Source organism: Salmo salar, chromosome 02 (assembly GCF_965601325.2).
Source record: "Salmo salar chromosome 02, fSalSal1, whole genome shotgun sequence".
Lineage (NCBI taxonomy): Eukaryota > Metazoa > Chordata > Actinopteri > Salmoniformes > Salmonidae > Salmo > Salmo salar.
This window is the reverse complement of record NC_138292.1, coordinates 54,996,241-55,068,329: the sequence shown is the minus strand read 5'-3', so window position 1 is coordinate 55,068,329 and position 72,089 is coordinate 54,996,241. Positions and strand designations below refer to the sequence as shown.

At 45.2% G+C, this 72,089-nt stretch overlaps 1 protein-coding gene across 2 annotated transcripts; it reads right to left on the bottom strand.

Annotated features, from left to right (window-relative positions):
- Positions 1-34,640: 34,640 nt before the first annotated feature.
- Positions 34,641-53,189, bottom strand: LOC106585623 (axin-2). 2 transcript variants are annotated; one of them, XM_014172050.3, is made up of 10 exons: positions 52,637-53,189; positions 50,199-51,121; positions 47,255-47,395; positions 44,772-44,874; positions 42,693-42,833; positions 41,515-41,930; positions 40,757-41,185; positions 40,427-40,522; positions 39,439-39,606; positions 34,641-36,405 (listed from the first exon to the last, which is right to left on the bottom strand). In XM_014172050.3, exons 2-10 carry the CDS (start codon positions 51,020-51,022, stop codon positions 36,279-36,281), a joined length of 2,445 nt encoding a protein of 814 aa, XP_014027525.1. In that variant the 5' UTR covers positions 51,023-51,121; positions 52,637-53,189; the 3' UTR covers positions 34,641-36,278. The 2 variants fall into 2 exon arrangements, with proteins under 2 accessions (XP_014027525.1, XP_014027521.1); XM_014172046.3 differs by lacking the exon at positions 52,637-53,189 and adding an exon at positions 52,082-52,615.
- Positions 53,190-72,089: the final 18,900 nt, after the last annotated feature.

Here is a 72,089-nt window from a genome sequence, read left to right as displayed (position 1 = left end):
GGTCTTACACTCAGCTGTGGAGAGCGTGATCACACAGTCATCCGGAACAGCTGATGCTCTCATGCATGTTTCAGTGTTACTTGCCACGAAGCGAGCATAGAAGTTATTTAGCTCGTCTGGTAGGCTCGTGTCACTGGGCAGCTCTCGGCTGTGCTTCCCTTTGTAGTTTGTAATAGTTTGCAAGCCCTGCCACATCCAACGAGTGTCGGAGCCAGCGTAGTACGATTTGAACTTAGTCCTGTATTGACGCTTTGCTTGTTTGATGGTTTGTCGGAGGGCATAGCGGAATTTTTTATAAGCTTCCGGGTTAGAGTCCCGCTACTTGAAAGCAGCAGCTCTAGCCTTTAGCTCAGTGCGGATGTCGCCTGTAATCCATGGCTTCTGCTTGGGGTATGTACGTACAGTCACTGTGGGGACAACGTCCTCGATCCACTTATTGATAAAGCCAGTGACTGATGTGGTGTATTCCTCAATGCCATTGGAAGAATCTCAGAACATATTCCAGTCTGTGCTAGCAAAACAGTCCTGTAGTTTAGCATCTGCTTCATCTGACCACTTTTTATAGACAGTTACTGGTTTCTTAAATATTTGCTTGTAAGCAGGAATCAGGAGGATAGAGTTATGGTCAGATTTGCCAAATGGATGGCGAGGGAGAGCTTTGTACGCGTCTCTGTGTGTGGAGTAAAGGTGGTCTAGAATTGTTTTGCCCTCTGGTTGCACATTTAACATGCTGATAGAAATTAGGTAAGACTGATTTGAGTTTCCCTGCATGAAAGTCCCCGGCCACTAGGAGCGCCGGCTCTGGATGAGCGTTTTCCTCTTTGCTTATAGTAGAATACAGCTCATTGAGTGCGGTCTTAGTGCCAGCATTGGTCTGTGGTGGTATGTAGACAGCTACGAAAAAAACTGAAACTCTGTAGGTAGATAGTGTGGTCTACAGCTTATCATGACATACTCTACCTCAGGCGAGCAAAACCCTGAGACTTCCTTAGATATCATGAACCAGCTATTGCTTACAAATATGCATAGGCTCCCGCCCCGTGTCTTACTAGAGGCCAATGGTCTGTCCTGCTGATAGAGTGCATAGCTACGACTCGGTGAAACATAAGATATTACAGTTTTTAATGTCCCCTTGGTAGGATATACGTGCTTTCAGTTTATCCCATTTATTTTCTTGAGATTGAACGTTAGCTAGCAGAACGGAAGGCAAGGGCAGACTAGCCACTCGTCGCCTGATCCTCACAAGGCATCCTGATCTCTTTCCGTGAAACCTACGTTTCCTTTTCCGACGAATCACGGGGATCTGGGCCTGGTCGGGTGTCTGTAGTATATCTCTCGCGTCCGACTCATTGAAGAAGAACTCGTCCAATTTGAGGTGAATAATCGCTGTTCCGATGTCCAGAAGCTCTTTTCAATCATAAGAGACGGTAGCAGCAACATTATGTACAAAACAAGTTACGAATGCAAAAAAACTAATAAAATAGGATGGTTGGTTAAGAGCCGATAAGACGGCAGCCCTACCCTCTGACGCCATCTTTAGATGCGTCCCATGCTGTATAATGCTTACATACTGTAGTCCACACGAGCTACACTAATCTACTGCTGGTGTTGCCTATATACTGTAGTCCACACGGACACATTTAATCTAGGTACCATATGTGGATATTTAATCCAGCTCTCCATAGATCAGAGCTCACATATGCCCTTCTGTATATGTGCTGTGTGTCTAACCGTCTAGCTGTGTGTCTAACACCATGCCCAAACCGGACGCGCATGTGCGTCCGCATGCGCCATCGTGTGCAAATTGATTTTGTCCCTCCACACCAAACGCGATCACCATACGCAGGTTGAAATATCAAAACAAACTCTGAACCAATTATATTATTTCGTCGAGCTGTGTTTCTAACCGTCTAGCTGTGTGTCTAACCGTCTATGCTAGGTATTTATGACCATGGATTCTCTCTTCTTGCCTGGGGGAGAAAAGCACGCTCTGTACCTTGTCACTCCCGTTGGCCTTGGTGCTATTCTAAAGCTCTGTCGTTAACGAGCTGACGCTCTACATTTTCCTATACGGACCCGAGCTCTGTTTATGTCCTCTCCTACACAGGGATGGACATTCAACAGTGAACATCACAGAGACACATAGCAGTTTCCCTTGGTTCTGAGTGTCTGAATGGACCTTGTGTAAGTACTGTCTCAGAACAGACTCTCATTCAGAGATGGGGTGGTTGGATTCCTCCCACACCTAGTAAGGTAAACCTGTTGATACGGATTAGATTTAAAAACTGAGTTGGGATCTAGAAGAGCTTTTCCTTGGGAATAGTTAAGATCTCGCTGTGGAATGCCCGCTTGGAGTTGTGATGTACGCCATGAAGAGATTTCTCCTGCACAACGTTTTAAAGGAAGAGGTAGAGTACTATGCAGTGTTTTTGTACAAGTGCAGTAACACACATACACAGTTAAATACAACCACACAAAGAAAACAGGACCATATCTATTATCTCTCCCCCTCACCTTAATCCCCAAAATACCTCCATTGCCCTTCCTATCTCTCCACCCTCTTCCCTCCCTTCATTTCCCGGGCCCTCTATCCCTCTATCTCTGGTTGCCCTCTTCTCTGCCCCAGCTCCAGTTAATGAAGTCTGTGCTCTTGTGTAATCTCCCCGTGATCAGGCCCTCTCACCTCCCTGTGCTGACTCAGGTGTCTCCCAACAGAGGGCCATTGTTCCCCTCATCCTTCACTGAGGCCGACTGGCACACACCTGTACCCAACAAAGGAACCCTTATTCTCCTACCTAACTAGGGCTTTACCAGGATACTAACACACTCCAAATAGCTAAAGAGCTCACTGAATCACCTATGTATCTCTTCATTGAGAGAGAGAGAGAAATAGAGAGAGCGGGAGAGAGAAAGAGAGAGAGAACGAGAGAGAAAGAGAGAGAACGAGAACAAGAGAGAGAAAGAGAAAGCGAGAGAGAGCGAGAAAGAGAGAGCGGGGGGGGGGGGGGGGGGGGGGGGGATGTTAAATGTTGGAGATAACATGCCCGAGTTGTTGTTTGCACAAGCTGGAGTGATCTATGATTACGTTGGACAGCAGATCAGGGGGGGTTGCTGGGGGAGGGAAAGAAGCAGCAGAGGGACGGAGAGGCGCAGACGGGCACAGCCGAGAAACAGTTGCTTGGCAAAACCAGGATGTCTGGAAGTGTGTGTGTTGGTGGGTTTCCGTACAGAAGCATGGCTGAAATTGGGGCCGGTGCGCGTGTGAGTACAGCTCCTCCCATCGCGGATGACTTACGTTGTGGCTCATGCTTTATAAAACAAAATACATCACTGATCCCTACCATTATTCCCTGCCTAAAAGCAAAAGAGCACACGTAACACACCTGCTGTAGTACATGTTTAGGGAAATGCCCAAACGATCCATTTCCTTGTTAAATGTGTTGTGTTGAAACCCAGTCTCGCTTGCCTTGGAGCCTCAATGCAGATGACAAAAGTCGGGGAAGCTCTCAAAGGTCTCTGTTTGCAGAGATTTCTGAGATGACACTGGCATCACCTGTAGCCGGGGGCCGGGGGGAGGGCCAGGTTCTGCTGACAGACGGCTGCAACGTATCATTAAGGTGTCGGGTGTTGGGGAGTGTGGCGTCCTCTGGCAGGATGCTGTGTTTACTGCACACCACGGGGTGAAACTCTCCCACAACAACATCAACAGGGAGGGCTCATCTCAATGGGAGACGACTAGGTCACGGAGAACGGAGAAGCTGCAGCAACACACAAATGTATGCACCCGCGTACACGTTCACGTATGCGCACACACACACACAAGTGCACAAACGCGTGCGCACATGCACGCACGCCCACACACCCTCCTCCCTTCCCTCAGGCAAGGGCTTACTTTATCCTGGCAAGCGGAGTAGTGTGATTGTACAGAGATATTTCCTGCTTATTTCCTCCTGATTCTGGGAATCTTTCAACCAGGATTAAAAAAAAGAATTTTGCAACCCTAGACAAATAGCAGTTCCTAGTTGGGATGTTCCAGGGAGTAGGTGAGTATGCAAGGAGTTCTACCAATGTTTTTGGAGGAGAGTGATGGTGTGGTTTTGGAGGATACAGTCAACTACGGCCAGACAAACTCAGGAAGTGGATACTTTTGTTACTATTCCCAAAATTCAGAGTGATTCAGGGTGAAACAAAGAATAGACAGAGAGACTCTTGGTAGTCTGAACACTTCATTTCCCACATCCACCACCCCCGATATCATAAACTCTACCCTTCAGCGGGCCACTGTAAAAGTTGGTGCAGAGAAGAAGTATTTTTTAAATAATCTAAGTGGGTTATGTGCCACACCACCAGTGGAACATGGCAGGAAGGGGAAGAGAAAGGGGGTAAGGAAAGGAGGAGGAGGCCTTTTGTCATTTCACATGTGACAGGAGAGAAGCGAGGGATGGAAATAGAACAATGGAAGAAATGCAACGCTTCTGAAGAGGCCCTCAAAGACTTCCAACTCAGAGACTGATAAAAGCTCCTCTCCTACTTCATATAACCCCCCCCCCCCACACACACACACACCTCTGTAGAGAATATCTTCAAGCTTCGCCGCACATACACACAAACTGAAACATCAGTTCTACCAGGGTGTGTGACAATGGTGACACTTTCGAGCTAAGAACACATCTCAGAAACAGAGTCGCGTCACAGTAGATGCCAGTCACACCTTGATGAAAGTTGAATAAACAACAACGTAAACAGCACGGTAAACGCACAGTCAAACCCAGGTCACAACGACTCAACGTAAAGACACACAAAAACAACGCACAATACTATCATATAGGCATAAGAAAAGGCCACGACTGTTGTGTTGATATGAGAGAGATGGCTTGTGGGTTGTTGCATTGATATGCTATTATGCCAAATGGACAGCATAGCACTGCGGTAACAAAAAAAACCTTTGTGACACTCTGTTCCTCTGTTGCTCCCTCTCTCTCCTCTGCTATTGCATGAATTAGGTCTATTGACATATGCCATGGGATTGTAATTAGATTCACCTTAACGTGAACTTGATATGTATAATAATACAGTGCAATCAGGCAACCACAGAGCACACCCTTCTTGTTCAGTTGACTTACCCCTGGCAATCGTGCAGGCCTTAACGTCAACCCTTGATACACCCAAGGTAGAAGTAGGGTAGGATATCAGCTTACACTAATCACAGCGCAGCCTTAACCATCAGGGGGAAAAGACGCAGAACTGAGCTGAGATCAGTGTCTCGGCATAACTACTCAATGAATATCAGAAGCAGTGCTGTGAAATAGATATCAAATAAGTAAATACCCTGTATGCACACCACCACACACTCTCTTGCTTCATGTCAGGTAATGCTGGTAGATGTTGTGGCAAACACTAGACGGATGAAGCCTCAACATGAAGTACTCAAAACAAGTCAATTTTTATACAGTGCTACCATCGCTAAGCTATTTTAGTGACAGTCATGGAGGAGTGATGGAGTGTTTCCCCTCCCTCAATACATGTCACAATATGACTTCAAAATGAGAGGTTGTCATTGTAGAAATCTAATCTCAACCAAGATTTGAACATGTGTGCAGCGCCTGTCCGTGTGTGTTCAACTATTTTTGGTCAAGATATTTGTGTAATTACTTGTTGGCCCACTCCAGGAACTTGGTTGAATGTGTTTGCACCTCGTTATTTGTCATGACACCTCTTGGATGAAGAATTTTCTGCCTCTCTTCTGGTCCCTCTTTCTCACCGGCTATGGTGCTACGGAGGAAGCCGCCATGGGAAGCTAATTAAGGTTGCGCAGGCTTGGTATGGGGCGGGGGGCTGCTGGCTGGCAAACCCATGGCGGCTCCCTCCATGTGACATGATTGATTCGGACTGTCACTGCGCTCAGCTGGGCATCAGCGCACGGTGACAAATAAATAATTACATCGTCTTGCGCTAACCCAAACACCACCACCATCACCCAGCGCCATTGTTAGCCAGACATCAAAGCACAATGGAGATACATTAGCATTTTAATCAGAGGGCTAGGCAGAGGCTGGCGCACGGGCACCCGGTGGAGGGGTACTCACTTTCATCTGGGGGCGCCCCCTCTTACACACCCCACCCTCACCCTAAAACGGCACAAAGGGCCGTGTCGGGGGGTTACGTCGTGACCTGTTGGTGGAACATTAACAAGACCCATCTGCAGTCAGAACTTCAATTAGCACTTCAGACTTTGGCCCCGTTTCGTCCACAAGTACCTCTCTTTTTCATCTTTACCGGTGGCGGCGTTTGTTCGGGGGCAGCAGAAGGTCCCGGAATACAGAGCTGGCTAGCTACCTCCTCTTGCCTTGTGTACAGGGCCTCCCTTGGACATGCAGATAATTAGGCCTATATTTCTGGTGAGAGGACAAAGATGATGCTAATTCTATTCATCATAGAGGTTCTCGACTAATTATGAACAGAGCCTTTCTCGTTCTCCCTCTGTCTCTCTCTCCAAGTGAACAATTGCACATCCGAGTGGTTAAAAGGAACGGGATTGGAGTTGGGAATCAAACGGGATTAGCCTGTATTCTTGTGTCCCTCAAACCTCTCCGGGATAATTCCTCTAATGAAGTACCTGGAATAATGTTTTGTGCCTCTTTTTGATGGAGAGAGAGTGGACTCAGGGAAGTAACTGGAGCCCTGCAAACAGAAACCAGACAAACAGAATACACTTTGTCACCGAGGTGAAATCCCCAAACCCTTCACCACACTAAACAGTGACACTTTAAAATGCTTCACAGTTATCTAACGTACCTAAAAACACTGGTCAGAGTGTTGTACTAAGACACTACTATGCTGCTATTACTACTTAGGGGTTGTGCAAGTGTAGGAGTGGGAATGAGCAAGTGTAGGAGTGGGAATGAGCAAGTGTAGGAGTGGGAATGAGCAAGTGTAGGAGTGGGAATGAGCAAGTGTAGGAGTGGGAATGAGTAGTAGTAGGCATCCGAGTATCAAAAAGTGTCTGCTTCTCATCAGCCTTTCCAGGGTGGCACGTAACTTTTCCACCCAATTGCCCTGCCTGTGGCAGGTGCCGCTGTCCGTAGCTCTCTTTCATCGAAGAAAGCGAGGGAAGGAGGAAGGGAGAGAGCCCCAAGGCCTCCTTTCAACACCCTTTCGCGACCCCCCTCCCTTCCACCCAAGCCCCCATACCATTGCCCCTCAATCCCCCTGATCCTCAGGTTCCAGCCCCTGCTGCTTGTCAGTCTGACTCACACTGCCTTACTGCAAAGAGCCAGTTCCACACCACAGCCATGAGAGTCAATACGGATCTGAGATTCTCTGCTGCCCAAAACCTGACGACCTAAATGTCACTGTCGCCGCAACATACCAGGTGGCACATGCACAGTTCAGAGGATGCCTGTCAGGGACATGCTGTTCGGTTGACTCATGTTTGCATTGTTTAAACACACACCTCAATTATTGATCTGACCACAAACGCTAGTGCTCAAAGGCCAGCACTGTGATACTGAACGGTCGACAATATCGACACTTCAGAGGATTATCACATTGGAAATGACCGGAAAAGGAAGCGAGTGTGATCTGTGACTGTTTTGAGTGTCAAAAAACGATGAACTGTCACCGAAACAATACAAAATGGGGTTAGCGATAGCGACGCTAACGCTAGCTCGAGAGTCTAATCTGCATGATCATCATCATCACACTAGCGATCAAATAGGGAGAGGGGCTAAATAATAGATCACAGTGGGGCCTGTCACCGCTGTTGTTTTGATGTACTCAGCAGCACCATGATGAGACAGAGGATGTGCCTCGCAGTTTAACTCTGCATCTTCTGTTTGTCTACCGTGGAATTTAGGCACGTTCGCCCCCGCATGTTTGGCCCCGGCATGTTTGGGCCCCGCATGTCCTCGGCTGCACACGACCTGAATTCAAAGAGGAGATGGATCCTTCTCCTTCTTCCCTGTCCAACAGATAGACGAGATAGATAAAGTACATTTATCGGGGCGATTTAGTAAAGGTCGATGTAGAGCAGAGGTTACGTTGTCTCACCCCAGCTCCTCCTCGAAAGACGACTATGAAAGGGATTGATGTGCGCCGCAAAATGAAAGAGACAAAGACGTGAGGAGAAAGAAAAGAGGGGAGAAAGGGTGCTGATTATGATGATGGAGAATAAAGGGAACAGAGGCGAGGAGAGAAAAACAAACTTGAGTCATCATCGCTAATCGGGTTATGGTTACTTTCATGTGTCACTGGCGAACACAGTGTACTTCTATCACTGGTGACTTTTAGCAAACACTCGATGGCAAAGGATTACGTTTGTCAGAGGGGGGCCCTTTGAAAGCGATATGCTAATTTAGCCATGAGTGCAAAGAACAGCATCAAATATGTGCCAGTGAATAGCCAAGGGACTTTCAAGTCTTTAATATCCTTCAGAAGTATTTTATCTCCGCACCACAACCTGCGTTTGCAGCACAAACAGGAAAGAGACAGTCGAGGCTTCAAAGCAAAGCGCCAGCAGTTCGCGGGTTTAATTTCAGATCAGGCTTAATAAAGGTTATCGTCCGGTACACTAATGAAACAAAAGCCAGCATCACATAAGTGAGGGTGTGCTAGCATGTTTTCAATTCGTTTTCTTCTTCCTTCTCCTTCATCCACGAGTCGTTAGATTTTTTGGCGGCGTTTTAAGTTCCGCATCAAAGCGACTGGAAACAATATGCGACCCATCTGACTCTAACTCTCTTCTTGGTCTCTTTCCTTGCTCTCTTTCACTCTCCCGCAGTCTGCGTTCGGGAATCAGAGCGGGGTGGTGCTCGTTTGATAGCTTGATAGTGATTTGTTTTGATCGTCGACTCCTTTGTCCCTCTCTTTGGGTCTGAAACAATGGGGGATTAGAACGAGACAGGGTGCAAGAATAAAAAAAGAACAAATGTTTTCTTTCTCGCTTTCCTTTTAAGTTTCTTATTTTTGTCCAAACCGTTACAAAGAAGATTGTAGTTTTGAAACTGCAGTAAAAGTGCAGTAACTGCAGTTGACTGTGGTATTTTGGACTCAGTAATTGCAGAATAACTGCAGTATACTACAGTTGAATTGCAATTATACTGCACTCTAACTGCAGTTACACTGCAAAATTACTGCCATAAAAAGTGTTATTTTGGACGCAGTATTTGCAGCATACTGTAAATATACTGCATACTGAACTCTGATGGCAATCTTTTTTCAGAAGGGAATCTTGCAAAATCGTGAGCCTCAAATTGTCTCGCTATGCTCTCAAAAACTGCAAAACTATTGTTTCCTCTAATTAGTCTTAAAAAAACAAATCTGAATGATTTTGAGCTCACAACAGGCAAAAACAGGCCACCATGCCAACATAAAACAGACGAAATGTGTTCCTGTGGACTTCTGATAGTACCCCAACTAAAGAACCGGGGTTAGGATAGATGTGATTTTAAACGTGGCAGTAACTGCTAAAGAACAGGGGACCATATTAGAGACTCACTCTCTCGCTTTACCATCCCACATCAAGGCAAGAAGAGAAACGGGGAAGGAGAGAGAAAGAGAGCGAGAGAGGAGACTATCAGAGGAGGGCCCTGTCTGAAGATGAAAGCGTTGGAAAAATCAAAGCGGCCCCCTACTCATTATACTTTGGTGGGATGCCTTCATCCACACTCCCCACCATCACTGCCCATGGGGTGCCACACTAGGAGTGGATGGGGGGGGGGGGGGGGGTGAAGGTGAAATATACTGCCCCAAAAAATAAAGGGAACACTTAAACAACACATCCTAGATCTGAATGAAATAATTAATCTTATTAAATACTATTTTCTTTACTTAGTTGAATGTGCTGACAACAAAATCACACAAAAATAATCAATGGAAATCCAATTTATCAACCCATGGAGGTCTGGATTTGGAGTCACACTCAAAATTAAAGTGGAAAACCACACTACAGGCTGATCCAACTTTGATGTAATGTCCTTAAAACAAGTCAAAATGAGGCTCAGTAGTGTGTGTGGCCTCCACGTGCCTGTATGATCTCCCTACACCGCCTGGGCATGCTCCTGATGAAGTGGCGGATGGTCTTCTGAGGGATCTCCCAGAACTGGACTAAAGCATCCGCCAACTCCTGGACAGTCTGTGGTGCAACATGGCGTTGGTGGATGGAGCGAGACATGATGTCCCAGATGTGCTCAATTGGATTCAGGTCTGGGGAACGGGCGGGCCAGTCCATAGCATCAATGCCTTCCTCTTGCAGGAACTGCTGACACACTCCAGCCACATGAAGTCTAGCATTGTCTTGCATTAGGAGGAACCCAGGGCCAACCACACCAGCATATGGTCTCACAAGGGGTCTGAGGATCTCATCTCCGTACCTAATGGCAGTCAGGCTACCTCTGGCGAGCACATGGAGGGCTGTGCGGCCCCCCAAAGAAATGCCACCCCACACCATGACTGACCCACCGCCAAACCGGTCATGCTGGAGGATGTTGCAGGCAGCAGAACGTTCTCCACGGCGTCTCCAGACTCTGTCACGTCTGTCACGTGCTCAGTGTGAACCTGCTTTCATCTGTGAAGAGCACAGGGCGCCAGTGGCGAATTTGCCAATCTTGGTGTTCTCTGGCAAATGCCAAACGTCCTGCACGGTGTTGGGCTGTAAGCACAACCCCCACCTGTGGACGTCGGGCCCTCATACCACCCTCATGGAGTCTGTTTCTGACCGTTTGAGCAGACACATGCACATTTGTGGCCTGCTGGAGGTCATTTTGGCAGTGCTTCTCCTGCTCCTCCTTGCACAAAGGCGGAGGTAGCGGTCCTGCTGCTGGGTTGTTGCCCTCCTACGGCCTCCTCCACGTCTCCTGATGTACTGGCCTGTCTCCTGGTAGCGCCTCCATGCTCTGGACACTATGCTGACAGACACAGCAAACCTTCTTGCCACAGCTCGCATTGATGTGCCATCCTGGATGAGCTGCACTACCTGAGCCACTTGTGTGGGTTGTAGACTCCGTCTCATGCTACCACTAGAGTGAAAGCACCGCCAGCATTCAAAAGTGACCAAAACATCAGCCAGGAAGCATAGGAACTGAGAAGTGGTCTGTGGTCCCCACCTGCAGAACCACTCCTTTATTGGGGGTGTCTTGCTAATTGCCTATAATTTCCACCTGTTGTCTATTCCATTTGCACAACAGCATGTGAAATGTATTGTCAATCAGTGTTGCTTCCTAAGTGGACAGTTTGATTTCACAGAAGTGTGATTGACTTGGAGTTACATTGTGTTGTTTAAGTGTTCCCTTTATTTTTTTGAGCAGTGTTCTTCGTGTGCACATTTCTTCGAAACAAACTAATGGCCAAACGTTGGGTTTTTACAGGAGGAAAAAAAAATAAAAAAATCACACATGCTAAACCTATGGTCAAATAAAGTGGACGAGGGTATTAGCAGAGGGATGGTTAAAGTGTAGGTAGATCTATGTTACTTAAATCTAGCTGTTACCTGACCTCCATTGTCTATGTGTACCCCCAGATATTTAGAGTAATAGCTTGGATTCCAGGCTCACTCATTTGATCCACTAGGGGAGTACACCTGGTCTGCAGGCCTTGGGGGTGTAGCAAAGCCTTGAAACCACTGACTTGTGAGCAAAGCCACTGGCATTGAGGACTGTAGGCTGAAGGGAGAACTGAGGACGAAGCAGCATTGCACCCTGCCTGATATGAAAGCCCCAGACACAGACAGCTCTGTCTGTATGACCAGCAAAACTCTGAGAGAGATAAGACCCGCAAAGAAAAGAAAAGGATCCATAGAGGAGGAAAAGAGGGAGTCTGAGGTCAGCTATTTCAATAAGAAGAAGGACAAACTATCTGATAAAGACATGACTCCATGTGTATGCAACACATCTCCTCATTTCTAGGGGGCCTTGTCCGGGACAGTCATCCACCATCCTTCTCTCATCTCCCCTTCCCCGCCTTGTCCCCTCCCCTCCCTCTGTTGTTCGTTTTATCTCTGTGAAAAAATAATGAAAGCGAGCGCTCGCGACTGTGTCTCCATTGATGTTAGAATACACAACCAGCAGATTCAAAAACGCAGTCTGGGATCAAAGCGAAAAGGGTTCTCGTTCCAATAAAATTATAAGCGCGGAGGAGTCTGGGGCGCAGAGCTAATTTGCTAAGACTGTGAGGCAAAAAGTCGTTAAAGAATGGCCCATAAGTAGGCATTAAATGAAAATGCCTGCGATTCCTCAGGATTAGCATAATAACCTTTTCTTGCCAGGCCAGCTAATAATATTCATTTAAAATAAATACATGGGAAAACGAATCTGTTTGAAAAGAGGGCGACTGCACATATTTATTGAAGGGGGCCGTCGAAATGAAAGAATGAGAATCTCGGAGAGCACTTGAAGGAATGTGGACTTGCCGGCCTTTGAAGTTCTGGAGACTGGGAAAATTAAAGTCTTTACAATTTTTTGGGGAGGAAGAGTCAGGTCCTAAAATCACACCCTATTTAGTGCACTACTTTTGGCAAGTAGTGCACTATATAGGGGATAGGGTGCCGTTTTGATTGTTGCCTTAGGCTCAGTGGGCCTATGGGCAAGTCATTGATAAATGATGTAATTAGTGAGTTGACACAAATGTGGTCATTTATTGTGGAATACTGTTCTAATAGATGAATGAACTTTGGCTATTTACCACGACTAATGAGGGAAGCAGTCACTGTATTTCATTCATTTCAAAACAAATCAAATCAATTGTGATGGGTTCTTGTGATTCATGCGCTACTTAAAAGACCAACGAAATGCATAAAAAAGGTGGTTTTACACATAAAATATCATTATTAAATAATCATAGAATGCAATTAAATGTTTTAACAGTACACCATCATTGTAATGTCAAAATAAAAACTCAAAGCTCACAACCCACACCATGTCATTTCAACATGGATAATTGGGTAATATTTGACTGAGACATTTTTCAACGAGATTTCCACCTTTAGTCACCCACTCAAAAAGACAGCAAGAAGTTTGTTGAATTCCCAATGTGTTATCACTGCGCTTTCAACCATTCAAAAGCACAAAGTTCAAATGGGAATACAATGTCAGATATTTTGTATTTAAACAACTTAATTTCTTATCACTGTGCTTCATCTAATAGCGCAACAAAATGACCTCGATTGCAGTTGAGATTACATTAAAAGTACATGGTGCAAGTGATCAATGCTGTTCGCGATTCTGTGCAGATTATTATAGCAATACGGAAGATCTCCACAGACCTGCGACTTTTGCATGCTGTCTTGAACATGCACGCTTTCTATGATTACATAAGAAGACATTTATAGTTACAGTTACTTCAATATGTGGCCATGGATTTGTTACTCATTTTAAGGTGGAATAAATACAGTTATATTCATTTGTAAGATAGCCTTAATGTTAAGCTACTGTATTACAAAAGAAATGTAATTGTGTTTGGTTGACAATGCAACCAAATATCAACATTTAAAGAAGAGCTATCTAATGCTTAGATAGTTTCATCTGAGCCACTGGCTTAGTCCTATTCTTTATCTTTTATTTTTGGTTGAGTTGGAGACGTGAAGCCAACATATAATTTGTTCACTTGTCGACAAGTTATTAGGGTATTTACTGTATTGTAAAAGTGATATTGAATTGTGTTTGGTTGTCAACACAACCAAATATCAACATTTGAAGGAGATGTAGCTTTTGTGCCACTGACTTAGTCTGGCTTTAATTCCAGTTTGTCTACAGATGAATAAGTGATATTGGATTCATGTCTCCATCTAAATCAAATCAACCTTTTAAAATGCACTTTCAGTCAAGTTTGATTTGATTTAGTCCTATTCTTTAACTTAGATTTTTGGTTGAGATGGAAACGAGAATCCAACATACTAATTAATACATCTGAATTCAACCAAAGCTTGAAACCCTAGGCCTATATGTATTGTCTAGTTTTTGTTGAACCCTGGGTTGAATTGAAACAATAGCTTTTGATGACTTCGCATAGGCCTAAATAGTATCATTGATGATAAATGACTTATTAAGTATGGTTACATTCCATTTGCTCTGTTAAATCTACCCTTTGGAATTACTTTGATAGCAACAGTGAATCTATTATGTTACCTTTTACTGCAATCAGGGTCACACAGTGTTTCTTGTTAGTCTTAAACAAATCTATAGTACTTTGAAACATAAGTATACACCTAAAACAGTTATTTTTTATTTAACTAGGCAAGTCAGTTAAGAACAAATACTTATTTACAATGACAGCCTACCCCAGTCAAACCCAGACGAGGCTGGGCCTATTGTGCGCCACCCCAAAGGACTCCCAATCACAGCCGGATGTGATTCAGCCTGGATTTGAACCAAGGACTGTTGTGACACCTCCTGCACTGAGATGTAGTGCCTTAGACAGCTGCACCACTCGGGAGCCCTTACTACTGCGACACTTCATTTTTGAAGAAGACACCTGTACCATGTCAGATATAAACTCAGCAAAAAAAGAAACGTCCCATTTTCAGGACCCTGTCTTTCAAAGATCATTGGTAAAAACCCAAATAACTTCACAAATCTTCATTGTAAAGGGTTTAAATCCAGTTTCCCATGCTTGTTCAATTAACCATAAACAATTAACGAACATGCACCTGTGGAACGGTGGTTAAAACACTAACAGCTTACAGACGGTAGGCAATTAAGGTCACAGTTATGAAAACTTAGGACACTAAAGAGGCCTTTCTACTGACTCAAAAACACCAAAAGAAAGATGCCCAGGGTCCCTGCTCATCTGCGTGAACGTGCCTTAGGCATGTTGCCAGGAGGCATGAGGACTGCAGGTGAGGCCAGGGCAATAAATTGCAATGTCCATACTGTGAGATGCCTAAGACAGCGCTACAGGGAGACAGGGCGGACAGCTGATCATCCTTGCAGTGGCCACGTTTAACAACACCTGCACAGGATCGGTACATCCGAACATCACACCTGCTGGACAGGTACAGGATGGCAACAACAACAGCCCGAGTTACACCAGGAACGCACAATCCCTCCATCAGTGCTCAGACTGTCTGCAATAGGCTGAACTGAGGGCTTGTAGGTCTGTTGTAAGGCAGGTCCTCACCCGACATTATCGGCAACAACATCACCTGTGGGCACAAACCCACCGTCGCTGGACCAGACAGGACTGGCAAAAAGTGCTCTTCACTGACATGTCGCGGTTTTGTCTCACCAGGGGTGATGGTCGGATTCGCATTTATCGTCGAAGGAATGAGCGTTACACGAGGCCTGTACTCTGGAGCGGGATCGATTTGGAGGTGGAGGGTCCGTCATGGTCTGGGGCGGTGTGTCACAGCATCATCGGACTGAAATTGTTGTCATTGCAGGCAATCTCAATGCTGTGCGTTGCAGGGAAGACATCCTCCTCCCTCATGTGGTACCCTTCCTGTAGGCTTATCCTGACATGCCCCTCCAGCATGACAATGCCAATGTAAATCTACACATTGAACTGACGTCTGTGCCCAGTGGGTAGGCTACCCCAATTAAAAGGAACCCCCCCTCCCTCCAAAATACACACACTTACACAGGCTCTTGTTTATCTAGCCCGTGTTAGCAAATGTGTCAATGTCTGTCCTGTGTGTGTCTGTGTTTTAATGACTTCAACCCGCAGAGCAGCAGCCCAGCCAGACACTGACAGCTGCGCATTAAGTGGAGAAACTCCAGCCGTTTCTATAGCTACTGTAGAGTTCAAAGAGGCCATCTTTTTCTGGGCATAATAAGAGAAGAAAGAGCTACTGCCATTACAGAAGGGAAGAAGACCAAAGACGACCTCTGGGTTACACGTCAAACCTGCCCCTATGACCCCCCCTTCACAACCCCTGCCTCCTGGCAGGTAAGGACTGTTCCAAGATCTGTGGCTCGGCTTAAGAACGTAAAGATGGGGTCACGAAGCCAGGTAGAGATCTTCATATCAGTACAGTATTAGCCCACTTTCTTAAAGTCAAGCCTTTGAAGTTACACCAAAGCCAGCCACTGGTATCTCTCATCTTAGTGTCTTTTGTCCTAAAAACACTGCAGTGTTGACATTTCAGGCTACAGCTCGCTTAGATTTTTTTTCTCCGAGACGCTAATTTGAACATCTTCAAGGGAAAGTGAAGCCTCAACGTTTGGGGTTCTTTTGTCTGCCATCTTCTGCCCTCTTCTTTCTCTTTTGATATGAAGAGAGCTTGAAAGGAAACCATCAAAAGTAACGTGGAATGTTTTTGGGAGATTTTTTTCACTAGTTGGCCATCTATACAGTAGAGGTGACGCGTATCATTTTCAACAGAACTAATTTGATCTGAAAAAGGCGTAATTTGTTTGTGCAAAGAGCACAACAGGACGGCTCGAATTCAATGCTTTCAAGAGGCATCGCTTCAAACAGACTGAAATTGGGAAACCTTTGAAATATATCAAACAAACCTGAATAGGGACCAAAGCAGGCGTAACAAGATGAAGTCAGTATTCATAGCTCCTTTGTCTTGTGAAATCAGGTCGTCCATCTTGAGTGTTGAAATATCTGCTAAGCATCTAAAGAAAATAAATTAAAGTAAAGAAATTGGCCCAGATATTTGTAGAGCAAAATTTAACACGTATGGAATTACAAAATGGTAATTTAAGAGGAGAAGACTGGGAGTGACAGCGGTTTAAAAGTTAAAAGATGGAAAAGAAATATCTGATTCTTGACATCTAAGTTTTCGTCATGCTGCCCATTGAAGATGTGACGATTGTGTAACGTCGGAAATCTAACAGTAAATAACCTAATTCCTGTAGCCGTACTATACCACCTTTTTAATACTTGTTGGTCTGATGTGATTAATAAGAGCATCCAGACGCTGCACTTGAAGAATCTATGAAATTGCTTTTTACAATTATTGACAAACATGCACCTGTTAAGAACTGACAGAACTGTTAAGACTCCATGGACTGATGAGGAATTGAAAATTTGTAAGGTTGAAAGAGATGGGATTAAAGGAGTGGGTTATAAGTCTGGCTGCATATCTGACTGACTTACTGCAAATTAAGAAATGTTACTAAACTCAACAAAAAGAAGAAACTGAATTAAGAAGCCAAGATTAATGACATGAAGTATGATGGGAAAACACAAGTACTTAAGTATCAAATTATAGGCAGAAAGACAAATTCTGAACACCCTGATCGTGCCCCGGACCTCGCCGCCATTCCCGCAGAATTCCAGGACCTCCGGGAGGTGTTCAGCAAGGCCCAGGCCACGTCGCTTCCACCGCACTGACCCTATGACTGTGGGATTGACTTTATCCCTAGCACCACGCCGCCCCGGGGACGTCTGTACTCTCTGTCGGGCCAAGGCTATGGGGACTCCCTAGCTGCTGGATTTATCCGTCCCTCTTCCTCTCCCGCCGGCTCAGGGATCTTCTTCGTGGAAAAAAAGGACAAGACCCTGTGCCCGTGCATTGACTACCGGGGACTCAATGACATTACGGTTAAGAACCGTTACCCACTACCACTCAACTCCTTGGCCTTCGAGGCGCTCCAGGGGGCCACTGTGTTTTCCAAGCTGGATTTATGGAATGCCTACCACATGGTGTGGATATGAGAGGGGGACAAGTGGAAGACTGCCTTCAACACAGCCAGTGGCCACTACGAGTATCTGGTCATGCCCTTTGGCCTCACCAATGCCCCTGCTGTGTTCCAGGCTCTGGTGAGTGATGTCCTTCGTGACATGTTGAACCGGTTCGTCTTCGTCTACATTGATGAAATCCTCGTCTTCTCCCGCTCCCTTCAAGAACACGTGCTCCACGTCCGGCAGGTCCTTAACCTGTTAGGGCTAGGGGGGCAGTATTTTCACGGCCGGATAAAAAACGTACCCGATTTAAACTGGTTACTACTCTTGCCCAGAAACAAGAATATGCATATAATTAGTAGATATGGATAGGAAACACTAAAGTTTCTAAAACTGTTTGAATGGTGTCTGAGTATAACAGAACTCATATGGCAGGCCAAAACCTGAGAAGATTCCATGCAGGAAGTGCCCTGTCTGACAATTTGTTGTCCTTCTGTTGCATCTCTATCGAAAATACAGCATCTGTGCTGTTACGTGACACTTTCTAAGGCGGCCATTGGCTCTCTAAAGCGTTCAGAAAATGGAATGACGTGTCTCCTGTCTCTGGGCAAAGTACAGCAGCAGAGTTTGTAAGTGGCCTGCCTGGGGACAATGAGAGTGAGATGCGCGTTCACGAGACTTCTCCATTTTTGTCTTTCAGTCTTTTAATGAATACAACGTTGTCCGGTTGGAATATTATCGCTATTTTACGAGAAAAATAGCATAACAATTGATTTTAAACAGCGTTTGACAGGCTTCTAAGTACGGTAATGGAATATTTAGCATTTTTTTGTGACGAAATGCGCTCGCGCGTTACCCTTCGGATAGTGACCTGAACGCATGAACAAAATGGAGTTATTTGGATATAACTACAAGAACCTAGAGTATCTCTGCACCGCCAAGTGCCTCAACGCCAGGCAAGCCAGATGGGCCCTGCTGTTCTCACGATTCAACTTCTCCCTCTCTTACTGGCCAGGATCCAAGAATGTCAAGCCGGATGCACTGTCCCGCCGCTATAGCCCCACGACTACTACCCCGGAACCCGAGACCACCCTTCCCACTTCATGCCTGGTGACGGCACTCAGCTGGGGAATAGGGAAGCATGTCCGTGAGGTGCAGCGTTCCCAGCCGAACCCGGGGGGGGGGGGGGCCTGATAACCGGATGTTCGTTCCTGATGCCATCAGCTCCATGGTCCTGGAGTGGGCCCACTCCTCCAGGCTTGCCTGCCACCCGGACCCTGGCCTTTGTGCAACAGCACTTTTGGTGGCCTACTATGGTTCCTGACGTGTCCGCATTCCTCACCGCTTGCTTGCTGTGTGCACAGAATAAGATTCCTCAGCAAGCTCCGGCTGGTCTCCTCCAACCTCTGCCTGTCCCACATCGTCCCGGGTCTCACATCTCCCTGGACTTTGTCACGGATCTTCCTCCGTCTGATGGCAACACCGCCATCCTGACCGTGGTGGATCGGTTTTCCAAAGCCGCCCACTTCATTCCTCTCCCCAAACAACCCTCTGCCAAAGAGAGGGCCCAGGTGATGGTGCAGCACGTCTTCCGGATCCATGGACTGCCCGTGGACATGGTCTCCGACCAGGGTCTTCAGTTCTCGTCCCCAGTTCTGTCCTCCGGGTTCCACCCCAAGTCCAACGGCCAGTCGGAGCGAACCAATCAGGACCTCGAAACGAATTAAATTCATTTTTTTTCCTCATCAATCTACACATAATACCCCATAATGACAAAGTGAAAAAAGGTTTGTAGATTTTTTTTTGCACATTTATAATTTAAAAACAGAAATATCTGATTTACATAAGTATTCAGAGCCTTTGCTATGAAATTGAGCTCAGGTGCATCCTGTTTCCATTGATCATCCTTGAGATGTAAAGGCACACACCTGTCTATATAACACAGTGGCCTCCATCATTCTTAAATGGAAGAAGTTTGGAACCACCGAGACTCTTCCTAGAGCTGGCCGCCCGGCCAAACTGAGCAATTGGGGGACAAGGGGCTTGGTCAGGGAGGTGACATCAATTTAATCTATTTTAGAATAAGGCTGTAATGTAACAAAAATGTGGAATAAGTCAAGGGGTCTGAATACTTACTGAATGCATTGTAGATGTCCTACAAGTAGAGAGACAGAGGGGCGCTGTTTTGTTCGCTTGGATGCTTTCTCCTGTGAGATACATTCAGCATCTTGCGAATTGAAAGAAAATGATGAAACACAGAAAGATGAAACATACATTTTAATAATTTTGTTATTTGTACATTTTTGGGGGGAAGCCTGGTTTCTCCACTGCTTCTCACACTCCCACATCAGGTTTTACCTGGGGACCATCACCATAGCTCACCATTCTGCAACATATCAACTTGGATACAGTCACACTACACAAATGTCTCATTCATAGTTATTAATCACCTCTACAATTCATCAATTTCTCAGTGTTTTCTTTCTCCGTACAATGTGAAAATACATCATAATGTACTGAACAAAAATATAAATGCAACATGTCAACAAGGTCCCTTGTTTCATGAGCTGAAATAAAATATCCCAGAAATGTTCCAGTCGCACAAAAAGCTTATTTCTCTCAAATTTTGTGAACAAATTTGTTTACATCCCTGTTAGTGAGCATTTCTCCTTTGCCAAAATAATCCATCCACCTGACAGGAGTGGCATATCAAGAAGCTGATTAAACAGCATGATCATTACACAGGTGAACCTTGTGCTGGGGACAATAAAAGACCACTAAAATCTGCAGGTTTGTCACACAACACAATGCCACAGATGTCTCAAGCTTTGAGGGAGCGTGCATTTGGCATGCTGACTGCAGGAATGTCCATCAGAGTTGTGGCCAGCTATCTGAATGTTCATTTCTCTACTATAAGCCATCTCCAATGTTGTTAAATTGAAATTGTCTGTACATCCAACCGGCCTCACAGCCATAGGCCGGCCACGTGTAGTTTTTCTGTCTGTAATAAAGCCCTTTTGTGAGGAAAAACTCATTCTGAGTGGCTGGACCTGGCTCCCCAGTGGGTGGACCTACTGTATGCCCTCCCAGGCCCACCAATGGCTGCGCCCCTGCCCAGTCATGTGAAATCCATAGAATAGGGCCTAGTGAATTTATTTCAATTGACTTATTTCCTTATATGAACTGTAACTCAGTACAATCTTTGAAATTGTTGCATGTTGTGTTTTATATTTTTGTTCAGTATTTTTGGTGCAATTAAATCAGTTGCCACATACTTGGAGCTTCCCGTCAACTACATGCATATGCTCACACATAATTCACACGGGTACACTCATGGCACTGGCCAGGGCGCATTGCACCCCCTCCCCTTTTGGGTGTAGTGACTGGGCTTTTTACACGTTTCTCATGACTCATGGCAAGGACTCTGGACTGGGCTGTGCTGCCTTTTGAAGTATTCCACCCCTCAGCCGAACTGAACGTCAGTGCAACTAAACCCAGATCCTCTACAAGCCATGATTCACCATCACCAAGACAGCCATAAGCTTGGTGCCAGGGATGCACACTCTTCTCAGCACATTCCCCTCCGACACTGCAAACCTCACACACACACATACTCACCCAGCCTCCAGGTCACACACTGATACAGCAGCGGAAGGCACAGCCATTGTGGTCACAACAGGGCCTCAGGGCACCTCCGTCCTACTCACTCAAAAACATACAGCGCACAGCTGCATATACCAGGCTTCAGAGGCTCCACCAAAACCAAGGCCAACCAGGGCTGCATACTAAAACTAAATGCACCAATACATATATTAACATGATCCCTTGCCAAATAAATAAACTCTTAACATTTTCCCATGCTCCGGTCCCTGATCCTGCCGACTACACTAAATATAATGTGGGGGATTTACACAAATATCCATGTCCTGTAGCTATACTACAGCACCTTTTTTATACGCGAGGTGAGGTATTCAAGACTAAGCTAAACATTACAGGTTATTTGCATTATGGAGTAGAGCATGGGAATCAGACAATGTCAGGATGCAACAATTTATCTTAATTCTCAGCATAAAGGCACAATCTCCATAAGCCTACATCATTGACATACATCAGCTCCAGGAGCTCCATAAAACTGTCCTACAAGACAGACTTCAACAGATAGCAATATCAGATTTCGCAAACTAGGTTTATATACTCAAAACAGACAATAATAATGTTTTGCAACCCTCACGGAGGGCGTGCCCAGAGAGAAGGAGAGCAGGTCTAGGTGGAATATGGTCGCCAACGCCTAAAAACACTACAGTACATGTACAATAATACCTATTTCACATACACTTACATAACTTTGTTTAAAAACACACCTTCACCACTCCCGTCATCCCAAGGCAAGGTGACCAGCACATAGTAAGAGGATCCCCTGAATGAATGTTTATTTAACTAGGCAAGTCAGTTAAGAACAAATCCTTATTTACAATGACGCCTAGGAACAGTGGGTTCAATGCCTTGTTCAGGGGCAGAACAACAGATTTTTACCTTGTCAGCTCGGGGATTTGATCTAGCAACCTTTCAGTTACTGGCCCAACGCTCTAACCACTAGAAGGATTTTGACCTTGTCAGCTCTGGGATTCAATCTAGCAACCTTAGATTACTGGCCCAATGCTCTAACCACTAGGTTAATGAAACAGACAAGCATTTATACCTTGGGCCACGCCCTTAATTACAACAAGCCACACCTGGGACCGACAAGAACAACAATCTCAGCAGTTCAAACCCGTTACAAAACCATGCCTGACTTTTGTTTATTACATACATTTTTCCCCACTTCCTTCGTTCAACCTCTCAGCAAGATCTGAGGCAGGTATTCCCAAATTGGGGTTACGGGTATGCGCAATGCCGTCGGGGGTACACCAAATAAAAATGTGATTCATATTTCTTTTTTAAATATTATTAGTATTTATTTGTTTTAATTGTATCTTTTTTTAATTTTCAAACAGTACATTTATATTTCCCAACATTTGTTTTTTTTTGTCACCTGAGTAGCCTTGTTTCACTGACAAAAATAAAATTAAACCATCTAATGTTCAGCAAAATAACAACACAATGTCAAATACAGGTAACCTAGTCAAATAATTAACATCCAATCACATTAACTGTTACTCTCTTGTGGGAAACCTTCACTCTTGCACAGACATTTAGAAACGAAACATGACAATTTTCCACAGGAGTATTTTTGAGCGAGAATAAAGACGACTTTCGAGTAGTAAGACATGTATAAAAGCAACAGATACCATTAATAAGAAAGGGCTAGAAGAGTCTTATATGGTGAACTACCGAGTGGCTAGGACAGACAAGCCCCATACTATTGTGGAGGACTTCATTCTTCCTGCTGCCGCGGATATGGCTGGGACAATGCTCGGGAAAAGGCCAACAAAAACTATACAGACAATGCCTTCATCAAACAACACTGTTTCACGATGCATCAGTGACATGGCAGGAGATGTTTTGAAACAATTACTGCTTCGCATATAAGCCAGTGAATTATATGCGTTACAGCTGGATGAGTCAACAGATGTGGTGGGCCTGGCACAGCTCCTGGTGTTTGTCAGTTACGTTTATGGGGGGTCAATTAAGGAAGACATCCTCTTCTGCAAACCACTGGAAACCAGAACAACAGGAGAGGATATTTTTAAAGTACTGGACACCTTTGTGACATCAAATGGACTTTGGTGGTCAATATGTGTTGGTATCTGTACTGATGGCGCAAAAGCCATGACAGGGAGACATAGTGGAGTGGTAATGCGCGTGCAAGCAGTTGCTCCCGACGCCACTTGGGCACACTGCAGCATCCACCGAGAGGCTCTTGCTGCCAAGGGAATGCCTGACAGCTTGAAAGACGTTTTGGACACTACAGTGAAAATGGTTAACTTTGTTAAAGCAAGGCCCCTGAACTCTTGTGTATTTTCTGCATTATGCAATGATATGGGCAGCGACCCTGTAACGCTTTTACAACATACAGAAGTGCACTGGTTATCAAAGGGCAAAGTATAGACATGTTTTTTTTAATTGAGAGGTGAGCTTAAAGTTTTCTTTACTGACCATCATTTTCACTTGTCTGACCGCTTGCATGATGATAAGTTTCTCACACGACTGGCCTATCTGGGTGATGTTTTTTTCTCGCCTGAATGATCTGGATCTAGGATTACATGGACTCTCCGCAACCATATTCAATGTGCGGGACAAAATTGAGGCTATGATTAAGAAGTTAGAGCTCTTTTCTGTCTGTATTAACAAGGACAACACACAGATCTTTCCATTGTATGATTTTTTTGTGTGCAAATTAACTCAAGCTTACAGAAAATGTCAAATGTGATATAGCAAAGCACCTGAGTGAGCTGAGTGGGCAGGTACTTTCCCCAAAACGGACAACACAAACAGCTGGATTCGTTATCCTTTTCATGCCCTGCCTCCAGTCCACTTACCGATATCTGAACAAGAGAACCTCGTCGAAATTGCAACCAGGGGATCTGTGAAAATGTAATTTAATCAGAAGCCACTGCCAGATTTCTGGATAGGGCGGCGCTCAGAGTTTCTTGCCTTGGCAAATCACGCTGTTAAGACACTGATGCCCGACACAACCACGTACCTATGTGAGAGTGGATTCTCGGCCTTCACTAGCATGAAAACTAAATACAGGCACAGACTGTGTGTAGGAAATGATTTAAGACTGAGACTCTCTCCATTACAACCCAACATTGCAGAGTTATGTGCATCCTTTCAAGCACACCCTTCTCATTAACCCGTGGTGAGTTATTCACAATTATTGAATATTATTATATTATTATTTGTGCCCTAGTCCTATAAGAGCTCTTTGTCACTTCCCAGGAGCCGGGTTGTGACAGAAACTCACACTCATTCTTATGTTTAATAAATGTATTGTATAGTGTGTGTGGCAGGCTTACAATGATGGCAAAAACAACATTTGAGAGTGCGCTGACCCTGGTGCTAGCTGTAGGTTGAATGTTTGAAGGGGTACGGGACTATAAAAAGTTTGGGAACCAATGATCTGAGGGATATGTGGAGAAACACCCTTCCATCGTGGTCACAACTCAATAGCAGGTGTGTTGGATGTATTATATGTATGTATTATATAGTGTGTGTGGCAGGCTTACAATGATGGCAAAAACAACATTTGAGAGTGCGCTGACCCTGGTGGCAGCTGTAGGTTGAATGTTTGAAGGGGTACGGGACTATAAAAAGTTTGGGAACCACTGATCTGAGGGATATGTGGAGAAACACCCTTCCATCGTGGTCACAACTCAATAGCAGGTGTGTTGGAGCAAGTGTCAATCTTTCTGTCCACTTTCCTTTCTTCTCCCTCCTTCTTTTTCTCATCCATCTCTTCCCTCCCTCCCTCCCTTTCACACATTTTTTTAGCCTGGTTTACCAGTTTGTATCTATGTATCAAATCATCAAACAAAAGTAAGCTTCACATCACATCAGGTAAAGAAGGCATGCCCGGGCTCTTCTATCAGCCTCCCAAAGATGTCCGTTTCAAGTCCTCACAAGAAGGCAGCCTCCCATTGAAGTTCAAATGGATAGCTCTCGGGCACGAGCATTGCAGGGGGGTAGGAGGGAAGCTACCTCACCTCTGTACCGAACTCACATCCTACCAGGGAACCGCACAAGGGGGGAAGAATTAAAAGTGCAGCTCACGGGCAAAGCAGTCAATTTCTTCTCTTCTCTCCCTCTCGCTGCCCCCCCCCCCCCCCCATTCCTCTTATCACCCCCATCCCCTCAAGCCTCCTTTGGAATGTCAACAAAATTGGGAGTGGGAATGTGGCCCTCTGATGAAAATCAGCTTGCTCAATGGGGTTCTCACATGAAAAGAACAGAGCCAGAGAACAAACAGATTCCCCCACCTATCATTATCATAAGCCGTTTCTATAGTGAAAATGAACTAATCTTCTACTTATTGGCATCTGGCTCGTTATTCTCAATATGCCCTAGCCCAATGGTATTTTAGCAGTAAGGACTTGACATTGAGTAAAGACAATTAAACTACAAAGGGGCTCGATTACAAGTCCGCCACTTTTGCATCAGGGAATAATACATTCTAATCTAAAAACCAATCCAGTTGGAATACCTTGGGCTTAAACACTTGAGGAAAAACAGGGTAAAACACTAAGTAACATTAAATTATGTTGGAAAAAAAGCTCAATTAATAGCTTAAGGAAACTCTCCATCTCAGGCTAAATATCTTTTTTTCCCCATGAGCCTTTGCCCGGGTGCCCCTCCTCCCCTCCCCTCAGCGAGGCCTAATTTTCCTGTTTTTGCTGGGAAGATTTCACGGTTCACGAGATCAAAAGCTTGCATAAGCTCTGGGTTTGTTTACATCAGCCTCCACCCCAGCAGAAAGCCACACTGATTATCTTTCCCCTTCACTTTTTTGGCTCGCGTCCCTCCTCGTCTCAAATGAGCTCCCCCTCCCCTATTTTTACACCTCCTCACTGTACCTGTTCTTACTCTTTTTCCAAGAAACGCCCCCACATCGAGACCTGACAAAGAGATATCATCTTGCCAACTAAAACCCGCACTCTTCTATTCTCAAGTTGGTCCACTTTCAGGAAATTCAGGAAATGACTCAAAGAGTTCATCATCGCCACCTTCAAAGGTTTTCCATCAGTAACAGCCCTCTTTTAGAAGAGGTTCCGGTGACTTCTTTTTCCACTTTGAGTGGGGATTTCGACACAACCCAAATGTAGCCTAGTTCTCTTGACATTTGAAATGGGAGTGTGACATTGGAGACACAAACAACCACCAAAGCAACATACAGTATAAATTAATGATCTGTTTGGTTTTCCAGTGTCCCATTTTAGGAGCCCCGGGGACTCCCCTCTCTTCAGGAAACCGGGAAGGCCTCCAATGCCATTTAACAATGCTAAACTGACAAGTGGGTGCACTTCTCTTTCGGGCAATCTATCTTTCTATCCATCATTATCCCCCAAAAAATGACATACACATTGATATATGCATTTGTGAATTCATTTAGAAATGTATTCATGCTCTTCCTTTGTCTGTATTATGTATGTTTGAGTTATCTATCAAAGTGATCTATTTAATTGATATGACCCTTACTTCCTGTAGTGTGACACAACTTAGAGATTCTTAAACACGATTGCTTCCCCCACTTTTTCCACATGAACGTATGAGCTTTCAGAGAGAATTACAAGCCAGATGTGTGAAAGGGAATTAAATGTTCACCCCTACAGGGCTTTTGGGCGGGCCCAGAACTCTATGGCTCTGGACCGGCCCATCTCAGAAATGTGGGGGCAGAGGGGAGCATAATACCTGGTGCTGGTTCTCATGAACACTTTATAATAGCCAACTCGGTGCCAAGTGTTGAGGTGCCCCAGGGCATCCAGGGTGAATCTGTTACAGCAGGAGACTGCCCACCTCTGAGTTTGAGAATTCTCATGATTCACGAGCCAGAAAATTAACCTCTTCAGTTACCAAAACGTTTAATTCAAATAACGGAAGAATCTGCTGCCTCCTTTGACCTAAAGATCCAAATTCAGACTTTTCGGAGACTTCTCACAACTCCAAAAACAACGCTTCTGTTTATGCATTTACATCCCTTATTTAAAGGAAAAAGCCTCATCTCTGAACGGGAGAAGCCATATTCGAAGATAATTATGAGAACGTAATCCCCTGCTCATCGCAGAGAACAAACAGAGCTGCTCTGTCCTAACCCACCAAACAAGAACCATATGCCTGTCTTTCTTCTCCATCCCCCCTTTATCCACTACCTCCTCCCCTCATTCTCCACCATCCGCCTCTTTTCCATGAGAAACATGTAAATACAAAGACACAGAAACACATGTGGTAAGTCATAAAGCCTGCAAATTGTACTTTTTCGTTTCCACTCCCCCCCCCCAGGCGCCCACCTCCAGCCTCGACCCTTCACCCAAGCAACAAACCCGCAAAAGCGAGACTATAAAAATAAGAAAAAATAGGGCTCGGATAAAGGAAAACAACAAAAACGAGAGAACAAAGAACGTGGGGAAATCACAGCATTGGGAAACAGACTTAATTGCATGTGTGCGAAGAAGGACTGGCGACAGAGAGGCAGGAGAGTAAAGGACAGGGAGCTGTGGCCTCTGAGACTCCAGTTTCCTCACAATGCCCGGCTATGTTGCGCCAGGGGGGCACACGGCACCCGTCAGTGAGTGCTGTGTAGGATGAACAAACACAAACAGGGAAGACAATGCCACTTCAGTCCTCCTTTCAGAATGACTGTTCTTCTGTGGTCAGTCTCCCCATAGCATGGAGATGGATAGATTTCCTCAGAGGCCCCCTTTTTGTGTCTGTACCCCCCTCTCCCCAGTGTCTTTCGGGACCCTCCTTTAACACCCTTCCTACCTGCCAAATCACAGTGTGGTGGATCCATCTGTTCACTGTCTGCCCCTACTAAGTCGCCTGGCTTTCCCATCGTTGAAAAAGGCTCTGGACTTTTTAGAAGCTGGATCACTTCTTCATTAGCCAGATCGTTAGTGCTTTGGAGGTAGTTATCTTCTTGGGTGTTAGCTGAAATGGCTTGCAGCTGGGTTGTGTAAACAATGGCAGCAAAGCCCGTAGTCTTTCGGCGGAGAGAAGAGTGCCTATGATGAGAACCAGTCAGATGCAGAGGACTCACACATACACAGCCCAGGTGGTTTGAGAGGATTCATTTAGCCGTGTATAAACACCAGGCCTCGTTTGACTCAAAGCGTTTCTAGATGGCGAGAATCAATAACAATCACTCGGGGTTCGTGTCCTTTCGTGTTTAACTGACGTTGGTTGCCGTCGGTTTGCTCTGTTGCTGTACGTGCAGAAATGACATCTTGAAGATAAAGCACATCCAACGAAACTTCTACTTGAACTAGAAGTCCTGAAAAAAATAATCTAAAAAAGAATACGCTGTCTTTGTCTGGTTTTGTACCCTTTTCTGTCTCTGACCGACGAACATGCATCTTCCTATACCGCAGGATTAACCCACACGATTGGCTGAAGAAGGCCATACTGCCTTAGCAGCAGGGCAAGTTCCGAAGCGCCGGCGGGTCACATGAGCAGCTCACATGACAGGGGTTTGTTTTATCCCTGTGGTACCTGGGAGGCCTCCAAACCTAGAGTGGCCTCACCACAGCTCCCACAGCTGTCTGGGGAATGGACTGTGGGCCCAGAGGTACGTATGTGCGAGCCGCAGTACTGCAGCACTACTCCAAGTCTCCATAGATTAAGGCTCATACGTACATAGAAAGTCCCTGGTTGTTTCCAAAAGGAATCGGGGTGTTCACCGTGTTCTTCTCCTCTGCAGCCACGCCCGATCACTCTGCTATGGTATGATGTCAACGTAAGGTCACGGGCCTTCAAAGAGATCCGCATTTCCCATGTTAGTAGTAGTATTGAGGTGTTGACGTGTAGATTATGTTTCTTTGTGCTTCGTTTATCAATCAGTAAAAGTGTGGCTCCTCATATTATTCAATCAAGGTTTGTTATTTAATCTACTATTGATCTAGTCCAGGGGTTCACAACTGGTCCTCAAGGACCACAGTACATGCTGGTTTCAGTTCTTATCCAGATTTGACTTGTTTTTATTGGTCTCATCTGACTCTATTGGTTTTATGTAACTTCATGACAAAGTACTGTATGTTTGCTTTCTAAGGCTATGGCTTTGACTCCAAATCCGCATGGCGTACCAGCCTGACCACAATGTGATGTAGGGCCAAGGTGTTTACATGGTACCAGGTTGCGATATCTTTACACACTAACATACCAATGTATGGACAACGCTGGCAAAGCTCAGAACATCGTATTTAAGGTAAAAACCACAGCGATTTGATCGTCGTATTCTCGGCAACGTCGTTCTCGATATCTGGGATTGTCTGAGAAAAGACAGACGGGTGGTAGGTTTTAAAATACACACACCAATCAATTGAGGCCACAGGCGAAGCCGTTCTGGTGACAAGCGCATTCCGATGGCTCGGTCTGGAATGCTGGGGGTTCGTTGCAGGCCATAAAGCTTGTGTTATCGGATCATTTGGGACATTCTGAAGTTTGGCACTCCAGTCTTCCAAACAATGGAGTCCTAAGCGGCAGTCTGCGGTGACCGCCGAGTCCCGTCCCTTCTCCGTTTGCCTCCCCAGATCTGAGAGACACACACCGACCGGTAGTGTTTAGCGGAACGGAGCTAGCGCGTTGCTAAATACGGCTGTGGTTCACCCCTCTGTGAATACGAACTCTGCCAGCCAAATTGCTCCCCTTTGTTGACAGTGGTTTTGGGCCTAAGGCTCATTTCAGAACTGACAGGGGTAAAATAAGAGAGAGAGAAGGAGGGAGAAGATTGATGCTCCCCAAAATAAAGAGAGCAAACAGAGGGAAGACGAACGTCCAAAAGGGTTCACTAGAATCAGAGGAGCATGATAATACTTTATCTTTTTAAAGATATTGCGGTCGAGTACATTGAAATGCAATGTCACTTTGTGTGGTTTGGAGAGACCACCTAACCATAAACCAGTGATCAGTGTTACTCTAAATGCTATCAATTCTCCACGGAGGACTTGTTTAGCGATCCGAATGGGGCCTATCTTTCTGCTCGCCTTCATGGCACTCACACAACTCTTTAATCTACAAAGCCAAAAGTATTATTTATCGCTCTCTATTTTGGTCTATATAGAATAGGTCTAGGACTGGGCAGATCCACCCTGTACTGTATATCCTGTCTCATATGGATATGTTTACTGTGTCTCAAATACTGGGCGAGCCTCTTACTTAAGGTCTACTACTTAACTTCCTAAAGCTTAGGAAGAGGAGTGCTGTTATGGACACTCAATAGAACACACCAAAGACAAGATCATGTTGAACCTAGACCCCCCCACACTCCCCCTTCATAGTGGCATATCCATATCATGAGAGAGAGAGAAAAAGAGAATGGGGGAGTGAACAAGAAGGAGAGAAAGAGAAAGATGCGGAGAGAGAGAGGAATGGGAGAGGGAGAGAAAGAGAAAAAAGAAAGGAAACAGGAGAGAAAATAAGCGTGCGAGAGAGAAAGAAAGGACAGGATATAGAGACAGAGAGAGAGAACCAGAGAGAGCGAGGGAACATCTCTGTGCTCGCCGCTGGAGGATAAAGGGGGTTTTGGTTGAGTTTCATATGTAAGCTCCTGTTAAAACCACCAGCCTGGACCGTTCACACGCAAAAGCTTAGTCCCACCACAAATACAATGAAACACAAGACTACGTTTAGGTTGAGACCAAGGGCACTACGGCAGGTGAAGACACAGAGCTTCCTAAAGCTGTCTACCAGCTCTGCTCCTTGCAAGACCATGAGCACAATAGAACCTAGTTTGGACTATAACACACACACATATGCACATGTAAATACAAAGCACACACACACTTTGACCTAATGAAGTCTGATGGGCAACACATTTTCTCAATATGATGTCATCCCGGCGCTCTTTGAGGTCCTTGGCATTTTTATACAGGAAATGTTACCTATAAAAATGGAGACAACATATTCCCACACAGAGAAGAAGTCCTAAAATAACCACGGGCGGTTGCTATTGTTCACAACAATGTGATATGATCTTGACTCTAAAAATAGCATGGGAAGTGCATATACGTTTTCAAATAGGTCTCACAACCCATAGCGTTAACGTTTTCTTGAAATCAACATAGTTGTGGAACTATTACATATATTCTGTCAGTAGCTACACAACTCTGCATCTCTATGATGGCTTCCGTCTGAAGCTAAGCAGGGTTGGGCTTGGTTAGTATAGGAGACCAGATGCTGCTGAAATTGGTCAATAGAGACCCCGATGCCCTAGGGCAGTGATTGGAGACACTGCCCTGCAAAGGGTGCCGTCTTTTGGATGAGAGTACAAGAGGTCCTGACTCGGTGGTTATTAAAGATCCCAGTGGGCGTATTGCAAGACTAGAGGTGTTAACCCCGTTGTCCTGGTTAAATTACCAACCTGTCCTCTCATGCAGCCATGACCACCAGCTTCCAATTGGCTCATTTCACCAATCTCTGTAACTCTTCCCCAGGTCGTTGCTGTAAATGAGAATGTACGTTCAACTTCCCAACCTATTTATTTTCTCTTTCTTTCTCCTCTTCTCCTTCTTTCTCTCTCTGGCACAGCGTTCCAATGTTTATGCATTTTCTCAGATTGCTGGCGGGATTGTCAGAGAAGGAGGTTTAATTTTTTCCATGCAATCTCTTGCCTTCAGAAAACCATTAATGCCTATTCAACATCAACATCAAGGCAGGCCTTTGATGTGTATTCTGGCAGCAGACCCTTCTCTTTCTCCTCTTGCTGCCTGCTGCTCCCACTCTCTCTCTCTCTCTCTCTCTCTCTTTATCCCTGCCTCTCTCCCTTCTTTCACTCTTTATGGTTACTGTACAATCAAAATATTAAACGGATTGCTGACAAATGATTTTACCTGGCAATTAAATATGTAAACGGAGTAGGTTGCGGTATGAGAAGGCGATTAAAAAGCCCAAAGGCTCACCAGTACAATAGTACCCCCTCGTCTGCCTCGCGATCTAGCGTAGCCCGTGGAGCGAGTGGTGCCGCTTTTAACAGTCTCACACAGGCATGTTTACAATAGCCTCAACCATGCTAAATGCCAATTACCACAACACAAGGAGAAATGAATGGCACAGTTAGCACACTGTTTAGAGAGAGAGAGAGAGAGAGAGAGAGAGAGAGAGAGAGAGAGAGAGAGGTGAACGCTGCCAACGGAATCAATGTAAAAACCCGTCTCATTCATTTCTCTCTTACTATGAAGGTGAAAGAACACAAACTTTTTCAGTGTCAACACGAAAGTCAATGGAAGTTCTCCGTCATTCTTAATAAATGAAAACCTTTCACCTACAAAGCAAGCACCTGTATGGAGTTGTCCAATGACTCTTAACTTCACCAGTGAGATGAGATGGGAGATGGGGGAAGGTCTGGGGCCTGTTGTGGGAAGAGGGGAATGCAACAGTCATTGTCCATCTATCAACACCTTTGTGGGGGAAAATGCCAGCAATTTAGGTTTCCCTTCAAAGCGAGAGCCCAGAGAGGCTATAAATATAGAGCTAGGAGCAGGGGAGGGGTTAGGGGTGGAGGAAAGGGCACAGGGGTGAGGGGTGAAGTGTTCCATCTGCCCCCTTTAAACTTGCAGTTCAACAGAACCATAGACAGTTTTTCCTGTAGAGCCTGTTTGCATCCCAAATGGCACCCTATTTCCTTTATAGTGCACTACTTTTTACCAGGACCCATAGAGTTCTGGTCAGAAGTAGTGCACTATACAGGGAATAGAGTGCCAGTTATTGCAACCTGTGCCTGTGTGTCTATACAGTTAAAGACGGATTCAAGAAAAATAATAGATCTGTAGAAAATAATAGAATAGAATCCTCACTTTGTCAGTAACGTGTGTCACCAGGCACATTTGCTTGAGGCAATGAAAAATCTATTTTCATGTCAGTAAGGCTATTTTAAGTGATTTCAAATTCAGCTCAATTGAGTCAGTGTGCCTTGGCTTGGACAACCTCTTTCTGATTCGCTAATGTAGCAGGACTGCGGTGACTGAATTAATTCTGTAGGGTATTTAATCATTTCCTGCAAATAAAAGCCAGATAATTGACGCAAATATGGCTGAGCCGTCTCGTTGGGATCTGAGGTACTTCATTAAATGTTTGTGTTGACTGCAGGAGGGGAAAGCAGTTCTCCCAGTTCTGCTCTCTAGGCTACCAATTAGCCCAATGGCCCCATTTTGATCATTAATGTCTCCCATTAGGCCACAGTGGAGACTGCAGAGTGTACCTGGGTCCTGTTCAGTAAGCAGGACATTTCTTTTTTTTTTTTCAACGGGGAGGTACGACCGGATCTTGTCCAATGAGAGCACAGCTTTGTGTTTATCGTTGTAAGAGGTTGCGCCCTATTGAACATGACCCAAGTCTGCGAAGAGGGATTAAAGACCACAGTACAAAAGGGATAGCTACCCATTGGGCAAGAACTGGTTGAATTATATTTTTTTCCACTTCATTTTAACCCAATAAATCTATGTGATGAATCAACGTGGAAAACTAATTGGATTTGCAAAAAAGTCAAAGGGCATTTCATCTTTTTTTTCACCCAGCTTTTAATTTAAAAGAAATATTGATTTCACATTGAATTCACATTAGCTGACAACTCAACCAAACGTAAATCAAAACTAGACGTTGAACTGAAGTCTGTACCCAGTGGGTAGGGTTCCCCTGGGGTTTCTCCCTGTGAGGTGTCAGCTGCCGTGGCGATCTGCCATTCCTCTCCTCTAATGGAGAGAATTAGAAAACGAAGAAGAGCCCGTGGGGATCTCACAACAGGCAACTGTTGCCTTGCAACTAGAGGGGACTTAGGGATTGAACACGGGATCTGTCCAAAATGGCACCTTTTTCTCCATATAGTGCACTACTTTTGACCAGAGCTCTGGTCAAAAGTAGTGCACTATATAGGGAATAGGATACCATTTAGGACTCAGTAGTTTATTTCTACCCAGACATCTGTCTTAGCCTGGTGTCCAAACTGAAAATACTACCCTTCACTGAAACGTAGAAAAATCGGTTTGAATGCCAGGCTACTGTTGAATCCCAAATGGCACCCTATTCCCTATGTAAAATCTATGGACTCTGGTTAAAAGTAGTGCACTATATAAGGAATTGGGCGCCATTTGGGACACAGGGCTACATCTGTCTACCCCATGGGCCATGAGTACGCAATGCCCACTTCCGTCAGTATTGAGCCCCTTCAGTTTACAGTCATCCTTCTGCAGCCGTCTTGTACAAACTTTTTTGATCATACAGATTCCAGTCCTGTATAGAACTATAGAATCCTAACTTGAATGAAGTGTTCAATTGGAATGATCTGAAGAAATAGGTAGAAATGTAATCTTGTGTCTTGAATGTTTCTCCAAAGAGGAGTTTTGTTGTTAATGTCATATGCATTATCACGTAATCAAGCATTCCCGTTCTCGTTTGCAACTGAACAACAGAAATGAGCAGACAACAAAAGCTTTCATTTTCATTTGAAAAATATAAAACTTTAATAAAGGCTACAATCTCTTAATAATTACAATAATTATAGGTCCATGTAAATCTTTAAATGAAACTCTGTATATAATGTATAATTTACAGTTTAGATAGAACAAATTAAAAAAAAAGCCATGGCGTAAAAACAAATAACATGATTACAGGATACTATTAAATGCATTAAAAAAATATTTTCAACATAAAACCCTTCTGAAAACCAAGGGAATAATTATTAACACCCTGAATCAGGGTAGTACATGGTATAGTATCCATGTAGGCACAGGAGCTGTACTCATAAAAACACTAGCAATAGTGTTTGTGTCCTTTTATCCATACTTCAAAAAATGCATAATTACAAATGTATACAGGAGCTCCGTAGTTTAAGATGTTCTTTTACAACATTCAAAAGCTATTGGAGCAACATTTTTTCTTTGCTAATAAATATGGAACGGAAGCAGTTTTGAAACGTGGTGATATTAAGCCACTGCTCCCTGGAGAGGTGGGTATTTCAATAGAAGCGCGACAAGGTTATTTTGGTGTGCTCGCTGTAAACACTTTATTTCTCCAGGTCCTCTCTGTTCATCTAATCCTAATTCATGTCTCTTCTCATCTTTCTTTCGCGTCTTTCCCTGTGTGGTGCCTGGTCCACAAACAAAGGCACAACAACTAAAAAGGATAGAGCTCTGTGCTGGAGTGAGAGAAAACCAACTACTCTTGCTCTGGCTTAGAAACGGAAGAGAACACATCAGCAGCATCATATATTAAGACTGGGCTGTTGGTTGGTTTACTACGACAGTGGAAGGTTCAGTCTCAGCAGACCCCTGGTACAGTGAGGTTGGACAGGGGTAAAGGGGGGGGGGGGGGGTGGAATCACCACAGTATTCTCCCAATACTCGAAGCAGCTTGTCCATCAACTGGACATGGGGGACAGGGTTGGGTTGGTTGGGTGGGTGGTGGGTAGACAAGTTGAAGGTGAGGGAGGGAGAGGACATTTTTTAAATAAATACTCAAACTTTCAAATCATGACAAAAACGCATCAATATAATACATGAATATATACACATATTTTCATGTATGTATATGCACACGTATATAAGTTTCATTTCGTTACAACGTTTGCACAACATTAGCACAATGTTATAAGAGCAGGTGGCGGCATTTGCGGGGCTTCTGGTGCTGTCGCCAGTCCATTGCGGGTGATCAGGGAGCGACACAACGTTCTCACAACGTTGCCACTGTTTAATCGTAACGTTAGTCTCTCGTATTGGACAAACAGTCATCTGCATCTTCAGTGGTTAAATTCAGGGAGCCTAGAGGACTCGCCGTCTCTCTCTCTCTCTCTGTCTGTAGTGTCATTCCCTTGTGTTTCTAAGGCTGATTGGTTAAGAAAGTCGGGGGGGGGGGGGCCTCTTCTGGGTTCGGCATACTTCATTGGCTCGTGTTCCTTCAATCACACTCCTCTTGTGCTGGATATATTAACTCTTATTTAGCTTTAATAGTAGAAAAGAAAGTCTGGAGCGTTTTCCCCCTATCAAGTCAATCACTCCGGTTCCTCGTGACATTCTGTGCCCTGGAGGTTGGGTATTTGGTTGATGGATAAGGTAGGGTGGGTAAGGGTGGCATCAGTCCATCCTCTCCACCTTACCCAGGACCTTGCCCTCGTACATGGGCAGAAGGGCGCCGTCCTCCCATACCTCCTCGAACACGGCTCCGCACTCAAACTCGTCGCTGGCCTTCTTGAAGTAGTACCTGGAGAGAAACGAGAGAGAGCGGGGCATGGTCAGAAAATATGTTTCGAGACTAAAAAACAACTAGCATGGTGTCTTCCTCTTTAACTTGACACTGTGGACGAGTGAGTGCTAAAAATAGTATTTGTACCATGAGAACAGTTTCTCGGCACCGACACATCCAACTCCACACACACGATGACTCAAACCCGTAGCCAAACTGCCTTAGTCACACAGTTCAACGCCATCCCTCTCACTTCAAAGAACAAAGATTGACTACATTACGCACCACCAACACCACTGACAAACAGAACTCAAGCCAACCTGGCAACCCCAACCACGCCAACTAGTTTGGGTTGCCAGGTTGGGTTGAGCTCTGTCAGTGATCATTTCAAGGAATTAGTAGCAGCAGCGGAGACCAAAGAGAGCGAGGGAGCTAAAGGAACTTGACTGCTGGCCATTGTACAGATGCCTATCTGTCCTGGAAGGTCTCATTAAAGTTGAAGGGCTAATTAGGACCTGTCTTAAGCCCCCCACCCTCCTCTCCTGTCTTAAGGCCCCCTCTCCCTTTGCACTGAGCTCCCCTTGTCTAGCCTGGCCTTTTAATTGTCAAATGAAGGGCCTTCCTTTCACTAGGGCTGACATTTCAGGTGCCTGAGAGTCTGCCTGTCACTGCACGCCCCACACACACCTACTAACACACTGCTAGAGACAACTATGGAGACACACACAGAGAGAAAGACAGAGAGAGGCAATGAAACACACACACACACACGCCCACACACACACGCCCACAGAGAGAAACTCTGGGCAGCTTTCCGATCGCCAGCAGACAAAAGAGGGAGAGTGAAAGAGAGGAGCGAGAGAGGAGAAGAGAGGAGCAGGTCTCCCGGACCCCCTCCGTGGTTGTGATAGATTGGACGCAGGCCGGGCCCGAAGGCCGATACCACACGAGGAGGAGGAGGACACCAATCCAGACAGTCTCCTGGAGGTCAAGGTGTCACCTCCCCCTCACCACTCCCTCCCTCCCCCCAAAATCCCAGGGTTGATTCAGCTCAGGTCTATGAAGTCTACTGACTAGAGTTCCTAATGATTTCTTCTCCCCTAGCTTAAAGGCAGTGATGACCAGCAGGGGAGATTTAATGATAAGCTTTGTAATGGAAAATGCCTCATTTTACCCATGTATGCCTGTGCCCTGGAATTCCGACCCCCCCTGTTTTTATGAGCGACGCCGACCTACAAGTCATACAAACAACACGTGTAGCGCGTAAAAAAAACAACATGTTTTTTCCTTAACTTCTTCGTGTTTTTAGTCGTACTTAAGAGAGGGGTTGGCAAACGGCGGGTTAATAGCGAGGGAGGGTTGAGGAAGCGTCGTACAGCTGCTAGGGTCTCTGATCAAGGTTTGTGTGTCGTAAAAACTCCCGCCTGGGAGGGTGTGGTTTGGATGGTTGGGTGTTGCTATGGTGTTTGGCATGATGCATTTTCAACATGGTTGAAGGCTGTAGTGAAACAAAGGGCCTCCAACCTTTCTGGAAGCCTGAACACTGAAACTGAAACTAATAACTAATAGGCCTTAGTTAAGTGCGTCTTTGCGGCATTAAATCAAATCTAAATAGAAGATTGTGTCTCCTGCCATTTAATCACAACCCTTTTCTTTAAAGGAATGGGCTTTATCTTCACCAACAAATAGTTCAAAGGCATTGCGCTTCTTTTCAAAGAGAGAGCGAAAGAAAGGTAGGAAAAGAGAGAAAGGGGAGAGAGAGAGAGAGAGAGAGAGCGAGAGAAGTGAAGATGGAGAGAAATGGAGTGTTTCCATTGGATCATGTTATATATGGCAAAGATTTCTCTCTGTGCAACGTCTGACACCGATATCGTCTGGCAGCGTGGCCGAGTACTGTTCTCCTGCCATGTTGAAATGAACCAACGCCACACATTCTGAGCCATTGGCTTCAAATCGCCCTTGCTTTCCCGCGGAAGAGTTATGGTATAGTAGGGTGTGATGAGTTGTTTGGGTTTACATTGACATTTTAGTCATTTAGCAGACGCTCTTATCCAGAGCAACTTACAGTAGTGAATGCATACATTTCATTAAAAAAATTCTCCGTACTGGTCCCCCGTGGGAATCGAACCCACAACCCTGGTGTTGCAAACATCATGCTCTACCAACTGAGCCACACGGGACCAGCTCGGACTAACAAGCAGATGTGGATGGGGGTTTAGAATCGAGATACTGATGTCTCGGAATGCTTTGTCTCTTTGGTGTGCTACAACCTATGCATATGACGGTCATGAAATACTCTACTTTACTCTAAGAGTCCCCTTTAGGTGTAGGTTCCTTGAATGTGAAATTGTGTGAAACGATTCAGTCCCCCTCTAATTCTTAACTTCACGAAGTCATAGCCACGTTCAACAACTAAACAAAACGCCAGTCATTTCGACAACTCGTGCAACCCTTTTTTTAAACGTTAAATCAACATATAACTGAATCTAAGAAGAAAAAGGTGCCTGTGATTCTGCCTGATGTAATCCTTGGGAGGAGGAGGAATTTGGGGGCCTCGCAGTGGCGTGTTGAGTCTGTGCACAAAATAAAAGGCCTGGACTTCAAAGCCATCCTTATTAAGACTGCCTTACTATGGAAATCAATAGCAGATGTGAACCAAATATCACTCCAGTAAATCCCCCCCTTTCCTTTCCTCCCTGTACAGTGGATTGACCCCCCCCCCCCCCCTCAGCCAGAGTTCTACTCTTCTTTCCCACTACTCCACATACAAAGCTGAGAACTCCAGCTTTTCACACACATTTAATTCCTACACAAACACACATGCACATAGACAACACACACACACACACACACACACACTTGCTGAGAGTGTGTTGTGCAAGAAATGTGTGTTTGAAAGAGGTGTGTTCACCTATAGCTGTACATTAAAGGTGTGTTGTGCATGAAAGATGTGTGTGTGTGTGTGTGTTTACCCGTAGATGTATATTACAGGTGTGTGTGTGTGTGTGTGTGTGTGTGTGTGTGTGTGTGTGTGTTAGTCTAGGCGTTTACCTGTAATTGCCTTTTTTGCTAAGCTGCTCCTTGAAGTGTCCCAGGGTGAGACTGTGTGTCTTCATCATGCTGCGGTAGGGGATCTCCTCACCACAGAAGAAGTAGGTGACCACCAGGTCACAGCCAGACACACTCACACCGCTAATAGACTTCTTTGGCTCTTTCCACCTGGAAATAGAGAGACAAGCAACACATTAGATAGAGAAAGCATAACCATAACTAAGGCTTAACGCTTACATTATATTTGAGTCATTTAGCGGAAACTCTTAGAGCGACGAACACTCTTAACACGGGCAGTGTGTAACTAACTGTTGGTTGGGAAGTTAGGCAGAACTGAATAAGCGGAATTTAGTGAGGATTAGCTCAGGTAAGGTGAACCTGACCCGATTACAGGTGTGTGTCAGCGTTTCATCACACACACACACACACACACACACACACACACACACACACACACACACACACACACACACACACACACACACACACACACACTTCCTCGTTCACTTCCAGGGGCCTTTTCGGGGTCCTATACTTCAGATGCGGGTGCCTGCTAGCCTTAGACAGCTGGCCCGCTGAAGGTCAGCCAATTAAATCTCAAAAAGACCCTGGCAGTCAGGTGGCTACGGCCCTATCATCAAACATAGCCAAGCTGCCCTACACACACACAGACGTACACACACCAACACACACAGGGCCGAGGTAGCGAACAGAGGGCCAAAATAACAACCTGGGGTCGTTAACTTCCATGTGTACGTCTGTGTATCCGCTGGTGTGTGTGTGTGTATGTATGTGTGTGTGTGTATGTGCGAGAGGACTGTGTCAGACTACACTCGTCATGTTTAATCTTAAATGATTAAAAGCGAGAGAGAAAAGAGGACTTCAAAGGGAGAGACATGCTGACTCACACTATCCATATCGAGGGGAAATCAGAGAGAGAAAGGGAGACAGCGAGAGCAAAGGGAGAGAGAGAGGAAGATGAACGCACTCGTCTGTTTGAAGTGCGGGGCTGGACAGAGGTGGGTTTCCACTGGGGAAAGGCACAGGATGACTCCTGTCTCTTTGAAGGCTGGACGTTGAATGCCTGTCAGCCACATAGAAAGACAAAGATGCAATAGAATGAGATAGAGGGCATCAGTATTCACGACACAGATGGAGGAAACACTGGAAAACAGGTGTAGGCTTCAACAGTCGCCTGAAGTCAAACATTTTCAGAAAATCCCTCACTTAATTTGGATAGAGTCATTTGGCTCATTGTAAATGACTATACATCGCAAGCTAGGACCAAGAGGGGCTATATGAGTGTATGTGTGCCTACCTCTGTTTTGGAGGCTTGGAGACCTCCTCTAGCCTTCTGCAGGCTTCTTCTAACTGGGCCAGAGTGTTGGGAGGGGGCAGGGGGGGCATGGCCGGGTCCTGGATGAAGGGGTGGGCCGGATGGTGACCTCCACGGAGGTGACCCCCCATGCCGCCCACGCCTCCCCAGGAAGAGTGCGTTCGGCTGGGAAGGGTCTTGGGCGTGGAGGGGTCCGGGAGGTGGCTCTTCTTCAGGCCCTGAGTGCCGCCGTGAGGTTTGTTCTTGCCCTGCCTCTCGCTCTCCAGGATCCACTGCCAGACGTTCTGCGAGCGGTCCGTGGAGTCCAGGGGCAGGTGGGGCGGGGACGTGACCCCGTCGCCGCCGTTAGCCTGGCTCAGGCGTATGCCTTCGCACGGCTTCCCCGGCCGCTTGGACAAACTGCTGCAGCGGCTGGAGGGAGACAGAGAGGAGGGGGTTACATGGGACTATTCCATGAGGAAAGGCTACATCTACAACAAGCACTAGTGATAGGAACAATACAGCTCGTCACATCAGTCTAAATGAAACTCAAGGAAAACCATCCTAATTAGCTATGCTGAGACATATCCATAAGATAAGTGAACAGTTTAAATCACTGACCCAAGTACAGCCCTAAGATAAATGTAGTTGTATGTGAAGTGCATGTGAAATGACCCCAGCACAACTCTAAAGTAAATGTAGTGTACTTGATGTGAATTGTGAACGGACCCCAGTACAGGTGATATTGTATGTGAACTGACCCGGGGGTGAAGTCTGAGTAGTCGGCGCCCCCTGGGGGACAGAGGCACTGAATGCACTGCGCCGCCTCGGCCTCGATCTGCTCCTTGCTCTTGGGGCCGGTGGCGGTGTGGTGGTGGATGTAGTGGTGGTGGATGTGCTTGGTCGACTGCCTGCTCCCAGCCAACGGGCCCTTGGAGGCCCCCGGATATGAGGGCCCCAGGAAAGGGACCACGGCGGGGGAGGGCCGGTCGGGAGAGCCCGAGCGGGGCGAGTGGCGGATCACGCCGGGCGACTGGCACCCGGGCGTCTTGAGCACCCGGGATAGGTGCTCGTCTAGGATGGCCTGGGCGTCCTCGTCGGCGCCGGAGGAGGTGTGAAGCAGGGGGTGGTGGAGCGGGATGACGCTGGAGAGGTCGCTCTCATCCCTCTCCTCCTCCTACACACACACACACACACACACACACACACAAAGACCTAATGCTTTAAAACATGGACGCGAAATAGAAGTACAGGGACAATATAACCTACTCAATTCCATAACACTACAAATATAAGCATCGCTAGCTTGCTAAACCCAACCAAATTACATTTGCGGAAAACGCAAACGCTGCGACAAACACCATGTACGGTTTTGCCTTGTGAAGAAGCTGAGACAAATTCTATGGCGGAACTTGATTTGACTTTCAGTTTCTTTCACCCTGGTTCTACTTGTGTGCTAGCTTCTTCTTTCTTCATCTATAATGCACAGCAAGCCCAGACTCACAAAGAGAGCGGCACTACACACACTCAGCAATACGCCACTGGAGAGTTGAGCACTAAGCGCTAACCATTTGAAGAAACTTCAAGTGTGTCAAGAAACATAAGTTTGAAACTTCCTCGTAAGAAGAGACTTTCAGAGAAGAAGTCGCTAAACTGCACGGCAGACCCTTAGTCAGTTCAATTCTTTCTAAAGCAAGACCGCACGCAAAGTCTCTTTGAATCAAGGAAGAAGAGTCAGCTAGCTAGCTACAACCCTAACTTCTCACATGGCTCCTCCTAGCTACATTCTCTTTCTAGGTAGCAAAGACGGGGTTCAGGACCGGGGAGTCACCTAAACTAGGTCGCAATGGAACGTTCCAATGCTCATTGCTCAATGCAGGTGGGTTGGGGACTGAGATGGGATGTACCAATGTAGTGGGAAGGGGGGGGGTTTTCTTACCTCCTGGATCTGCTGTAGCCTCTCCTCCAGGGAGCTCATGGTGTCCTGCTCCCTCTTCAGTTTCTCCAGTCTGGAGATGAGCTGGGCGGCAAAGGCCGAGGGCTCCACCGGCGTCATCTCCTTAGGCAGCCTGTGTGTCCTCTGTAGGTGCGAGATGGGAGGAAGGACACTTTTGAGTGTGTGTTTGAGTGAGTGTGAGTTAGTTGTCCCTAGTTTGCCCCCTGATTCCTCCAGTGCCCTCTACTCTAACTTCATAGGCCTCATTTGATGCCCTTGCCCCTGGGCTAACCCCTAGCCCGATACCCCCTCCCCATGCCCGCTGTCCTTGGCACCGCATGCCCGTCGGCGGGGTAGCGGGATAGAGGAGGGGGGGTAGCAGTTGGCCTGGCTCCGAGGAGGAGGGCCCCCCGCCTGCTCCCTCTGTACTCCGACCAAGCCATCAGCAGAGGCAGCCTCTGAAGTCAGCACACTTCAAAGGGGCCCTTGTCAAACATCAAACACTCCAACCCTTGGGGTGGGACGGACACGCGGCTTTAAATCTCCCCGAATAAAAAGACAGATATCGAGAGTCAGAACCAAGGAAAATAAGAGAGGGGGACAATATTAAAACAAAAAGAGGAAGAAAAAAGGAGGGGGAGAACTGAGAGATGTGTGGAGTGGTAGGAGGGAGGGAGGGAGCGAAGGAGAGGAGGATAGAGAAGTCAAATACCGGGGAGATCTAAGGGGAAGTGGTCATTTATTTCCTGACTGCACGCAGGGCTCCTCTGAGGTACTGTAGACGCATTATCCTATTTTTCTCTAACTATATGTGCCGGCTTCTCTCATCTTCTGTTCTGTATTATTATTTGGCGCACTGGCTTTCTTGATTTGACTCTCTTTTTTTGTTGTTCCTCTCATCTCTTTGTAGAGACGATGAAGGGAAGACAGAAGAAAGGAGCGAGAGGGGCTGCTGGCAAAGGCGCGTCAGCGCCGCGCAGAGCCCCCGCTGCCTGGGGCTGGTGCATCTTGGGAGCCCGAGCCATCTCCAAATCAGGAGGGAGACATTAAAAGGAGAGCAAGTGGGGAAGGGAGGGAGCGAGAGAGAGAAACAGACAACAAGGGCCCCTTCTACTTGGCTACAACCCTCCCTACACAACACAACACACCCACACACATAAAGCCTTCCCTATGCACCAAGACAGTACACAAACACATTGTGAAGGGAAGAGGACAAAACTATTTGCATTGGTTGTTTTCTGACAGGGGTGCCCCAGCACTGAGTGTCAATCTAACCACTCCAAGCCCTGGAGCTGTGCCATGAAGTACCAAGCATTTAGAGACCCCTGCTTGCACATGACACTACAGGCAGTGGGGGTGGTGAGAGCCATATGGGGGTTGGGTTGGGGGTATGGGGGCTACTGTCACAAAATGGGAGTGTGGGGGGGGCTCTGTTGGAGGTTGTCAATAAAGAGGCCAGGCAACCTGGGTCCCATTCATTCATCACACTGATCAAGTCACAGGGCTGAGTAGTAAGCTGGCTGATTTAGGGAGTATCACAAGGCTCGGTTCTGTGACCCCTGACCTCTGATGATAATCATCCTCAATGATTTTTTTATATATTTTTTTTACATTATGCATTTATAACATTCTGGAGTTATGGAGGTGAAACACAAGGAAGTAAAGCAACAGGGGTCTATATATTTATTTATTTAATCTTTATTTAACTAGGCAAGTCAGTTAAGAACAAATTCTTATTTTCAATGACAGCCTAGGAACAGCGGCCTTGTTCAGGGGCAGAACAACAGATTTGTACCTTGTCAGCTCGGGGATTCGATCTTGCAGCCTTTCGGTTACTAGTCCAACGCTCTAACCACTAGGCTACCCTGCCGCCCCATAATATATATATATATATAAGAATATAGTATTCTATCACAACATCATAAAAAGAAGAAGAAAACACAGTTCCCAACGGGGAGAAAGGGAACCTGTTGTAAACGGGGATTGAGAAAAGTTTGTGGAGTTTTAAAGATATAAAGACACTGTGTATACAGACATCAGACATAAAAAAAAAACAGGAAGTAAACAAGAAGCGGGACTCACGGGAAAGTGGGGTAGCGAGACCAGGCCGTTGATCTTGACGCTGCGGTGCATCTCCCGCTGGAGCTGCTTCTTGGTGCCCAGCTTGTATGGAGGGATCCCATCTCTGTCAGAAGGGACACAGGTAGGAAACAGGGTCAATGACACAGTTACATGTCACTCAAAATGTCCCCTGACGAACTAGGGGTTAGTTAGAAAACTAGCATGCTAACCCCTACATATCTATCTCCATATAAACATTTCAATTTTCTTTCTCTTTGCTTAGAACCAAGTAATACCCACAATGTATTAGTGGCATAAAAGACATTAGCCTAGCGATGTGGACAGAAGCCTGAGGGGAGGCTGATCATCATTGAAGTGAACAACACAGCACCACCCTGACTGCCACCACCCCTCTTTCCCCCAGGGTGGGCACACCACAGCCCAAATCAAAGACCAGAGGAGCCCTTGAAGGGCCTTGAAGCCAAGGCAACAAAAACACACCAGGACAACGGGGGGAGATATGCTAAAAATCCCGGCGCTGGGCCTCAAAAGTGTCCCACTGATAAGTTCCCATCAGTCCTTGTCAACACTGGAAGGGCCTGATTTTTCAAAATGGCAGCCAAGTGAGGTACTTTCAATTCCAGCCTCAGAAACAAGAACTACCTTGAGAAAGCTGGCTAAGAGGAGAAGCCTAGAATGCTGCTAGTCGAGGGGCTAGCAATCTTGCTTAAAGCGGTGTAAGACATGCATGTTTGACATAAAGAAAAAATGGCCATAACGTAGCTGAAAAAACAAGTGTCTCTGGACAGTTCATCCTTTAGGCAGTGGCAAGGGGGAAGAAAATACATATTTTTCTCTCTCGCCCTCCAATGTGTGCTTTTCCAGTTCGTTGCCATTTAAGCCTGGCCAATTATCTTGGCCTTTTTGGTTGCTCAGAAGTGTCTGACCTAGCCCAAACGCTAGTTTTTCCGCTGCCTCTTTGAAATCTCACACTCATGCACATATGCACCCGCTGCCATCTTCATTTGGCAAGTGTTCCGCCAGCAAGCCTCTGATCTCGGCAACATCAAAAGGCTGGTTTGTAAGATAAGGTAATGTTTGAAGTTAGCGCAGCAGCATTCCCTAGCGTCCAAGTAAATCCATAAATAAGATATAAGCAAAAAGAGAGAGAAAAATTATTTGGCCCCCCCTCCTCTTGTTCTTTATCAGGAAATGAGATTCAAATTTGCAGTGTGCCTTACAACAAACTATAAAAGGACACACTAATCAAATTGTTCCCCCCAATGAGGAGGAAGAAGCTGTGGTTTTTATTACAAATCGGTGAGGGGTAGAGAGAGAGAGAGAGAGAGAGAGAGAGAGTGAGAGAGAGAGCGAGAGTGAGCAGGCGGACATGAGATTGTCAAAGGCTCAAAGAACTCTGTGCAGGACAGGCCATTGCGAGGCGCTACACTTTGTAACGTGAGATGTTTTAATAATTAACCTGAAGACGTTTGCAGGAAAAAGACGTGACTGAATTCAAGTGGGATCTATTTTTTCCAATGAATACATCATTCGGTCAAATGACTCTGGGTTTGTATGCCTCAGGGTTCTACTTACACAGGCATTACCAGATGGAGCCTAGATAGCACTGCTAATAATGCACATTGTAGAGCGACATACTTCTTACAAGTATAAAAACTGATACTTTCCCAACTTTTATCCTAGGATTACAAGCCATGCACCTTCAAGACACTTGGGAAAAAAACTTGTGACAAAAAAAAAGTTACAATTCATATCAAAACAACGTACCGAACAAAAAAACCAACTCCTTCCAAAAACAGGAAGCCGAGCCACCATGTGAGTAAGCTCCCTTTCATTTGCTGCCAAAATGTTTCAATGAGTTTGTCTTAAGGTCCAAATGGATATTTCCCCTCACTCTCTCCTTTCCCCCTGTCCCCCCCCCCTCTCCCTTTCCCTTATTTAAAAAAAAACAAGGCTGTAGTGGCAGAATGGTGGGATGGATATATTTCTACTTTGAGGAAAACTGAGGCAACACTCCACAACACCCCCCCCCCCCATCAAGAACTTCTGCCTGTAACAGAATAGACATCAAAAGATTTTTCCACATAATGACTTTCACAGACACCCCCCCTCCCCTTCCCCCGAGGCCTAGAGACACTTTATACATTAATAGAATTACCTGAACTCAATCTGAAAGAATCATTAAAAACTAAACATCCCATTCCATTTCACAACACAAGCGCCAGCTTCCCAGATAAACTTGATATTTAGTCCGATTGTTTCCCGTACATATGTATCCATGAAAGGCATTCAATGAATGGCTAAATAATCAGAATATATAGACGTTCAGACATGCTTCAGAAAGGCAGGCCTGGAGTCAGCTTTTGAATGTGAAATGATTTTCAGAATGGACATGGAGTTGACATGGAATTGACCCCCAACCCAGGTCAAATGGTGAGAAACCCCAGAGAAAACCCTGAAGAGAATGCTGAGAGGTCACTTACACACTACTGTCGGTCATGGACATGGAGTCGTCCGTCATGGCGTCGCTGGAGATCTCGCTGTCGTTGGCACTGGTGGCGGGGGCGAACACATAGCCCGAGTTGACAAAGTAGGGACTGGCCGCGTCTCCGCGTCTGTGTGACCTGCTCAAACACAACAGCAACTGTCCTTGAGTCCTTGATACAGTCCCTTCTACACGACATATTCCACCATTTCTTTACGGAAACCCAAACAAAAGCGTCAGTGCCATCCAGAGACTTACATTGGTGAACCTGTATTAGCTATGTAAATGGAGTTTGTGTGTTTACTTGTGTACATGTTTTAGTAAGAGTCTTTGCTTTGGAGCTAGAGGAAAAGTTTGAAGTTTGTTTTGAAGTGTTTAGAGTCCGAGTTCCAACAGATTTGAATAATTAGAGTTACTTTCGCAAGACTTTGGGGCCTCAGGAATGTGACAACCGTCTCTGAGGAGCTGTTTTTCTCTTTTTTATTTTCTCTCTCCCTTTCATGTCCCCTCCCCCATCATGCAGGCAGGGGGGGGGGTGAAGTGAAGTGAGCAGCTCAGCTGTATGTGAATGGACAACAGAGCCACTTCCCCTCGCTCTCCTGCTATCTCTCTACCCTTTTGTTTGGGCAAGGCCCCTACTCCCGCACTTTTCCACTCTCTGAAGCAGTGTACTCTTTTCTTAGTGTTTTTTTCCCTCCCTCCCTCCCTCCCTCCCTCCCTCCCTCCCTCCCTCCCTCCCTCCCTCCCTCCCTCTCATGTCTTCTCTCCTTAAATCCAGGCCCCTCTGTATACCCCCTCCTTATTTCTCCTACAACCGAGCCCCCCTCCCATCCTTCTAAAGTCTCTCTCTCTCCCCCCTCTCTCTTTCTACTCTCTCCTGCTGTGTTGCATTCCTGTTCCACTAGTGAAGGGGGTGGACCGGGAGGAAGGAGGGGAGAACTTGAGCTTGAGGGGGAGAGAGAGCGCAAAAGAAAGAGAGAGAGAGGGAAGGGGGAAGGAGGGCCTCTTTATGAGAATGCCTACTGCCGGGAGGATGACTAAAGCCGTAGGCCCCAGCTCAAACCTGACCTTTGGAGGTTCGCGCAAAGAGTCAGGTATTTAGCGCAGCTGGGCTCTCGGTCCCCCCGCCCCCCCCTCTTTTTCTTTCTTTCATGATTCCCCGTTTCTGTCTCCCTCCAAAGCACATGCTTAGGCTCCGTCAGAGGGATTTCTCTAAAAGACGAGATAAAAGCAGTGGGTAGAAAGGACGAGGGAAAAACATCACAAGCGAAAGGGAGAATGGGGGTTTGACGTCGCGCAGGCTATGTTTTTTCACGTTATTTCGGAGGAGAGTGGCTACGTTCCTGAAGGAAAAAATGGAATCTGAGTGCAGTAGCGATATTAGTTCCACATGTTTCAGATGGAAATGTGTTGACCTAAACAGTTGGTGAGGGGCAGGGTAAAGAAGAGATGAGAGGGAAAAGGTGGGGACGAGAGGAGAAGGAAGGGTGGGGGCTATCCCTCTTCTTTAGTGAAACACAAGAATGTGCGGATCACACCAGGAAGCTGAGGAGGTGCCCTCATGTCAACAACCCCCGAGTCCCCCTTCAGTTCCCAACTCAACATGGCCCCTTCTGAACATCATATCTGCCACAGCAACACTGTCCCCAAGCCTGATAGCTAGCTATGGCATGTAGCGATATCATGCCATAGGAACTAATATTCCTGACAGTCAACCCATAACCCACTGCAAAACTCTGCTCAAATTACAGGGCACACTATTTTAGCATGAAAGTTGAATATGAATTAGAGAAAATATGAGTAATTAAAAACTTGTCATGACACTATCATGCACTTTTCGACTCTTCTCAACAAACACTTCTCAGTCTCTGTCTTCACAGCATTACTGGTTCGTTCAAGAGGACAAATGTGTTTCCTTGAAAACTTCCCCTTTTTCAAATCCCTTTTTTTCCTATGCACACCGAAAGGAACAGGACACTCTCTAACCACTCTGTGATAATTGTGTCCAGATGTTGTTTTAATTGTATGGACAGACTAGGGGAACAGTTCAGTGAAAAAAAAAAACGCTGGAATGGCTCTCTTTGATGCACACTCATGCATCAAATCCACACTTTCACAATGTTCTTGACTTGAAGAGTTTGCAGCTGTTGGACAATATGTGGGACGAGATCTTAAGAAACGAACCCAAAATGCTTTCCAGAAACACTGTCTTTGATCTCGGGACCAAGAGGCCAATATCTCTTCTGGGCATTACTCACTCACTCTCTCTCTCTCTCCCTCTCTCTCTGTGTGTGTGTGCCTGTGTTACATTGAAGTCTGTAATAATAGGACTACTTAATAATAGGCTGAAAAATGTAGAAATATTGCATAACTTCACAATGGAATCACTAGTTTAATGTACTAGCTGCAACAGCCAGACAGGCAGGCTTAGTGTCTGAATTCTACTGGAGGAGCAATTTCAAAGCACAGGAAACTTGAGCAAGCCAACAAAGGGCTGACTGCAATACACCATTTACTTTACAGGAAAGACCAGGTCCGTTGATGTTTTTGCACCCCCTGACTAACTGCAGGGCAGAGAGGACAAACAGACATTTTTCAAACTTTGATATTTTTTCTGTCCATCAAGCATCCTTTATCTCATAATGGAATTTGAGTGAAAAACGTTGTATTACCATAGCTGGGCAATAACTAGTTAAAATGCATATCTGCTCTTTACAACACGTTAATATACACGTTAATAACTGAATTATATGCAAGTTATATGCTATTATCTATCAGACAACATGCCCAATAACTAATTAATTCACTAACACTATACACTTAAGTAACCTTAGGATCTCTATTCGACATAAGCATATTGATGAACAGTCATAATAAAAACGAACAATTCAATTACTCGATAGACAGTGAACATAATCAATTCAATGAAGGCATTCTCTTACCTGTACCCATTCTCCAGCACTTCCGCCGCAGTCCGAATGGAAGCAGTGGCCCGTAGTGCATTAGCAGATAGTCCAACCACAGAGGCTAACGTTTTCGCCTTCAAGTCACAACTCCACTCCTCTTCCTCAATGAGAGGTGGCAGAAATCCGCACATCAACTTGAGGCTCCCGAGACCGCTATGGTTGGCATAAGCCGTGTTCTCGCACCCCGTGTGCACATATTCAAGGTATATGTCCGAAGTTAAAAACATCTGGTACGCATTCTCCTCCATGGTTGACTGAATTTCCGTTTGTGCTTGGTCAAACATCGCAGAGTCTATCTGTTGCTTCTTAATACTATCCCTTATGTAGGTTTTAGTGGCAGGTTTCAACTGCTTGGCAACAATGCTGTTGTTTTCAATGTACCGCTTGAAAATAGCTTTGGCAACTCGTAGCGTTTTGGTATCATTGAGGTCCATTTGCCTAAACCCGTTGCAGGCGAACCAAAAGTCCAAAGTGTCCACGCATTTCTCCCGCTCCAGAAAGGTCCTGAACAGGTGAGCACCGTCTTGGTCACCCAGGAGAAAATGCAACGACTTGGTCCACCGGGCGAGGGGTGAATCCGGCGACGCGCTACCCTCAGGTTCCCCGAGTCCATCCTCGTTCCTCCTCGGCGTGGAGCCGGGAGACGCGACGGTGACAGCTTTAGCCTTATTTTGGGCTCTCATTTTGGCATGTTTACTGGGAGTATGACATGACGCCTCTCCCTCCTCCCCCGGCACCGGGGGACGGGGAGCATCTTCTCGGAAGCTACTGCTGATATGGTCTGTAAGCGCTCTGCTCATGGCTCCAGCTCCGGTTGCCGTGTGTGCCTGCTATGAGCTCCACTGTAATCCTCCTCACTCTCTTAAATCCGCGGGGGAGCTTCTCTGCTCCTTTTCACTCTGAAACAGAAAGTGTTGATCTAATCAAAGCCAGATCCATCTAACTTCAAAGGGAGACATGGAGTAAACAGTCCCCGCCGGTTTGCAAAGAAAGAAAAATGAAAGGTTTAGTCTCATCAATCTATTTATAATCTAAATGGGGGTTTAGCAACCTATATTTACAGTCTGCATCGATTTGTCACATCAAACGACCGTTGACAAGAACAATCGTTTCACATCGCCAACATTCCTCACCAAGTACGCACCAAAAATATATTTTACGCATATCAAAACGATCACCTGAAAAAGCTTTCATTTCAAACGAATGATCAGTCTAAATGTGCTTCCGATACGGTAACCTGCATTATGCATAAGGTTTGCGTTCCCATCAACCACTTGTCCTCATCCATCCAGTGTTGCACATCACACAGCCAGCCATCCAAGACAGTGAAAACACATCCTATGCGCCACAATGGCCTAATGTTCCTATAATGATGAGGATAAGACCCCCGTGCAATGATCACGATCAACAGTAGCCTATAATTCCTGAAATCACTTCCAGTTAGCCTACTAAATTTCAGCTCACATGTAGGCTACAACACATCATTATGGCAGCGAGCACTAGGCAACGTGTCTGAACAACGCGTTATGATTACCCTGCACAATACAATATTACTAGGCGACTAGACAAGAGATATCCTTATTCGTTTTTTTTTTATGAAGTACTTTACGTCATCTTCAATAATGTCACAAGTATAACTGTCAATATTGTGCCAAATGTGCCATAAGCCCACGCGCCACTAAACTATTTTGCGCAATAAAAACAACGTTGCATTGTAACATTTCTACTAGCGCTCAGTCTGTTTCAGGATTTTCCTAAACAATCAATGTGTCCCAACTACTCATAAATAAACATCATGCTATACGTAAAGAACACAGATCGCGAAGTGTATACAACATGGGCAAGGCTACAACACATACCATTGTAAAACGAAACCCGAGTCCAGCAGAAAGTGAAGAAAAAGCTATTCCCATTTGCTTTTGCTCCGTCCTCTTTAGTGGTATATATATCCAACAAAAAGTTCGATTGAAGTGATGGTAATCCGACTGTGGACTAGATTTACTTAGCCACATGTGTCCTTGATGCAATAGGAATAGTCTAGTGTACCCTGTCCCATTCAACAACTGACCCCAAAGTACGCAGGCACTGCTTCTATGTAGATCAGAGGGGGTGTCGACATTTCGAGGAGGCGGGAGAGGGGGGACCTTGCCGAATACATCCCACTTTTCCCCCTTCTTTCAGACTACGGTAAACTACATCAACCAATATTAGTCTCTTCTATACCCTTCACAATCACGAAAACATTGATCCCCGATCTCAGAGTTGTCTTACTTATCCATTCTACAGTATTTTCTCGCCCACAAACAACAAGTGTAGCCTACATTTCTCAACTTCAAAGCGTTGCAGCAACACATCAAAGCGACCGAGAGAGGGGCCCTTGGTTAAGGTTGCAGAACTGCATTCTTGCAACTTACCATCGATGCACACGAGTCCTTTCCCGTATGATCAGAAATGGTTCACACAGAACAAAAGTAACAACCCCCCAAAAAAGTATTACAACAACGCTACCAGATTGCTGGTGTTAGTCTACTTCGCTCTGATGTTTATCTCAGAAAGAAGATGAATATCAAATGTAACCCTGAAATGAAAGCTCGTTTCCCCTTCCCCGGGTAGTGTTTCAAGCAGTCATAGCAAGCAGCAGATCTCCTCTAGGCTATTTCAAAACGAACCGGCTGAGGGTTTAACCGTGGACATCAAAGTAAAGAACCGCCGGCCTGGTCCCGGAAGATACCTAAAAACATCTAAACATCTTTCCGATAACAACAAACAAAAAAACATAGAAGCAAATAAAATTCACTGAATGACATCGCCAGACGCTTCGGTCAATATGTAGACCCCAAAAACACACTGTTGAACAATAGTCGGCGGTATTTAGAAAGCTGTCAGTAGGTTTGGAACGACAATAGTCTTTACTAGGTTGTAAGGACCTTATCAAAGACAGGCAATCTCGAGCCAACTCCCCGAGGCTTTGGACCGTCTGAAGTAAGTGATCTGCCGCCCCAATAGCATTATCCCTGCAATCCTTCTGTTGCTACACACACTTTAAAGAGACATGCCTCCTTTCCTAAATATTTGGTATTTTAACCTCCTGGTTTCTGCATGGTAGACAATAATGCAAAATGCATGTAAATTCCTGTAAACAGCTTATGTAAACAAAGTTGCTTGCATTTCACTTGGATTTCTCATAAACGAATGCATTTTTTTGTTAAATTTGCCATTAAAAATGCCAAAGGAATATAATATATCATATTATATCAAATAATAATCATAATATATCAAATAATCACGAGGTAGTTATCTAGCAATATATTTCAATATTTTCATTGAGACACTGTGATGATATTGACAAATAATTCAACACATTTTTTTGTATTAGCCTACCTATTCAGGAACCAGCATAGCATACATGTAAATTCCCACACATGGAGAATCCATAGCCTACTATGACATTAGCTGAAATTGGCTATGGAAGATAGACAAGACATGTTTCCTGGGCTTTTAATTCACATGACTTTCACTAATGTCAATGTGAAGGCATCTTAAAGGAAGGGTTAGACAGTGATCCTATCCCATGGTACTTCAAAGACTATATTGTCCCTTTGATGTTGAAAATCAACTTTAAAGGAAAAAATAGAATTATATAAGAGAATTCAGCCACACAACACTTGAATCATGACACAAGGAGAGGAGAACTAACATACTATTACTAAAATATTACTCTTCCATTCCACTATAGGTTCTGAACAGTACACCTCATTTGCATACATTGTGACAGCTGGCCATGTCAGGCTCCAATATACATTTCTATAACCCCTACTTCTCCTATCACAATCACATCTCAACTTAGTCCAGTCAGTCCTATACAGAGGAACGTATAGACCTTCTAAAATGGATTTAGTTCCATACCCCAACACAGATGCTTGAGGTTAAAGCACTGTAGATGAGGGTCACTTTTTCTATGTTGAGTCAGGATATAACGTCCAAGCATTTCTGTAGCAATTTGTCCTCTGCAGCAGATTTTAATTTCGTATGTGGACATTTTGAATTTAAGCGCTTACCTTTTGGGCTACAGTCTGCCCCCCATACTATTTTCCACCGTTCGTACTAAACCTTCAGCTCTGTGCAGGTTGAGTAGCAGTCAGTACAGCCACTGTGTTAAAGAAGCTGTATGGAACTTTAGCCTCTAGGGGTGCTCCTGAGGCAATCAGGGTCTTCTAAATGGGTTCCTTAAATGAATAAAATTACAGAAATATTGTCCAGAAATGACCAGAATTTGTTTTGCCTATCATATTTCCTGGAACCCAACAACAATAGCCAGATTGCTTGGTCTGGATGAATGTTATAGGAGGTCATCTACTGCCACTGTTTATGCGAGAGAGCTCTGTAAAACAAACAATCCAGGCCCAAAACACACAGTGGTTTCCATCACTTCTAAATGGGACGTGCCTACAGTATTGTCTGGGCGATGGAACGCAAAATTAGGTCATTGGCAGACACTGTGAAGTTAAAAGCACCAACTCAGTGATCTGTGAGTCTAAATTTAAGTCAATGTGATATTTAAAATATGTAAGCCGCATTGTTATCGTCCAGTGGCTTCTCCAGCGGCAGTAATGAAAGAAGGATTGAGATAGAGAGGGTTTTTCTGAATAGGAGTATATTCTTTAAGTGGGATACTTGACTTGTAGGATAAGATGCTTAACTTCAGTCAAATTAAATTATACACTCTACATATCACTTCTAAGAGACCAAGTGGACAACTATGCCTCTCTGAATAAAGATTGCTGTTGAATTTTCTGCTGATATGGAGAAATTGTCCCAAGTTGAATGTAATGAATTTTAAAGTCTTTTAAGATGATCGACTGTGTTTCTACTGCATATACATATAAAGATGAGCAAAAAAAGACTATCAAATAAATCGTTCCAATACTGAGCTAAATTGTATGCTACTGTACATTTTCTGGGGAAATTATATTATTTTGTACTTGTACAATTGCACAGAGAAAGAGATTTTGTAAAGTTCATGATGCCGTTGACCTTAACAAGGGCCCCAGGATCCGTGGAAGCCAAATAGACCCATAGCATCAAATATCCACCACCATATTTTACAGTAGGTATGAGGCCATACATATCAGTGAGTCTGGCTTCGAAAAATGGAAGCAAATGCTGATACTGTACCTCATAGCTACTGTAAAATATGGTGGTGGATCTTTGATGTTATGGGGCTATTTTGCTTCCACTGGTCTTGGTGCTCTTGTTAAGTTCAACAGCATCATGAACTTTACCAAGTACCAGGACATTTAGCACATCACACAAAATCCACAAAGAAATGGTTAATTGACCACAATATCAACATTTTGCAATGGCCATCTCAGTCTCTGGATTTGAACCCCATTGAAAACCTGTGGTTTTAATTGAAGAGGGCAGTCCATAAGCTCAGACGAAGGATATCAAGGATCTGGAAAGATTATGTATCAAGTAATGGTCTAAGATCCCTCCCAATGTGTTCTACAATCTCTTAAAACATTTTAGAAAAGGCTAAATGTCGTTATCCTCAGAAGGGAAGGGTGCTGGAGTATTGCGAACAGGGGTGCCAATCATTTTGAAACCTACAGTGAATTTGGAAAGTATTCAGACCCTTTGACCTTTTCCACATTTTGTTATGTTACAGCCTTATTCTAAAATTGATTAAATAGTCCCCCCCATCAACCTACACACATAATGTCTGAAATATGACATTTACATACTGTAAATGTCATATTCCCCCCTCCCTGGCTCCATTCCCTCTCCACTTGCCATCCATTAAATGATGTTTTCCCTTTCCCATTTAATCATTCAAACTCTAAACTGTGAATTAGGAACTCTCAGAGGTTGAAGTGTAATACAAAAAGAATCAATAAATTGTGCAAATCTCAACGGCCCTATTGCCATGGCAACTCTCAGCAAAGGTGTTTGTCAGAAATGCAAGGGTGTACTACATGAATTACACCTGAAACCCCACCTCTTTAAGGAATACCTGGGATAGGATAAAGTAATCCTTCAACACCCCCCCCCCCCCCCCAAAAAAAAAGATATAGATGTACTATTGTAAAGTGGTTGTTCCACTGGATATCATAAGGTGAATGCACCAATTTGTAAGTCGCTCTGGATAACAGCGTCTGCTAAATGACGTAAATGTAAATTTAAAATGTAAATATTCAGACCCTTTACTCAGTACTTTGTTGAAGCACCTTTTGCAGCGATTACAGCCTTGAGTCTTCTTGGGTATGATGCAACAAGCTTGGCACACCTGTATTTGGGGAGTTACTCCCATTCTTCTCTGCAGATCCTATCAAGCTCTGTCAGGTTGGATGGGGAGCCTCGCTGCACAGCTATTTTCAGGTCTCTCCAAAGATGTTCAATCGGGTTGAAGTCCGGGCTCTGGCTGGGTCGCTCAGGGACATTCAGAGACTTGTCCTGAAGCCATTCCTGCATCGTCTTGGCTGTGTGCTTAGGGTCGTTGTCCTGTTGGAAGATGAACCTTCACACCAGTCTGTGGTCCTGAATGCTCTGGAGCAGGTCTTCATGAAGGATCTCTTTACTTTGCTCCGTTCATCTTTCCCTCAATCCTGACTAGTCTCCCAGTCCCTGCTGCTGAAAAACATCCCCACAGCATGATGCTGCCACCACCATGCTTCACCGTAGGGATGGTGCCAGGTTTCCTCCAGATGTGACGCTTGGCATTCAGGCCAAAGAGTTCAATCTTGGTTTCATCAGACCAGAGAATCTTGTTTCTCATGGTCTGGGAGTCCTTTAGGTGCCTTTTGGTAAACTCCAAGCGGGCTTTCATGTGCCTTTTACTGAGGAGTGGCTTCCGTCTGGCCACTCTACCACAAAGGCCTGATTAGTGGAGTGCTGCAGAGATGGTTGTCCTTCTGGAAGGTCCACAGCGGAACTCTGAAGCTCTGACAGAGTGACTATCGGGCTCTTGGTCACCTCCCTGACCAAGGCCCTTCTCCCTTGACTGCTCAGTTTGTTTTGGCGACCAGCTCTAGGATGAGTCTTGGTGGTTACAAACTTCTTCCATTTTAGAATGATGGAGGCCACTGTTCTTGGGGACCTTCAATGCTGCAGACATTTTTTTTTACCCTTTCCCAGATCTGTGCCTCGACACAATCCTGTCAACTGTGGGACCTTATATAGACAGGTGTGTGCCTTTCCAAATTATGTCCAATTGAATTTACCACAGCTGGACTTCAATCAAGTTGTAGAAACATCTCAAGGATGATCAATGGAAACAGGATGAACCTAAGCTCAATTTCAAGTCTCATAGCAAAGGGTCTGAATACTTATGTAAATAAGGTATTTCTGTTTTAACATTTTAATACATTTGCAAACATTTCTAAAAAGCAGTTTTCAATTTGTCATTATGGGGTATTGTGTGTAGATTGATGAGGGAAAATAATAATTTTATCCATTTCAGAATAAGGCTGTAACTTAACAAAATGTGGAAAAAGTCAAGGGGTCTGAATACTTTCCCAATGCACTTTTTTAGATCTATTTCTCTACGTAATTGTATTAGTATAAAATAATATGATTTTCCCATTGTTTTTTGCATACAATATCAAATCAAATCAAATTTTGTTGGTCACATACATATGCTTAGCAGATGTTATTGTGGATGTAGCGAAATGCAACGTAGCTCAGTATTTGTATTCTTTATTTTATACAATATTTTTTGTCATCTTCATGAAGGGTGCCAATAATGTTGGACCTGACTGTAGTTGGCACTACAGACAGAACTTGCTAGAACTGAAAAACCAAGATGCTCAAGCACATTTTGTCAGTGTCATTCTTTAGTCTGTTTCTTCTCTCAATACTTCTCAATGGGGGCATCGTTTCAAAAATATCAATTTATTAACTTAAGCATATGTGAACCAAAATATTGGAATGATTGAACAGAAATGGGACTCGACATACTGCATTGTAGGGCCATGTGACCGCACCAGCTGACCACTCAGTGCCCACAGCCCCACACTACTATCTAGCTGTGGCAGCCAAGGAGGGTGCTGTGAAAGGGGCAGTGGCCCTTTTTTTAATGTTGACCCTACCCTGACCCCTTTGTAGGGGCCCTAACCATTTCACAGGAAGACCCCAATGCTTTAAAAGCACAATACAGGATGAGACCACCACCGTCTTGCTATTAAGACCCAATAAAACGGGGTGACCCAGGGGCTAATTGAGGCCTCATGCTACGGAGTCAAATTAAAGGCAACTGCTGCACCACCACAGACTGGAAATAATGCCTCTAATTAGGAGTTGAATTGAAAAACAGGGAAAGTTCTTTACCGATGTAAATACAGGTGGTACTCAAAATAGGAAATTAGTATTTAGGCCTACAGAAAGAGCTCATACTGTCTGTATGGAAAACAGTAGCTAACAACCAACAGAGGTTTACTAGCACTGGTGAAAGTACTTAACTAAGAGGTTAAGTAAAAATACTTTAAAGTACAACTTAGGTCGTTTTTTTTAGTATCTGTACTTTACTTTACTATTCATATTTTTGACAACTTTTACTCCGTACATTTTCCCTGACACCCAAAAGTACTCGTTACATTTTCAATGATTAGCAGCACAGGAAAATGGTCCAATTCACACACTTATCAAGAGAACATCCATGGTCATCCCTACTGCCTCTGATCTGGCAGACTAAACACTCTTTATTTGTAAATGAGGTCTGAGTGTTGGAGTGTGCTCCTGGTTATCCATAAATAAATAAAAGACAATTGTGCCGTCTGGTTGGCTTAATATTAGGAATAAGACATTATTTACACTTTTACTTGTACTTTTGATACTTAAGTATTTTTCTAGCAATTACATTTACTTTGAATTTTAAGTCAAATTAAAACCAAATACTTTTAGTCTTTTACTCAAGGTGTATTTTACTGGGTGACTCACTTTTACATGAGTAATTTTCCATAAAGGTATCTTTACTTTTAATCAAGTATGACAATTGAATACCTTTTCCACCACCATAATCCACCACTTTACTATTCAGGCATACTCTAAGTTTACAAGTGGTAAAAGTCAAGCTGTAGACTATATGCTTCTTCTAGCTGCAATAAAATGTGAAAACTTCTTACCACATGTTAACCGACATTGCATGTTCATGAACAGTTACAAAAATAAATTGCACAACAATAAATGAATTTCATCCGTCTTATTCCTACACCCCATACACCCTAGCCCCCAAAGAAGAGATGAAAACAGAGAGGGGAGGGGGATCATTATAAATAACCCAATATTGCTAGTTTAAAGAGTGTGGCAGTTGGAGGAGTGATAACTCTGGCTGAAGCGTCCCCATAAACACTAATAAAATTAAGTGTATCAGAAGGGGGCGTGGCCCAGGGTTCCCTTTGAACAGGCTCTGTGATGGTTCCCCTCTCAATTAGCTCATTGTCCACTTCAGCTGGGGGGTTACTCTCTGCTGGCTCCCTTTGAAGTGATTATCCCTTTATCTCAATCCTGACCGAGGAGGAATATCTGGAGGACAATAGAAAATGAAAGCCCATATGTAGAAGAGCGTGAACGTCTGTTTATATAGGGCCACAAGAGTGAAAAAGAGAAAGAAACACCTAAACTGTTTTGGGGGGGTGATGTCAACACCTATGGAAAATAAATATGTTAAGGCTCGTGCCTGAGTTGACACTTGTGACAGAGTTTTGTGGGTGAAAATTGAAGGAAAGTGAAAAAAAAGAAAGAGAGGGTTATATACTGCTCAAAAAAATAAAGGGAACACTTAAATAACACATCCTAGATCTGAATGAAAGAAATAATCTTATTAAATACTTTTTTCTTTACATAGTTGAATGTGCTGACAACAAAATCACACAAAAATAATCTATGGAAATCCAATTTATCAACCCATGGAGGTCTGGATTTGGAGTCACACTCAAAATTAAAGTGGAAAACCACACTACAGTGTCACGGTTGTCGTTGGTTAAGGAGGACCAAAATGCCGCAGGTATATGTATGCTCATCTTGACTTTTAATAAATTCCAAAATGAACACCAAAATAACAAAAAAAAGAGAACGAACGATCAACAAACAGTCTGGCAAGGCACAAGGCTAAACTCAGAACAATCTCCCACAAACACACAGACAAACACACCCAACTAATATAGGACTTCCAATCAAAGGCAACACCACACAGCTGCCTTCAATTGGAAGTCCACCCCAATTAACTCAACATAGAAACAGACTACCTAGACTAAACATAGAATGCATGAATCTCAAACAGTGCCCAAAAAACCCGGAATACTAAATCAAATGCCCTTACTACAAAAACACCACCCTGAACCACATAAAACAAATACCCTCTGCCACGTCCTGACCAAACTACAATAACAATTAACCCTTATACTGGCCAGGACGTGACAGTACCCCCCCCCCCCCCCTAAAGGTGCTAACCCCGGAAGCACCTCAAAAATAACAAAAACCCCAAACAACAACACAAAATCCCCCTAACTAAAGGGAGGGAAGGGAGGGTGGCTGCCGTCAACGACGGCACTGTGCTACACCCCCCCTCCCCAACCCACCTATATCTGGAGGTGGCTCTGGTTCTGGCAGTTCCGGGCAGACAACCCACCCCCGCAGCTCCGGGTAGACGGGCCACTCGGGCTGGGCCGGAGGACAGTTGGGCCACTCTGGCAGACCCGGAGGACAGTCGGGCCACTCTGGCAGACCCGGAAGGCAGTCGGGGCCACTCTGGCAGACCCGGAAGGCAGTTGGGCCACTCTGGCATCGCCGGGCAGTCTGGCCACTCTGGCATCGCCGGGCAGTCTGGCCACTCTGGCATCGCCGGGCAGTCTGGCCACTCTGCCATCGCCGGGCAGTCTGGCATCTCCGGGCAGTCTGGCCACTCTGGCATCTCCGGGCAGTCTGGCCACTCTGGCATCTCCGGGCAGTCTGGCCACTCTGGCATCTCCGGGCAGTCTGGCCACTCTGGCAGCTCCTGACTAGTGGGTGGCTCTGGCGACTCCTCACTGACGGGCGGCTCTGGCAACTCCTCACTGACGGGCAGTTCTGGCGACTCCTGACTGACGGGCAGTTCTGGCGACTCCTGACTGACGGGCAGTTCTGGCGACTCCTGACTGACGGGCAGTTGTGGCGACTCTTGACTGACGGGCAGTTCTGGCGACTCTTGACTGACGGGCAGTTCTGGCGACTCTTGACTGACGGGCAGTTCTGGCGACTCTTGACTGACGGCAGTTCTGGCGACTCTTGACTGACGGGCAGTTCTGGCAACTCTTGACTGACGGGCAGTTCTGGCGACTCTTGACTGACGGGCAGCTCTGGCGACGTCGGACTGGGATGACGCACTTGAAGCCTGGTTCGTGGTGCTGGTACTGGATGTACCAGACTGGGAACACGCACCTCCAGGCTAGTGCGGGGAGCGGGAACAGGACGAGTCGGACTGGGCTGACGCACTTCCGGGTCCGCACGAGAGACAGGAACTGGAAACCCAGGGCTATGGAGGCGCACAGGCGGTCTTGATCTTACCTCCTGCACAACCCGTCCTGGCTGGATGGAACTAGTAGCCCTGTACGAGCGGGGTGCTTGTACAGGGCGGACTGGGCTGTGCAGGGGCCTGATGGTAGCCGTGCGTAGAGCGGGAGTTGGGTAGCCTGGTCCTCGGAGGCGTACCGGCGACCAGATGCGCTGTGCAGGCATCCTCCTACCAGGCTGGATGCCCGCTCTAGCACGGCACCTGCGAGGGGCTGGAATAACGCACACCGGACTGTGCGTGCGTATGGGTGAGATAGTGCACTCTTCAGCGAAACATGGCGCCCTCCACCTCATACGCTCCTCCATATAACCACGGGTAGCTGGCTTCCGGCTCTTCCTAGGCCTAGCCAAACTACCCGTGTGCCCCCCCAATTTTTTTTATTGGGGGTGCCTCTCGTGCTTCTCCCTCAGCGCGTCCAAGGCCTCGTACCTCCGCCTCTCTGCCTTGGCTGCCTCAATTTCCTCCCGTGGACGACGGTACTCCCCAGCCTGGTGCCAAGGTCCAGCCCCGTCCAGAACTTCCTCCCAGGTCCATCTCTCCCGCCAGTCCAACTCGAAATCCCTTTTCCTCTGCTGCTTGGTCCTTTGTTGGTGGGAGATTCTGTCACGGTTGTCGTTGGTTAAGGAGGACCAAAATGCCGCAGGTATATGTATGCTCATCTTGACTTTTAATAAATTCCAAAATGAACACCAAAATAACAAAAAAAAGAGAACGAACGATCAACAAACAGTCTGGCAAGGCACAAGGCTAAACTCAGAACAATCTCCCACAAACACACAGACAAACACACCCAACTAATATAGGACTTCCAATCAAAGGCAACACCACACAGCTGCCTTCAATTGGAAGTCCACCCCAATTAACTCAACATAGAAACAGACTACCTAGACTAAACATAGAATGCATGAATCTCAAACAGTGCCCAAAAAAACCCGGAATACTAAATCAAATGCCCTTACTACAAAACACCACCCTGAACCACATAAAACAAATACCCTCTGCCACGTCCTGACCAAACTACAATAACAATTAACCCTTATACTGGCCAGGACGTGACATACAGGCTGATCCAACTTTGATGTAATGTCCTTAAAACAAGTAAAAATGAGGCTCAGTAGTGTGTGTGGCCTCCACGTGCCTGTATGACCTCCCTACAACGCCTGGGCATGCTCCTGATGAGGTGGCGGATGTTCTCCTGCGGGATCTCCTCCCAGACCTGGACTAAAGCATCCGCCAACTCCTGGACAGTCTGTGGTGCAACGTGGCGTTGGTGGATGGAGCGAGACATTATGTCCCAGATGTGCTCAATTGGATTCAGGTCTGGGGAACGGGCGGGCCAGTCCATAGCATCAATGCCTTCCTCTTGCAGGAACTGCTGACACACTCCAGCCACATGAGGTCTAGCATTGTCTTGCATTAGGAGGAACCCAGGGCCAACCACACCAGCATATGGTCTCACAAGGGGTCTGAGGATCTCATCTCGGTACCTAATGGCAGTCAGGCTACCTCTGGCGAGCACATGGAGGGCTGTGCGGCCCTCCAAAGAAATGCCACCCCACACCATGACTGACCCACCGCCAAACCGGTCATGCTGGAGGATGTTGCAGGCAGCAGAACGTTCTCCATGGCGTCTCCAGACTCTGTCACGTCTGTCACGTGCTCAGTGTGAACCTGCTTTCATCTGTGAAGAGCACAGGACGCCAGTGGCGAATTTGCCAATCTTGGTGTTCTCTGGCAAATGCCAAACGTCCTGCACGGTGTTGGGCTGTAAGCACAACCCCCACCTGTGGACGTCGGGCCCTCATACCACCCTCATGGAGTCTGTTTCTGACCGTTTGAGCAGACACATGCACATTTGTGGCCCGCTGGAGGTCATTTTGCAGGGCTCTGGCAGTGCTCCTCCTGCTCCTCCTTGCACAAAGGCAGAGGTAGCGGTCCTGCTGCTGGGTTGTTGCCCTCCTACGGCCTCCTCCACGTCTCCTGATGTACTGGCTTGTCTCCTGGTAGCGCCTCCATGCTCTGGACACTACGCTGACAGACACAGCAAACCTTCTTGCCACAGCTCGCATTGATGTGCCATCCTGGATGAGCTGCACTACCTGAGCCACTTGTGTGGGTTGTAGACTCCGTCTCATGCTACCACTAGAGTGAAAGCACCGCCAGCATTCAAAAGTGACCAAAACATCAGCCAGGAAGCATAGGAATTGAGAAGTGGTCTGTGGTCCCCACCTGCAGAACCACTCCTTTATTGGGGGTGTCTTGCTAAGTGCCTATAATTTCCACCTGTTGTCTATTCTATTTGCACAACAGCATGTGACATTTATTGTCAATCAGTGTTGCTTCCTAAGTGGACAGTTTGATTTCACAGAAGTGTGATTGACTTGGAGTTACATTGTGTTGTTTAAGTGTTCCCTTTATTTTTTTGAGCAGTGTATATCGGTAATGGAGGAAAAGCAAGTAGGGATAGATAAATAGATAGATAGATAGATAGATAGATAGATAGATAGATAGATAGATAGATAGATAGATAGATAGATAGATAGATAGATAGATAGATAGATAGATAGATAGATAGATAGATAGATAGATAGATAGATAGATAGATAGATAGATAGATAGATAGATAGATAGATAGATAGATAGATAGATAGATAGATCGATAGATAGATAGATATCCATAATGATGGATAGATGGAAAGCGAGAAAGAGGAATAGATGGAAGGAAGAAGTAAAGGTGAAGGACAGTGAAAGAGATAAAAAAGAGGGGGTTATCCATAATGACAAAAACGGAAGGAGGGAGAGACTGAAGGAGGAAGAATAGAGAGATAAGGACTCTTGGTGGCAGTCTTTTGGGGTAAAGTGAGGAAGAGTGAAAGAAGAAAAAACAGACACGAGTTTCCATCCATAATGACAGATAAATGAAAAGAAAGAAGGAAGGAGGGGGAAGAGATAGAAGAGAGAAGGAGAGAAGTTGTCAGCGGAATCAGATGGTGTTCAGGCAGCTAGCTCGACGAAGATACAATTAGAGTGTGGAGTTAAGACGGTCTTTGAAGTTGGACATGGTGCATAACACCCTTAACTTTAGAGAAGCCCGCCATTCATACCCCTCCTTATGGTTTGTTAAGAGGATCCTCTTTAAAGGGCCAATTTGAGAAAATAAACTTTAATTTCCAAATAAGTTGAGAGTGGGCGACATGTGGACGTGTAAAAATATCTGGTGTGACAGAAAGAAACCTGATGATGGTTGTATTAAAACCTGTTGTCCTTGTGCAGGTACATACGTGGGTAGGACATGTGGGTGGGTTTTGGCACCAAAGATAAATAATTGCTTTCTCTCCCACTCTCCTTTTTTGGGTTTTAATCCTGTTTTGCAGTGGCTTAAAAGTTTAATAATGTATAGAAACAATGTCTGATGTTCAGCCTAATCCGTTTGGCCAAGGAAACCTTTGTGTGTGTGCCTACAATATGGCATCCATTTTATCCTCCTTCGCTCTCCTGGTGGGGGTGATGGAATTGAACTGGAAAAAGGTCTATCCTTTTCAGCATTCAGCAGATGCCCCTGGAAAGATCACTGAGATTATTGGCCCGATGCTGATCTACTTTGAATAGCCAAAACTCTCTGATGTGGCGGAGCGGGACCGCCAAGGGAGGCAGACTGGTCTGGATGGGGTCATCCCAGGCATTCGTTTCTTTATCCGGTCTCTTTCCTCTCCCTCTCTTCTCTAGCTCTTTATCTCTCTATCTCTCTCATTTTCTTTCTTCTCTCTGTCCATGCAGTTTCACCTGTGTGTCCTTCACGTGTCCTTTTGAAAATACAGGGGTGTCTTTTAGAGCAGGAACTAAAAACAGTGTGTCCTTTAATCCTGATATACTAAAGAGGGCATATTGTGTAAAAAAAGGTATCTGCAAATCCACTGTCCATCTATTACAGCAATATGACCCTTGTTGTATTAATAAGCATGCAGTCCCTGCATGGATGCTGCTACCCACAGGCCTCAGCACTAGAACAGTACTTGTTAGGTTGCTGGTCACGTAGCGTGGAAAGGTGCTACATGGTTAACTTATGCGCAAACAAACCAATCAATGACTAATTTTGTATAACAATCAGACAAATGAGATGGAAAAGTGACCCGCTTGAAAGGAAACTAAAGTGGATTGGACATAAAGAGCAGAAACAGCATTTGGGTTCTCCTCTCTGCTAAAGTGACAAAGTACCATGTTTAACCACGTCTTGTGCTTCTGAGGCTAAGTCCTGACAGGAAGTCAATGAGGCGATAAGCCAAATAAATTGTCCCTATTGATCAAATGAGTGTCCAATGATGGTTGGTGCCGTGACAAGTGAAACGGACGTCCGTGTGCTGCTAACAGTTTAGCTTCCTCCACTGTCCTGTCCCCATACCGGGCTCGAACCAGTTACCCTCTTCTTCGCAACACACGTGACCGCCCTCCTTGACAACGTACCAAATGTTGAGCTATACAAAAGGATCCGATTGGATAGCTCCATCGGCTACATTTCAAGCTACGGTACATTCTTAACTTCACTACACAAGCATTGGTTCTCAACAGACCTGGGTTCAAATACTATTGGAAATAATTTCAGATACTTTATCTGTGGTTGATTGAGCTTGCCTGGTACAAAGTAACCAAGAGAATATTCTCAAAAGTGCAAACCCCACCCATCTGCCACTCCAGGCGGACGAGCAAACACACAATGTATTTGAAAGATTTCAAATTGTATTTAGACCCAGGTTTTGGGTCCAAGAGTAAAAACAGAGGGAGCAAAAACAATGAGGTGATGGAATCAAATTCACACCCCAACACATGTAGAAGTACAATATTTACAGTTGGCTATCCTGTGCTGGGAAGTTACCGGGAAGTAACCACATCAAACCTTAACCAAACCACTGAATAGGAGGAGATGTTTATCATATTTACAGTGTCTATACGCAGTGTCGAATGTCCCAGAAAAGTAATTAAAGTCAAGTACACCAATGTGTAATAATCATACAGCTATCAAATGTCTACACTGGGTTGGTGACTCCTCTGACAAAGTAAATCGTAAACCTATTAAATATCTCAGTGACCGGTTTTTATACACATACGCCCTATTCCGTTCTTAACTTGGTAATAGGATATACTTAGCCTAAACTTGAACTTACTCCAAACTTAAATCATACCCTAAACTTACCCTATTGCCCTAATCCTTAGGTTTAATTTAGTTAAAAAAATACGTTTATTTCCATTTAAACATCTGCTAGACTGTATACTGTATATAAATTATTCTGTCCCACAAGGTTATCATGTTTTCTAAACAGCAGATACACGTTCGGTGGATCCAATGGAATTGTGGGAGCTACAGATACAGAAGAGAGGGCCAGGCTTCTCTGACCTCGACCAGGGCCAGCTGCAAATTATTTATTATCTCGTCAGTTTCTCTTCTTCTGAGGTAAAAGTCCAAGACAAGAGAGAATATGGGAGCTCTGCTTTGCTTCTGTGACCAGTGTTGTGGAATGTTGCTGCCTTCCCTGCTTTGTGTCAGCCTTTTCCACAGGTGTGAATAGGGGGGTGAGCTTCAAAAACAGCGCGCACAGATAGGCGAGGAACATCAACAAAGGCAATGGTGCGGTGCTTCTCTCTGTGCTGTAGGACAGGAGATAGGGAAAACATTCCCACAGAGAGAGAGAGAGAGAGAGGGTAAAGGAAAGCATGCTGGGAAAACATTCAAATTCCTTTCGCATCGTGCTATTAAATGTGCGGGAAAAAAACACATTTCGCTTTTGATGAGGACTATAAACATCATGATGATTAGATCCGTGCTCTATTGTGGCTACCGTATATCTCTTGGCAAATAAGGATTTTTGGTACAGAAGTCTAATGATAGTACACCTTCCATGTGGCGGCAGAGGAACAGAGAATAAAATAGAGAAACAAATGTACATTATGCTTCCTGATGTTGAGGTCAACAGCGTTCAAAAGGCCGTGTTGCAATAACACTCATGCCATGCTCATTCTAGTGGCCTCTTTTGACTTGGTAGACCTCCAAGGCAAAGCACAACTAATCACCACTAGTCCCCAACGGAATTGAGATGTGTCAACAGAGCAGTTTGAAAGGAGCATGCTCCCATGTTTACCCTCCCACACCTGCGATGGGGTGATAGAGAGAGAACAAAGGAAAAGATAGAAAGAAGGAGAGAGAGAACAAGGAGAGAGACAGAACGAGCGAGAGAGAGAACAAGGAGAGAGACAGAAAGAGAGAGGGGGAAATAAAGACAGAGAGAGAGAGGGAGCGACAGAACAGGAGAGTGAGAACATGGGGATCGTTCCCTCCCCTCCCTTCAGAATCAAATCCGGTGCCATTAAATGTGAGCAAACAGCTCCTCCCTGGTATCGTTGCTGAGTTTGTTTTCAAGTGGAAATGAGCTGATGGCTCGGTGGCGATTAGCCCCGCGGCTAACATGAAAGGAGAGGAAAAGACAGCTGCTAATTTCCTCCTCTGACCTTTCTGCTCCCGCTGGTATTTCATACAAACGTTGTGGTTTATGGGGCTAACAGCTCACTGCTACTGGCGGGATTACAGTAACAGAGACCCCAACCCCTCTTTCTACGAATCTTTCTCTGAAACACGCTTGCGTGCGCACACGCGCGCGCACACACACACACACACACACACACACACACAGTCACAGCTGTCTTCGTCTTCAGAAGAAATAGAAAAGTCCTCATCTGACAAAGTAGACCAATACGCAGCGGAGGTCGTGTTCATCTTTGAATTTAATTAATCGCTAACGTGAACACTATACAAAAACAATAAACAACGACAGTGCAACAGTTTTACAGGCTATACAAAAACGCAGTGCAAAAACAATTCCCCACAAACACACAGACAAACACACCCAACTAATATAGGACTTCCAATCAAAGGCAACACCACACAGCTGCCTTCAATTGGAAGTCCACCCCAATAAACTCTACATAGAAACAGACTACCTGACTAAACATAGAATACATGAATCTCAAACAGTGCCCAAAAAACTCCGAAATACTTAAATCAAATGCCCTTACTACAAAAACACCACCCCGAACCACATAAACCAAATACCCTCTGCCACGTCCTGACCAAACTACAATGACAGTTAAGCCTTATACTGGCCAGGACGTGACACACACACACACACACACACACACACACACACACACACACACACACACACACACACACACACACACACACACACACACACACACACACACACACACACACACACACACACACACACACACACACACACACACACACACCTGCCCCCAATTTTACATGACAGTAATACAAGGTTAAAAAATACATACACTCGTAAAAAAAAGGGTGCAATCTAGAACCTAAAAGGGCTCTTTGGCTCTCCACATAGGTGAACCCTTTGAAGAACCCTTTTTTGGTTCCAGGTAGAACCCTTTTGGTTCCAGGTAGAACAAGTTTGGGTTCCATATAGAACCTTTTCCACAAAGGGTTCTACATGGAACCTAAAGAGTTCTACCTGGAGCCAAAAGGAGTTCTACCTGGAACCAAAAAGGGTTGTCCTACGGGGACAGCGGGTTAAGCCTTTTAGAGACCCTTTTTCTAACATCCCGGACAAACTCAAGCCCTTCGACCCCTGTGGCACAAGGAATATGACACCAGCCACTCTAAAAGGGCCTTCCCTCTTGTCCTTAATGTCTGTCAACTTTTTACACTGGGACAATCCTCACACTTCAAACTAAATGTTTCATAAAGACCGACTTCCAATAAGAACAAAAAACATCTGCTGAGAAGCTGATAAGAACATTTGTGATTTTTAGGTCAATGATCAAGTATGGGCACGGGCAGTGGGAAGTGACTTCCATCAAAACCCAGTCGAATACAAATGCATTGGAAAAGCACGAGGCACAAGGGAAAAATGAGGCCCCACAATGGCCTCCAGGGAGGCGGATACCCAGGAAGCTAGGATCCGGCTGAGCATTCCTCTCCCTCTTGCTCCACTAGCATTGTTGTCAGTCTTACTATCCTGTTTGCCTAAAGGGGAAAAATACCCACAATTACTTAAAAAAGACAGTAGTTTTGAGTCTCTATTTCAAACACCAGGGTGGCGATTACCTCGTAAATCATGACGAGCTATAGGTAGAGCTATTGGCCAGTCAGTAGAACTACTCTTCTGTTGTGATAAAGGGAAACACTTTGTTGATGGAATGGACCACGAGGATACACTGATTTGGGCCCAAGACTCAGGCTAACCTCTACTAAAATGTGAAACGGAATCCTATGTTTTAAATCCAGGCTAACATTTTTCCAACCAAGTTCATGGTCACTCCCCCTGATCTCCCTCCCCCTATCCCGTCCCCCCTAAATTCTCCCTTCTGATCCGTCGGGCCCTCTCTTCCTCTGACTCCGCCTTCTGTTCTCACCATCCTCGTCAGGCTCCATTCAGAGTTCAATCGGGTCATTAGCTGAGTGATTAGAGTGAGAAAGGACGTCCATTAGTGTGTGTGTGTGTGTATGTATCAATCAGCCAGCGTGAGTGACGACACGGTGCTGTTTGTCTTTCTCATGAAAGGGAGAGGATCAAAAGGGTGGCCACCAGCTGGACCTTCAATCACACTGGGCCAACTCACTTTAGCGCCCCACGGCAGCTGTAGTGTTGTGGAGCCAGTGTGTGTGTGTGTGTGTGTGTGTGTGTGTGTGTGTGTGTGTGTGTGTGTGTGTGTGTGTGTGTGTGTGTGTGTGTGTGTGTGTGTGTGTGTGTGTGTGTGTGTGTGTGTGAAGACTGCTGACATTTAACTATACTAGTGGGGACTTAAGAATAGTAAACAAACATAAAATTGACCAACTGGGGACATTTTGTTAGTACCCACAAGGTCATATGCTATTTCTACACAGTAAAAATAAAAGTGTTAATTTAACTCCTATAAAGTTGAATTCAACACTTTCAGATAACATTTGGTCCCAGTCTACATAGTGTTAAAGTTACTCTACAGGTAGTGTCACATTTTCAGAGTTAATTTGACTCAAAATGGTGTTAAAATTCCACTGAATTTAGTTGAATTTACGTACACTGCAATGACTGCATAATTTTACACTCCAATTGAATCCCGACACTAGAGCTCATTGACTCATAATGTTGAAAATACTCACTCAGGCTTAAAATAAGTCAATACTGTAATTTTTCACCCCCTTTTATACTATGTAGGGGGTTTACATGCTGACCAGACTGCTCATGCTCGTGCGTCCGCGTGTGCCATCTAGCGCATGTTGATTTTGTCCACCCACACCAGACGCAATCAGGATTCGCAGGTTGAAATATCAAAACGAACTCTGAACCAACTATATTAATTTTGGAACAGGTATAAAAGCATTAAACATTTACAGTTTAAGTTGGAAGTTTACATACACCATAGCCAAATACATTTAAACTCGGTTTTTCACAATTACCGACATTTAATTCCCTGTCTTAGGTCAGTTAGGATCACCACTTTATTTTAAGAATGTGAAATGTCAGAATAATAGTAGAGAGAATGATTTATTTGATCTATTATTTCTTTCATCACATTCCCAGTGGGTCAGAAGTTTACATACACTCAATTAGTATTTGGTAGCATTGCCTTTAAATAGTTTAACTTGGGTCAAATGTTTCGGGTAGCCTTCCACAAGATTCCCACAATAAGTTGGGTGAATTTTGGCCCATTCCTCCTGACAGAGCTGGTATAACTGAGTCAGGTTTGTAGGCCTCCTTGCTCACACACTCTTTTTCAGTTCTGCCCACAAACTTTCTATGGGATTGAGGTCAGGGCTTTGTGATGGCCACTCCAATACCTTGAGTTTGTTGTCCTTAAGCTATTTTGCCACACCTTTGGAAGTATGTTGCTTCAATATATCCACATAATTTTCCTTCCTCATGATGCCATCTATTTTGTGAAGTGCACCAGGCCCTCCTGCAGCAAAGCACCCCCACAACATGATGCTGCCACCCCCGTGCTTCACAGTTGGGATGGTGTTCGGCTTGCAAGCCTCCACCTTTTTCCTCCAAACATAACGATGGTCATTATGGCCAAACAGGTCTATTTTGTTTCATCAGACCAGAGGGCATTTCTCAAAAAAGTACGATCTTTGTCCCCATGTGCAGTTGCAAACCGTGGTTTGGCTTTTTTATGGTGGTTTTGGAGAAGTGGCTTCTTCCTTGCTGAGCGGCCTTTCACGTTATTTCGATATAGGACTCATTTTATTGTGGATATAGATACTTTTCTATCCGTTTCTTCCAGCATCTTCACAAGGTCCTTTGCTGTTGTTCTGGGAT

Excerpts from the sequence above, each read along its gene's own strand:
- LOC106585623 (XM_014172050.3), bottom strand. The coding sequence starts at position 51,022 with ATGAGCAGAGCGCTTACAGACCATATCAGCAGTAGCTTCCGAGAAGAT. Across the intron at positions 47,396-50,198 it reads GTGCTGGAGAATGGGTACAG|GTCACACAGACGCGGAGACG; the intron begins GTAAGAGAATGC and ends GTGTTTGAGCAG. Across the intron at positions 44,875-47,254 it reads TCCATGACCGACAGTAGTGT|AGATGGGATCCCTCCATACA; the intron begins GTAAGTGACCTC and ends CCCTTCTGACAG.